The sequence below is a fragment of the Dicentrarchus labrax genome, unplaced genomic scaffold (assembly GCF_905237075.1).
Source record: "Dicentrarchus labrax unplaced genomic scaffold, dlabrax2021, whole genome shotgun sequence".
In the NCBI taxonomy this organism is placed as follows: domain Eukaryota; kingdom Metazoa; phylum Chordata; class Actinopteri; family Moronidae; genus Dicentrarchus; species Dicentrarchus labrax.
In genome coordinates, this window is record NW_026136724.1 from 9,182,847 (window position 1) to 9,245,484 (window position 62,638).

Below are 62,638 nucleotides of genomic sequence, written 5' to 3' on the forward strand. Positions count from 1 at the left end.
GCAATGAGCAGTATTTGTAATGATTTCGAACTTTCACCCTGTCAAGGAGAGGCGGTTACACAACTAGAGGTTGCGAGAGAACAAGATTTGACTGTTAAACGAGTGCATCTCGCCTCATCTCCCGCCAAGCAGCTAAAAACCCTGCCCCTCACAGCCCCACATGTCTGGCAGAAGGCTACCATTTACAAGCTGGGGAGGAAAAAGGGGGTTGGAGGTGAGGGAGGGAGGGGGGTAACTGGGAACAGATGTAACTTCTGCCACGTACACACACACACACACACACACACGCTTACACACACACTCCTCTTAATCCTGCTTTCCCTATCTCTCCCTCACTCGTGTCCTCCCCTCAGACCATGTTTTCAATATTGCCTCCCTCCTTTTCCTTTTTTTGTCCCTTTATTCCCTTACATTTCTCCCAAACATCGCCGTGTCTTACACCCCCAAACCCCTCTCCTTATCCCCCTACCACCCTCCCCACTCCACACACTCTTAAACGTGCAGGTTTTAACAACAGGCTCAGTGTGGCCCACTGGCGTCACCTTGCTCCTCCACCGGACACAGACCGCTCTGTCTGGGTGCAGGAGGGCCTCACAGGGGGTGGGGACGTAACTCTCCACTCACCCAGCGCCACCACGACCTGGGAGACACAGGCAGAGAGAGCAAGTATGTGGGAAAAGTGAACGTCTTGAATGCTATTTCTGTCTCCTCTCATTGCGTCTATATATGCTTTCTCTGTCTTCTCAGTGCAGCACACCCTCACTCATACCTGTATGGAGGTGAAACAACATGTTTGTTGTCACACACACCTGTTTTAAGTGAATGTTCCCTCCTGGTTTCTGTTTTTCTCTCCAAACATCCCCACCTGGCCACATCACACATGGAGCAACACAATAGCCTTGTTGTGTTGGCACTATTGCTCAGGAGGGGAATACAAGGTTTGTGCTGTCATGCCCTCCACTCCCTCCTTGTCTCTGCCCCCCTCTGGCTGTTTTACGATCAACTCTGATGCAAACGGCAGTCTGAACAATTGCTCCTTTATAAAAACCTATAATTCCCTACAGCACAGAGTGAGATGGTAAGAGTCAGACCCCCGAATGCTGATCATGGGGGTTACATTTAGCCTTTCTGGATTAAATTAAATGCATCCTGCTTGTAAGAAACTGCGGGGTTAGTTCAGGTCTCTTCCTTAGAGGAATACTGTCCCGTCCATATGTGGCAATTTAACTGAAAGTCATTCAGAGTAGGGGTCTCCAAGCATTTTGAGACTGAGGGCTACCTAAAAGGGATAACATTGTCGGGAGGGCTACTCTGTGTACTTGGCGAACATCCGTATTAAATTGATTTTCATATACACAGGGTTGAACCAATTTGATTTGGATTTGGAATTGCAGAGTCAATTTACTCAGACCACATAAACCAGTATAACTTTTTCACAGCAACTGTTTTGACATAAAATAGTAGGGTAAACACAGGTGCTACCAATGATGCCAATTAAAGTTCCAATCCATTTAGTGTAGCAGAGCCTTTCCAGTGAGCCAACAAGCACAATAGCAGCAGCCTGACTCTGTTGGACCTGAATGGAATGGAACCTGTGTTTACCCTACTATTTCACGTCAGAATGGCTGCTGTGAAAAAGGTCTATTCATTGATAAATCTAAAAGTGCAACTTTTTTAATGAATAAAAACACACCAGTAATGTATATAATACATTTTAACACAGTGGAACAAGGGGCCATTTTTCTGCATTGAGTTCTTGTCATTTTAATACTTTAAAGGCAGAATAAGTAGCAATTTCCTAAAAAAACAACAACAACCAATGTATAGACTCATACAAAAATAATCCCTCTCAATCATCTGTTATAACCCACTAGTGTGGTGGTAAATCAGCACCCTGCCCCTCTGCCTGGATTTTGTTATTTTGCTGGGGTCAACCTATGGGCAGTGGGTGTGCTGCCACCAGCCTATAACGGGGCCCTTAAAGGGTGTGACACCAGATCATAAGCACGCATCCAAGAGGAGCCCTCGAGCCAGGGAGGAAGGGCCAACTTTACAAACCGCTACTGATAACCTCCACTCATTTTATATACTTTTACTTAAATAAAATTTTAAATGCAGAATACTTCCTCCATCACTGTTTAGGGAGTTGATCTGTTCACGAGAGGCCCTAAAGAGATAAATCCTGATAAAAGTCATCCCTACTACTGTTACTACAAAGATAAGTCACCAAAGGCAGCTGGTCTTCAAGACATTTTGTCATTATGATGACTCTGATGATTCTCACATGAGCGCCATCTGACCCTAATGATTCACATCTGACCTCAATGACTCTCATGTGACATTGAAGTGTTGGTGACCCATAGATGGTAAACTGTCCCGGAATCCCCTAAAGACAGCGGAGAAAGCTTAAAGTCCCTGAGTCCAGTTGTCTTTGACCTGTCATGATTCTTAATTGATTTCCATTAAATTTATGTTAATCCCAAATGAGGAAGTGCAAAGGTCACTGTTTTTGCATGTTTAAACCCCATAACAACAAATTTCCAAAGCATGCCATTAGTTTTTACATTCTATTTTAGACAGCCATTGATTTCTTCTTATTATAGCACTAAAAATTAACTTGAGGTCTTGAAAAACCCCATAAAAGCAACCCAAAAATCCACATCCATATTTTCTAACAACAGTCCATGAATGTAATGCCTTCTTTGATAACCAATATCGAAAACAAAAATGTACTAACTTACTTGAATGCACCAGAGTACTGTGCAACAACTTATATTCATATAAAGCCCCATATTTTTTGCTGAGAGTTAACTGTCTAGAGCAAAAGTCTCTTTAAAATGATTTTAATACCAGTGAACTAAGTGACGCGGCGGCCCGGAAGGAAGGAAATCAATCTAAAAACCTGCAGACGTAAAGGAACGTATAAAGCACCAAATGTGATTTTAAGTGCAAATAACTCACAATGGAGTGCAATTGAGTGCAATAAATCACCATCCCCTTCCTGGAATGAAAGAGAATGTCGGCTGTGAAACTACGTGCGAATAACACAAGCACCCCTATCTGCACCCAGTGTTTGGTTCTCTGTTCTGGGCTACTGTATTCAACATGGCAGACTCTATGGAAGGCAAACCTATGCATATTATATTCTATTTCTGCCAATAGAGCCTCCTGAATGTTACACACTGGACCTTTAAATAAAAAAGAACCAGATAATTGTAATGGTGTATTTTCTGAGTCGACACATCAACTCACCAGTATTTTAACTGTGAGTGTTGACTTGGAAATGTGTTGTATATTTTATTATTGTTATATGATCCCCATTATCTTTTCCCCCTGTCCTTGGACAACTGCATTTCCATTCACTCAGATCTTATTTCCCTTTCAGATGGAATATGGAGGTCTGTGGGGAGGAGAGAAGCTGCGACAGTGACAGATGAGGGCCCTCTCCTCCTTCTCTTCGCTGTTCTCTCTGGTATTATATGAGATGACAATGCTGCCATGTTACAGGAATGCATCCTGTATTCCCTGCTGAAAGGAGCAGGATGTTGCTGATGCTCATAGGTTCTTTCAGCCAGCAGGCCCCGCCCTGTGCCCCAGCCAATAACAAAAGACCCCGCTGCCTGCTCAGACTGATTAACCAAACAAATGCCACCGGTGGCACAAAACATGTCTGTAAATGCACGTGGGCATTCCTAACATGCCTGCCTGTTTATATGGCAGGGGGTTCAGGGGGGTTCATGCATTTGTGTGTGTGTGTGACCGAGGGCCAGTGTGCTGCATGGATGCTGCTAGCGAATGGCCTGAGTGAACTCAATGACTGAATTCTGCTTTTCACACAAGTTGCGCTCCCCACTGTATGTGTGGCGGCTCCACAGAGGGTCCTGTGATGTGTCTGTGATTGGTCAGCTTGGACTGCTTTGTCTTGTCTCCTGGAGCAGTACGGTGCAGAGGTTGAAGAACTACTGTTCAGTAATGCTAGACATACAGATGGGTGACCAATTCAAGGAGAGAACCATCTTAGTAAGGTCCAACACCTTCAATTCTCAAATTTCTGGAACTCTATCAGATAAGATAGTTCCTCAAATCTCCCATAGGTGTTCAATTGGCTTGATATCTGGTGATTGCGAAGGCTGTAGCGTATGATTCACATCATTTTTTAGGATTTCTTTCATTTGTCACCCATCTGTATTTGTATTTAGTGATCTAGCAAAACCATCTACCGTGCAAGCAGTCCGACAGTCAACAATATATGACTTAGAGCTTTTAAACACTCTTTTGGATAGCTTTTTAATAATTCTTCATACTAAAAAGAGACACAAAATACAGTGCCCTTGAAAGTAGTCTGATACACATATAGGTAGCCTATATATAAACATGTTGGCCTTGCCTTAATTCTGATGATGAATAGGAGACATATTACAAACTGGGCTCAACCCTGGATGAAAGAGAGAACAGTGGAGAGGTACAGAGGAGGGAAAGAGCGAGTGAAATAAGGACAAGAAGAAAGCGAGAGTGTGTTGTGAGGGAGGAAGTGTTTGACTTACACGAGGTGACAGCCAGGGAACAGAAGGTGTTACGGAGGGGGGTGGACGTGGCGTGCAGGTGCACACGTGAACATAAACGCACACGATCGTCGCCCTGGCAGACAGTGACCTCTCACCTCGGTGACTGCCACAGATGAAGGGGCAGGGAGAGTGACGTCAAGCGCCGCCATTCAAGGGCCTTCAGTGTTCTTGTCAAACGGGCAGTGAGTTACGCCGTTTCTTTACACAAGTAGGAAATGCTGGTATGTGATGGTATTGGCTTTTTTTTTATTGCCTAATTCCCTAACTTGTCTGTAACACTCAGCCTAAGCCTATTTCTTACTGAAAGACGCTGTTGTTGGGGACTATTGTCGGATGCAGATTAATACACATTTGGTATGCCAGTGCTTGTTTATGGCACTGTGACAGTGAGTGATCAGAAAAATCTAGTTAGAGTGAATGAGAGCTAACACGCAACACACTGAGGCTAATTAGAAAACTATGTAAAGAAATAGAGCTACTTGCTAGTTTCCTCCATTTTGCATTAACAAAGACAACAAATACTATCTAGTGTGCTGACAGGCCATCACAGCATGCAAATGAAACTACAGTCCTCTTGTTCATTGTAATAAAGTTACACGCCACCAAATGCTACAGCAATGATAATTTGTTTTACTTTGTTTGTTTTTAATTTGTTTTTTTACTTTTTGGACAACAATTGAGCTTTGGCTACACATAAAACTTGTAGATTGTTAAGTTTGGACTGAAATGAATGAATGAAATCCAGAATATTGCCGGCCTTGCATTTTATTTCGATATCAAGCTCAGTTGGATATGACTCTGTGCCTCGAAACAAGACCCCCATTGTCAGTAGAAACCGAAAAGAAGTTGGTGCTTGTTTTACCACTAGAAGCTTCCAGAAATATGATTAAACTAATGCTTTGGGAAGAGCAAGAATCAGGCGTTTAATAGTGTATGTTACAGTGAATTTTAGGCATTAAAGAGGGAAATAACTGTGTTTGTGTGTGTGTTCCAATGAGTGAGCATGTGACTATACACCTCCTACTCCTATGACGTCGGATGTTATTCAAGAACAGCGTGCACACGGATGCACACACACAAGGGAAAAGCCTAGAAGATATTATTATCATCCAGCGGCCATTGAATGACACAGTGACACGCACTCAGCGGTGACGCAGGGGCTTTTCATCCGTCTTCCACTTCATGTCCTGGAGACGAAGCACAGCAATCGGGACGCAGAGAGAGGGAGAAAATGGCAGTCCTCAGCCTTTTCCAGGTCTTGAATAATTAAGCAGCGCTGAGCAGTTCACTGAGCAGATAGCTAAAACTCTAATTTTAGTCAGCATGAGCAACACTCGCTGGTCATGACTCATTAAAAGAGAGGCGCTTCATGTAATCGCGCAGACAAACATGCATACGTACGGATGCTCGCATTCAAGCGCAATCGTACACACATGGAAACCTAATCTAATTTCCAGTCTGTAAGCACACTTGTCATCTTCCCTGTATCACATCTGCGTGCACAGACAGACACAGAAATGCAGTCACATGATGGCAGCTCTGTGCTTCTGACCAAAACAATGAGTCAATGTCATGAATCATCCCGGATGAGTTTCTTAAGACATCTAAAGAGTTTTTTTCCCCATGACACTGTTAAAGGTCATCGCTTTGTTCCACAATTAGCTACAAAAAAGCAACAAATGACCAGAAGATTGATGATGAAAAAGTAAAGGGTTGGTTCACACAAATTACAAAAAGAACAACATTTTCTTACCCTTGTCTAGCAGTGCGGATGGTTTAGGTCTTATTTAACAAGATTTGGGCAAATAAAACCTTTTGCCTGATATCCGTTTCAGAAATGCTGCCTTCATCCCAGTACGATAAAGGTAAAGGTAATTTCCTTTGTGTTGTCATACTAGAGGTAGGCGATATATATCGTTTGCGATAATATCGTCATTGTTGTTTTGACGATGTGCAAATTTCCATTATCGAGTATTTAAATGACTTAAAAATATAAAAATATTGACACGCACGCGGAAACTCCTCACATCCACTTAATACACGGTGCAGCAACGCTCTCTACAGCATGGCAGGATTCAGTCACACGACTAGAGGGCCTACGAGATCACATGACGTGATCACATGACCTCTCGCTAGCATCCTCCTTGCAACAGTTTAGCAGCGCTTTGTGATGGTAGAGAGAAAATGCAAGCACCTCCAGTCCCTGAAGCTACCGGTACTTCAGATGATTTAGTGCCGAGACGTGGGTCTACCTCTCTGGCATGGAAATGGTTTAGTTTCGAAGCTAAACCGAAGCGCTTCGAGTTGAAATCTGTTCAACTTTTAACACCGCTGGGCGCTCGGAAAATGAGATTTTGAGCGCTCTCAGCACTAAAATCGCGTTTGGTGGACACAAGCCCTAACTCAGACCGTTCCAATCACATTTTAAAGGATATCGACTGATTATCGTTATCACCAAAATCCACAAAAATTACAAGATATTATTTTTTGTCCATATCGCCCACCCCTATGTCATACTTCAACTGTAGGAACCAACCTCAGAAAGCAAATACCTGAATCCGTTATGATTTTTATGGGAGGCCTTTTTCACAGCAGACATTTTTACTTGTCATATGGAGCACAGGGGTTACTAATAGCATTAAAGATGGCTCTGATCCCAGTAAACCATGACAGAGAGCCAAATTGAATTTAGCCATCATTAAAGAAAACAGTTCAACATTTGGGAGATATGTGATACCGTGTCTGAGCGGTTAATATGTAGCTGGAGCCAACAGCTGGTAAGCTTAGCCAAGCATAAAGAGTGGAAACGTGAAAACAGCTAGCCTGGCTTGTCCAAATGTAACAAATTCTGCCTACCAACACCCCTTAATCTCACTAATTAATTTATAATTCCTTTTTTGTTTAATCCATACATAAACCAGCTATTTTTTGGGACCAGTTGCCAGGCAACCAGCAAGACTCCAGGAAATGACTACTCCCAGCCAAGAAATAATTTGGCATATTACCTCCATGTAAAAAAGTTGTTAAAAGTTTTGAATTTTTACAGTTTGGTTGTTCTATGGATTAAACAAACAAGATACAATGTGTTGGTTAGTGAGCTTTAGAGGTGGTGATAGGTGGATTTACCTTCAGATAGAGCTATGCTAGCTATGTTAGCTGTTGTTTCCATTCTTTGTTTATGTGAAGCTAAGCTAACTAGTAGCAGGCTCCAGGTCAATGGTCAATCGGATAAAACAGTACATAAGAAACTTGGTGTTAAAGAGAATAGTGCACACTGCATACTGTAAACTCTCCACACCACATCACGGAACCAGCCAGAAAACTTTTTCCTCCATACCTACATTACCTTAACCTTAATTTGCACTTTAAATCTCCTTTCTGCTTAAAAACACAGCACAGTGTCACAGGGCTTAATTTTTCCTGGGTGCATTAAACCATGACAGACTAGAAATCATTATATTATAAAGATAATGCATATATGAGACTGTGCATATATGGTCAATGTAGATATCATTTTCCCTCAAGCTTCTAGTGACCTGCATTTGCGCTCTGGCCTACCACTGAACCTCCAAAGCCTGCTGGGTAAGCATCCTTCCCAGCAGCCAGGCAGGCTGGGATTGGCTGACTTCACAGCATATATATATATATATATATATATATATATATATATATATATATAGGTTTTTAAATATATATACATTTCTTAGCCAGTTTCAGCTCAGTGTAATAAGTTGCTGACCAGTGGTTTTTTTTTATCTGTTCAACCGTGCCTTGCATTTGTCCTCTCCGCTTCACTAACCAGCACAATCCACGCTGTCATATCATGTCTTATCATCCCGCTGAGGAGGTTTTTTAAAGAGTTCATGTGGAATATCACATCGAGGAGGATAAAACAGAGAGACGCAGAGAGAGTGTCTGTGTGGGCACACACGTGTGCACGTTACAGTGCGAGCATGTTGCGTGGGTGGTTAAAAGTGCGTGTGTATATGTGTGACAAGGGAATGTAGGAAAATGCGATAGGGAATGTTGACACACTCAAAAGTCTTAAGTCTTGAATACACACACCTACAAAATTTGCCTCTCCATGACGTAATCAGGACGTTCCGTGACTCCAGGTGTGACAGCTGGCTATTTGCATACCAAAGTCACCAACGGTTGACCAGCAATGATGTCACTCACTGAGTGCAGGACAACAAAGCAAATCGTATGACTGAAAACTGGTTTGAGATAGTGATCACGTTGACTCTGATGACACAAATTTCACAAGATGCATCAACTTCACCTTCTATTACCAACCTGTTTAGATTTTATTCTTTCTGCAGCACATACTTTTGTGTTACTTCTTAGTACTTCTTGTCCTGATATCTAAAATAACAAACAGGTGAATATCAAGTTCACCAGCTGCCCTATTATCTCACCCACAATCATATAATCATATTTGATCAGGGAAATAATCCTTCCCTTGATCCATGACATCAAGACAATAAAATGTATCTTTGCACCACCATAACTAGAAAGGTGAAAGAGCATTTTGAACATTTTGTTTTGCCTAATGCAGATAGAGCAATATTACTCTGTGTGTGTGTGTGTGTGTGTGTGTGTGTGTGTGTGTGTGTGTGTGTGTGTGTGTCATCACCATAGGGATGCCAGAGAAGCAGCTGAGACTCCAGGAAGTAACTGCTTCCAGATAAGAAATAGTCCAATAACCCCTTTGTAAAAAAAACAACAACGTGGTATTGTTTTCTCCTGTTTCCAGTCTTTATGCTAAGCTCCAGCTCTAATCGTACGCACAGATATAAAAGTGATATTGATTTTCTAATTTAACTCCCTACAAGAATTCAGACACTGTATTTGTATTGCCCCAAAATGCCAAACTATTCCTTCAAAGGACCAGGGTGTAGGATTTGGTAGCATCTAATGGTGTAGTTGCAGATAGCAACTCCCTCGCTTCACCCTCGCCTTCCAAGTGTGAAGGAGAAACTACGGTGGCTGCGAAACGCACAAATAACGCTACAGTAGAAACGTGGTGGTTAAACATGACGGACTCCATGGCTCCTTCTTAGGTAACAGAACCCAATGATTCCTGTATCCAAGTGATTATACACTAATGAAATTCCCTTTAAAGGTCCAGTGTGTAACATTTCAGAGGATCTATTGGCAGAAATATAATATTCATTCGTTAGTGTTATTTTGATCACTCTGTGGTAATGACATCATGGAGAGAGTTTTGGCTCTTCTGCTTTCAGCCTAAATGTCACAGGAACATAATTGCACTTCTTTTTGTGAATTTCACCTGTGGGTCATATCTATGTCAACACAGATTCACGCAGTTCAACTACATTGTTTATGCACAGCGGAAAGCTCCAAAAATAGATCCAGCACAAAAACAGATGGGATACTTGATACTCATAACCGTTTATATTGACACACTGGGTGGGTTAGTCGTGCTGGTGACATCAGCGGCCTCAGTGATAATAAGGAGCAAACAGAGAGAATGCAAACATGTGCATGAATGAACTTAGAGACGTCACATGTTGCACGGTTGTGGGCAAAGTGCCAGGCTCATTTATGCCCACTACACCTGCAGTAGATTGGGTTTTATTATGGGTTTTGAATACACACACTTACAGGGAGGACAATAGCTGAACTCCACTCTCCTTTAAATTGGGATGTTGTCGTGATGCTGGATTCTAAAGTCTGAAATCTAGCATGACAGTTGGTGGAGCAGAAACGATCCCCCACTGTGAGCTTCTCACCACTCGCTTAAAGCACTCCTGTAGCTACTAAGCTAATGGCCTGCTTGCTTCCTCGCCTCCCTAAAAAGATTTTTTTTTTTTAAAGTTCTGGAAGTGTCCACAGCCCTGGCAGCATCATCGCTTGTTGAGTAACTAAGTGTCCTGGGACCTTTGCCATCCACCTGAACACCCACATTAGTATCTCTTTCTGGTTGACTTCCAGAGTTTTCCTGTTGTACTCTGGCTCTTCGTGCTCCTCTGTGTGTGTTTTTTCTCTCCTGTTTGGCAGAGAACAGGAGAGCAAGGTGGTTTGTAGAAAGTTATTTTGAGTTTATGTGCTCTCGCTCAACCTCCAAAACGGAAGAAGGATCACAGGAAAAAAGAAAACCATCCTTGTGTTCTAGGAGGCTATATTGATCCGCTGACACCTTGTTTTTTCTGTGTATTTCAAATCTTGTGGATTTAAGAGGAGAATCCTTTCTAAATCCCATTTTATGAAAGAAATACACATTTAATACTTGTAAAATATAACGCTCTGGTCTTTAAATATGTGTGTCTGTGTGTGTGTCAGAGAGGGATTTGCTAGAAATCCAACACATAGTGCATCAAATGGGATTGTTCAACATATAGTTGGACTATGTTTTCTGTGTCAAACCTCTTTTGTGTGCCATGTAACTTTCAAAAAACAGCAAGGTTGCAGAAAGAAGCAGAAAGTAGGCCGCAATCAGTGGCCTTGCTGCTCAACCATATTTCCCCTTCGCTGTTGTGTGTTATGACGCTGGATGTGACCTAGTTCTGTTTAGCCAGCATCTGAGTTCCCTGCTGCAGGTTATACTGCATTGCACTCGCTCGCATCCTATAAAACTAAAGCGTTTGCTACCCAGCTCCACTTCCTGTGCTACAGTGGGTTGCAGAGGAAAAAAAGCCTGTGGGAATTCGTGCTCGGCTGCAGTGGAGCCAGAGGAACAGCGGCGGCTTCCACACAGCAGTGAGAGTGAAAATTCAGCGTTCAGCACTGACCTCAGCTTTGTTGTTTCCTTCCCTTTGCTTTATGTGACACACTCTCCTTCGTTCACACACACATTTATGATAACAAGGTGGTAGCTGTGGAGTGGCGGCACGCGTCCTTGTCTTTAATTAATCAAACATTTGCATTTGATGTCATAAGCTTTACATACCGGCTAGGCCATTGATTTACACTGCATGTATACCGTGTTGACAGAATGAGAAGACCTCACACTCTTGCTAATTTTGAGGAGTACTGCTAATCCTGTAGAATGAGGTGTAAACTGTCTTCTGTAGCATTGGAGAAGATATTTAAACTCAGAGAAAATAAAGACAAAAGACATTAAATATAGCCTGGTTCCAGACCTCTAAATCTCTGCCCACGTCTCTGATTTGCTCAGTGATTTAAGTGGATCTGGTGCTGTGCCCATTTCTGGATGTTGGAGAGACAATAAAACAGTCCAGGCTTAGTAGGTGGGATTAAGAATCATACATTCATAAAAAAGCACACTGTTGTAGGTCAATGTACAATAATAACCAGCCTTAAATAAGAGGGTCAGCCTCTGTGTCATTGGACAATGATGCTGGCAGGATGGATACTGTATAATTCACTACTGACTGTATAAGGGTAGGGGGTTGTTAACAGTAAATACCAGAGATGTGACAATGTCATTATTTTGCAAGTCACAAATAAGTCTCAGGTCTTGGTGAATAAAATCCCAACTGACAACCAACAAGTCCTATACTCAGTGTTAAAGTCAAACTGCAAGTCAATGGACTGTACTTATATAGCGTCTTTTTATGGGGGTACCAAATTTCAGTGTCTTGCTCAAGGACACATGCAGCAGGAGGAGCTGGGGATCAAACCGACAACCTTCTGATTAGTGGATGACCCGCTCCACCTTCTGAGCTGCAACCACCCCACGTCTCATTGTTTTTTGTTTTTTTTTTCAAAGTCAAGTTTTCACCAGATCACCAGATTCGAAATTTGAGTCTGACTTGAGACCTAGTCATGTGACTCAGGTCAACACTAAATACTAAATCCATTTATGTCCCAGTTACCTGTAGATCCCTGGGTACTACACATGAGACTGTGTGAATGTACAATCTGTGTGTGGCAAACAGTATGTGCCTGTTTGTGCATTTGCTTGTGTGTGTACATATTTGTGCCTTCATGTACAAGTGTGTATCTGGTGTCCTTTTCCTTGTGTATCTGTGTGCTCTTATGTGTTTGTGTGTGTTATGGGAGCGTGAGAGTGGCACTGAGAGACAGAGAGAGAGAGCCATTCGGGAACAATAGTGGTTTATTATTGGGAATCCCTTGTTTCCCCTTCTCGGAACTGGCTGTCCTAGTTGTAACATGATCACTGTGACAACCGTGGCCATCACCGTGGCTACGGAGCTCAGGTAAACAAGAGTGAGGAGGAGCGAAGGGGATTTGAAAAAAAGCCGGTAGAGAAGAGGAAGGGGATGAGAAGCAGGAGGGGAGGAGAGGAAATGTAGGACGGAGGTACTAGGCAAGTAGAAACTTGAGCAGGACAGGTGAAATTAGGGAGGAAAAGACATAATGCACAAGAGGGATGAAGGAAAGGAAGGAAAGGAAGATGTATAAAAGGGTGGGTTTAGGATGGGAGGAAGAGGGAAAAAGATTAACTGTAGATGGGTGTTTTATTTGTGACACTGTTTATATATATATGAGGAAGCAATGGAGTGCTGACGTTGACATGCAATAATGCTGAGTCACACCTTAAGCCACCTTGAACAGAGCATCAGGGACAAATGATTGTGGCAACATGTTGATGGCAAGAGATCAGTACAGTTCTGACAGTAATCGTGTACAACAATATCAAAAGCAATATCGAAATGTAACTATTTGTGGCCTTTTTTCCAGATATACTCACATTCAGTCCATGTTCCTTCTGCATCTAAAATGTCAACAAATCTTAATACACTGGTTAAAATACTAATAATTGATTTGAAATTTGCATTTGAAGAGGCATGCACTGGTTTTAAAGCACATACAGATATGTTTTATAAGTTTATGTGATTTCATTTAACACTTATGTTTCCCAGTCCACTGCATCACAGAGTGTTATATCAGTGGTGTCAGTTCGGAGCACACAAAGAAAGAGAGCTCCCTGAAGCATAGACCAGTAGTGAAGCACTGACACAACCATCTGGAAACATGGGCATTGGCTAACTGGGTCATAACCACACACACACACACACACACACACACACACACACACACACACAAACACAAGTCTTCTCTTCCTATAACCCCACAGAAGGAGTGATACTCATTCCCACTCATCTTTCCCCTCTGTGTCTCTTCTCATCTTTTCAGATCTTTCATCCAAAATGTTGTTTTGATATCATCCGTGCTTGCCACACCCATCTACATATTGTCTAAAGTACACATTTGAAGAGTTCATTTGCAGTTTTAAACTCATACATCAAGGCTCTCGTCTTGTTGGCACAGTCATCCAAACAAAATGTAACTTAATGTGGTCTGAATATGACAGCTTTAGTTAACTAAACCAGCCAACACACTGTGGCATTGTAATATGATATAAATAAGAAATTGTTGTCCGGGTCGTGAATCTCGCTCACACGAAGAAGGAAGGTCATGGGTTCAAACCCCAAGAAGGCCCAGTTTGTTCGATGGCAAGGTGATTCATCCTGTGCTTTGGTTTTGGTATATGGTATGGAGAAACTAAAATTACAGTGTCTGAACCCCCCCACACCTCTCTGATGTTGGAACTGTGTCTGACAACTCTCACCCAGTTGTATTAGAGATGTCTGGTTTTTCTTCTTCTTTACTTTCGTGTCCAAACAACCCCATGAATGCCTTCGAGAAGCGACCATTTGAACGATTAGATGTCCTTCGCCTTGCCTTTGAGTGCAGCCATTTGAAACAGCCATAAACACTTTTACTTTTAGATGTTCTTTTGATGAACCTTTGATCTGAACTACTTTGTTAGAAGCAGACTGAACCATTTAGGTATCTGAGGCCAGTGCCCTTAAACAAGGCACTTGTTGGAGTTGGTTGGAAAGACTCATCTGCACCAGAGTTGGAAAAGTCTCCTGTCTTAACAAATACTCAGTGTGATTATGTGTACAGAACAAAAAGGAATATCTCAATGTCGACTTCTTTAAAAACAAATATATGATCGTCTTCTGCTGAATGTTTCCTCAGTCACTAAAACTATCTCTACTTCGTTATTACAGGCGTCATCCAAAGCTCTCAGTTTCCTTTCTCAGCACGTTCACTTCTTAGAAAGCAAAACCTCGCCCATAATTCTCTCCCCTCTGTTCTCACTGATTCCCAGGGTCCTCCCAAGCCATATATTCTCAGGCTGAACGAGTGGTGAAAGTGCACCCCGGTGGTGCACCTACTGTATGCGGTTAAAGCAAGAAGCCTGGAGGAGGGGCAGTGTTTTCCCCACACAGTGGTAGTTTTCTCTCCTCTCCGAGCAGCTCCCATACATTCCTGGTAGCATGAGGGGAGCTGAGCTCGGCTCGAAGTGGTCGTTACATACCTGCGGCAAACACGCGCCCTTTAATCATTGTCATCGAGGAGACGTGCCAGCTTTCGTGACAGTCCTGAATGGGAGTTTGAGCACCCTGCCATTCTCACAGCTTGTAATCGGAGCCCTGCTTGTGTAAACTGTGTCTGTCTACCACATAGTGATATTTACTCAGTTGAAATAAAAGGGAAGTAGATTTGTTTTTACTGCTTTGATATGACCCTTTTAGTGTGCCACTCTCTCTTATTGTTTTTCTTTAAAGAGACAGTCTGGGTCCAGAAGTGGGTCATAGAAGAATCTTGAAATTATTTTGAAGGAATTGGAAATCTAAAATTACTATCTTGTCTTGCCAAAGCTTTTGTTGAGGCAATGCAGGGGAAAAAACATCAGCATGAAAGGCTAGTGACCCTGCAGCATGATAAATTTAGCTTGATTACTGTATACAAAAGTTGTGAGTCATAACAAAAATTGAAAATGTAGGTCTCCACGCACTGGATGTCTCTTTCAGTCCCCCATGAGGAGGAGCGTGCTCAGGTCCAGACGTCTTCCTCTGAGTCTCACTCTGATGTCTCAACCAGTTCCCTTTTCATCCAAAATACTGTTTCTTCCTAACATGTCTGTGCGTGTCACACAATCTTTTCTTCTTACCTGTGTCTTACCACTCACGATACAGAAGCTCAGAGTCTTTTCAGTGTATTTGGCTTTTGACATTAAAGCTGCACGAATCAATATTTCAAACTACACATAATGTGCGATGGGAACCCAGAGAACTGACCCTTCCTAAGTCCCCGCCCCTTTTTGCTCTATGCTCCAATAAAGGCCTTTGCACATCTTCGTTTCTTATAGAAACCTTGCACACTGAGTCCGATTGCGTTTTACTATTCTATTTGTTGCAAAGTTCATAATACGAGAGGGAGTTAATGCGCAATGAGGATGATTTTGTGGTCCTCCTACTTAAAAGTAGAAAAAGATTTCGAAGTAAGAAGTATTGGGTTCAAGGTGTGAAGAACGAGGAGAGTTTCACCTGCTGATTTAGAAACTGTCTGTCTTCTCTTGATCCCTCCTGAACTTTGAAACTCCACGCGTCCTCAATGCCCTGAGGTACAAAAGCATACCAAGAGACACCAGAGATCCACAGAAGAGCAAAAAGATACCTCAGTGCAGACTTTCAGTGAAAGAATCCAGTCACTCATCCGTTTTTTTTTTACAGTTCTACAGACACTGTATACAAGGTCTGTGCTCTCTCCGCCAATTAATTTTTGATATCCGCAGGGGCCATGTTTGTCTTCAGTTGAGGGTTACACTTGAGAGCCAAGGTCATGCAACAAAACCTGACTGACAGGGAGTCCTGCAGTGCCCTCAACCATGAGAACATTCAGTCATTCACTCTCTTCACCTGTTTATTATAAGGGCACAGGGGGTTGGAGCCTATCCCACCATGCATTGTGCCAAAAGGAAATACTCCGGTCTGGTCACCATCCATCACTGGGCTCACTCTTCAAACTGCTGTCTTTGGATTGTTTGATCGTAACCTGAGTGCCACGTGAGAAGTTGAAAACTCTTCACAGTGTGTCAAGCCAAGGAATTGGAAACATCTTGCTGTGTGTCCACAATGTTAACCACAGAGTCACTGTGCCTTCTTACTAGGACAACATATCAGTGTTGCTGTGTGAACACGAAGTAATTCCAGTTTGTATCATTTTGAAGTTGCAGAACGCCACTCTGTTTCGTATTTATTGTTGCTAACTTGACCGCGGAGCCTTTGCACGTCTGGAAATGATGGTAGACTGGTCAGTGTACTTTGCGTCCAACGGATTTTTGGTTTTTGAAATTAGAAAGCCAAAATCGTGAAACAAGCTGTTTCCGACTACCATTTATAAATAGGGGAACAAACTGAAAACAAAAAAAGGAGAGGTTTTCCCTTCTTTTTTTGTTTGAAAATAAAAACGGAAAAACTAAAAACTACACTCCATTTTTGGGGTTTTTCCCCTATGTTTAAATGGTAGTTTCACAATTTTTCTTTTCTCATTTCAAAATCAATATCCGTTGGCCGCAAAGTAGACTGACCTAGATGGAATACCTACATATGTTGAAGCGGAGGGCCACTGACCAAGCTGCAGTACTTGACAACTTGTGAGGGAGTCCGGGTTGTCGTGGTCTAGGAACCATAAATGTTTGTAGAGCTGGTTGCAAATTCATTTAGTAGGTGCTTAGATATTAAATCGCTATACCAACTAAACATGACAGGCATCATACGAGAGGGTGGTTAAGGTGAGGTGATTACCCTGACTTATGTCTAAATCTAGTTCTAAGAGCATTACCACACAGGAAATCCAGACCCAGGTAGTATTTCAACATAAATCAGAATTAAAGTAAAGGCCTAGTAGAATGGTTTCACATTACTATCTCTCAAACTGAAACCTACAAAAATACAGTTCGACATGCAGTAGGGTGCTGCTTTCATCATGAGACAAACACGTCTCACAAATTGTCATTGTCAACAAGAAATGTCATATCCCCTTTTTAAACATGTGTGTCTCATTACAATAACATATCCACTTGTCTTTTTACTGTATAACACATTTTTCAGGTGGTATCAATGAGAAACTAAGAATTTGTTGTTCTTTGTCAGTGCGGCAACACGCTGCAACAAGAAATGTTGTTTTTGGACTAATATTTTCAGAAATAGTGTCCGATTTCATCAGCAGAAAGGACTCTTCTCATCATGCTGGAGAAGCAGATAACAGCCACAGGGCAAAATGAGCACTGGGGTCAATGATTCCTTTGATCACATTACAAGCTTGTAAAAAAAGACTGTACCGATTAAGATCTCTTTCTCTCCCTCTCTTAACATCTCTTTCATCCCCTTTAATCCCTCCTCTTTTCTCTCTTTTTCTTTTCCCTCGCATTTTTTTTTTTCCGATCTCCCCCTCTCGCCACGTTTCTGTCTGTCACACACACACACACACACACACACACACACACACACACACACACACACACACTCTCAATTAGATGTGATGGACAAATTGTCCTGCCCTGGAAATATTAAGCTGTTGCAGTCATCTCGGCTCACCTGCTGAGATCTGCAGTTGTTGATGTTGTTGTTTGGGGAGCTTGGCAACAGCAGCACACTGCGCAGGACAGACTGAGACTTCTATTTAATCTCAGGGATCAGTCTGTGTGCTTGTGTATGTCTCACGTCCTTATAACTGTGTGTGTGTGTCTGCCTGTCTGATGTCTTTCTGCATCTCCTAAAACACACTCTGTCCTTAAGTTTACAACGTGTCCTGTCTACCCAGAACAATGAGTTCCTTCACGGTGCTCGGTGACGGCAGCAGGTTCCCACCAGGTACTCCTCTCTGGCAGTGGCGCAGCTTTTAATGAACGCTGAGCCAGACCAGTGGAAAGTCCCTGTGGAGGCTCTGTTCTAGGTAACAGAGATCAGGAGGCCTCCAGAGTAGGCAGTCAGGCATCTTGTAACCCTCCGGGCTAACAATAAAGGCATATACACAACACAAGTACATAAACATGGTTCATGGCAAAGGACACATACAGTATAAAATAATGCCTTAAGGACAGGCGAGATTTAATTCTACTTTTTTAACTGTTGACGTTTTTAATGCGACACTTACATTATGTTTTCACACTTAAATCAAACTAAACAATAAGTCATAAACTTAAAAATCTCTTATCATTTCTGCCTCTCACATCAAAACAATAATAAAAGATTAAATTTGGTGATGTTGTGAAGTAAATTGGGATTATGGGAGTTGTTGTCTTCGCCACCATTGCGTCATTACAGTTAGCTTCTCCCGGTTAGGATCCCGTCATTGTTCATCGTTCAGGAGGTTTTTTACCAGGAGCCGAATTATCTGCAGAGGTCTCTGCCTTTTCAGAACAAACAAATTTAATTTAAAACCGGTAAAAACACTGAATAAAGCAGTTACACCACAGCCAGGACCGACGGTCTTTGTGATGCAACACACTTTTCCACACCCAAGTTTTTCAGGTACACAGAGGTCAGAAATAGTGACTACCAAAGCAAGAGATGTAAAGATTTATCTCTGTAAATCAGCTCAAAGAAATGCTATGTCAGCCCCAAACACAGACTGACAGGACTGAACCTGAATCAGACAACAGAAAAAAAATCGGAATATACCATAAAAGTTATTTGGCTCGTGACTTTTTGAGGTTAGGAGAAGCTAGATGTCCCACGCCGAGGTGGCTCATCTGGAGGGAAACTGTGTGTCAAATGTGTTGATGATGCCAAGCAAGCTGTAGAGGCATCTCAGGACAAAATTTTAGCCAGTGGAGATATAAATACTTCAAGCAAATAGAAGAAGTGATTGAAAAACCGGATCAATGCATGGTGTGAAAATACATTTAACCAGATCAGTGTTTATCTACAAATCAACATAAAACAGCTGACTGATTGAGAGTAGGCCTTTATTATTTCACTTGACACACATGCACATGGAGGGTGCCATGAAAGTGTTGGACAGTTTTGGACATAGTGTGACTTTGTGTTGCCTTACAATGGGGCAAGAAACAAAAGACAGTTTACCCTGTTTTCATGAGATTGAGCATACTTAAAATGTATGTAAATGTAAATGTAACCTAAAATGTAAATGTATAATGTGATGGATGTTTACAACAGACACTTTGGGTAAAATTTTAATGTTCAGCTTCCATTACTCTTCCCAATACTGTATGTTTGGCTACACCTGGGATTAGTTTACAACCTGTACAGTCGTCTGATTGTAACTAACGGCCCAGTAGACTGACCAGGTGAGTCCATGTCAAAGCTGTGATGTAATGATTTCATGTGCTCAGTCTGCCTGTACGCTGTAGGCGCAGACAGACTCAAACAAATCTGCAGTTTGTCAGAAAGAATGAATCACGATGAATCACAGGATATATTTGTTACCTTCAGCGTATTTATGTGGGAGAGGTGTGTGAGACCATACACAGAAACATCCAGAACTACAATATGCACACATACACACGGATGCATATACGTGCACACATTCAGCGGCATGCACTTATGCAAAGTCATGCATACAAATGACCTCATGTCTTTATTCAAAGGGTCAGATGCATGGACACACACACACACACACACACACACACACACACAGAGAAGTAGTGTGAAGTGTAGTATCAATGGCGGTGGTGTGATCTCTCTCCCTTTCCTTGTCTTGGTGCTGGCGCAGCCGCCTGTGCTGCCTGTGTGGGTGCCACCCACCCACCCATCTGTGCCCATCGGGGCCCGAGGGCCCAGAGTCCATCTGGCATCTTCCTCTGTGTCTGTCGAGTTGTCACCTATGATGGCCACCACTGACAGCTTTCACGTGCCAGCACTCTTGTTCAGTAATACGGAGTAACAGAGAAAAAAGTTCTGAACGCAGTGACCTCAGCTTCAACCGAAGGGTTTATAATACAAATAAACATAGTTTACATTCACAGAAAACACAATCATTTAATTCATAACTTTGCTGCTCTACAGTGATGCTGAAACAGATATACCACAATTTCTCAAGGCATCAAAATGTTTAAAGGTATCAGAAACCTTCTAAATAAAAGCAAACCACCAAAATGTTTCGATACCATACCAATACCAATAAAAAGAAAATGCCATTACACATTACAGTACAGTTATTCACTTCAAGAGGAGAATAACTTCAGAAATTCCATCAGTTCAAAAACTGATGTGAATATTGGTACGGACTAACTATATAAAAAACATAAGTAACTATCAAAAGGAACATTAATGAACAGTAATGGCAGCATTGTAACATCTAGTGAGCCCACACTCCTGGTGTATTTCTCTCTGTTTACTGGTCTGTGAGCAATATCATGTTTGCTGTCAGAATCACTCTCCACCTTGGCTGCAGGTTATCCACTCCCACGGTGGCGAGGAGAGGCTTCCATCACGGTAGACGATGTGGTCAACGACTCACTGATGAGCAGATACAGGTCAGCTGCACTGGTTAGCTAGGTGAGGAAATGTACAGCTTAGGTATCAAATGATCCCAACAGTTGTAGGTTGAAAACTGTAAAAAAATATATATATCCTCCACCACTATATGTGCATATTAGACAGAAAAAAAAGTGAATGTTGTTCTGTATTGGCTGTAAAGTGAAAACAATGACAAAAATACGTTATGAAATTAGATCTTCTATATTAAATGATTCAAACGTTCCTTTAACTCATACTATCTGATCTTTAAATAGATTGCTACAAAGCAGTGGAATCTTTATAGAGTCGAACTAAGTGGCAGTGATGGATGATATTAACCAGCCTGTGGGATCAGACTTCAACTGAAGTAGACAACAGTGTGGCATATGCCCCGCTACATTTAATGAGGATTTCACGGTGAGAGTGGATGATGAGGCCTCGCTATTGTCTTCAGTCTGAGCAGAAGGGATTCTGATGAAGACAAGTTGCCGGTCATTTGCATGTCAAAGAGCCCGGAGACACAAAGACAATGGAGGATTAGCAGGGACGCATATAGAAACACAGATGACAACGTATTGAGCCTGACACCAGCGATCATTTATGGCGCTGTGCTTTATTACAGGGTGGTGCAGGGGTGCTTGTAAGGAATTAAGTTTTAGATTGATTAAAAGAGGCATCCTCAGCTACAGTGGTCCCTCATTCCCTCACTGAAAGCTGAGGGAGCCTGGTTCAAGTGTTACGTACCGCTTTACATTCCAAGAAGAGTTTGACATTTGATACTTTTATAGTCTCAAAGTTATATGCAAAGATTGATACCACACATCTGTACGGTGAATATGAAGCAGGAGCTAGATTAGGTTAGCTTAGCTTAGCTTAGCACAAAGACTGGGAACAGCTAGCCTGGCTCTGTCCACAGGTAACAAAATCTGCATAGCAGCACCAGATCACTCATTAAGACGTTATGTGTTGTTTGTGAAATCGATCCAAAAACCGAAGAGAGAGAATCACAATTTGCCGTTTTGTGCAGGGTTATGTTCTGTACTATTTCTTGGCTGGGACCAGTTGCCAGGCAACCAGCGGAGACTGGCTTATGTGCCATCCAAGAAATGGTCTGGCACATAAGCCCCCTCAAAACAACTTATTGTCTAGTTTTTTGTTTTTTTTACTGATTTTGGTGTAAAAACAGGCTAGCTGTTTCTCCGTTTCTAGCCTTAATGCTAAGCTAAACTAACCGGCTGCTGGCTCCAGCTACATATTTACTGTCCAGATAAGAGAGTATTGATCTTCTCGTGGAACGCTCAAGAAAGGAAGCAAATAAGTGTATTTTCCAAAATGTGTAACAGTTCCTTAAAGCTAATTTTCAACATTCAGATTCAGATTATGGCACAATGTGAGGATTTACCACCACTCTGACATAAATAAAGCCGTACTAAAGCTGCATTTTAAAACCAAACTCTTGCTGCTTTGAATGACTCTTTTATTAACGTGTCTGATCTATATATCAAGTTGCATTTTCCAAAGGGTTGTTTTAAAAAAAATTAACTCCACTCCTTTTTCCCAAGCATTTAAATCAATCTCTTCATCACGAATTACATCCCTGAGAAGATTTAGGGACCAGCTGTCTTATGAAGTCTTCAAGTGCCCATATGTCTCCACTCTGGTCAAATTGGAAGCAGCCAGTCAAGTATAGCTGAACATGTGTAGGCGTTGGGATGAGCTAGTAAGATAACTTTTCTTTTTAACACACGGACAAGAGTTTTAGGCGTGTGTGGTTCTCATGAGCGGCTGAGCTGAGGTTTCTGTCCCGAATAATCCGTTAATGTCTGTCTGTCTCTCTTGCAGATATAAAATGTATTTTTTTTTTTTTTAGAGTCAGCATTATGCGCTACACATAATCAAGATAGAGGCTTTACAACAGGAATTACTGCCAATGGTGTTTCGATTATCATCAGTGGAACAGGTGAAAGCTAATGGCACTGACTCACCAGAGGGGGCAGCACCTCCCCAGAAAAAAACACTCCCATTTTCACTCACTCCTGCTCTTTGGGAACCCCTCACACACACACACACACACACAAACACTGTATACACATGCACAGACACACCATGTCATCACCCTCTGTTACTCACAGCCTTCCTGCATCCAAGGTAGGTAGGCATAGGCAATTGGTTATATTTTAGAGGCTGTGTGTGTGTGTGTGTGTGTGTGTGTGTGCGTGTGATGATGCATAACATCCCCACTCTTCTCTCTCTCTCTCTCTCTCTCCCTTGTTTCCCCTGTCATGCCAGCATCACTCCCTCTCCTCCCCTCGGCTCTCGAGACACATCTGTCTCTTATTAGCCCCGTGGTTGCTGCAGGTTGTCATCCAGTTAATGGCTCCTGTGATGTTTCTCCTCGGCCATGCAGTCAGTTGTGTCACGTGGAACAATGTTGCTATTATTACTATAGGCAGTGTAAATGAACCATGTGCTACACTGGACATGTATATTAGCTTCCCAAGGGACTGCTGTGGAGTAAATGAAGAATATTGGCTGGGGGGGGTTCATTAGTGTGTTCAGACTTCATTTGCAAGCCAGTGTGTATCACGCAATATCTGTAAAATCTGATGTTATTTTTCCACCAAGAACCCTAAAATACAATGTTATAGTATGTGCTGCTTTTACTCAGTGTTGAATGTTACGATTCATGAACTATATAAATCACCGTAATTCAAAATGATCAAGACACCAGACTTATTTCTGTACATAAAAATGGGAGTTTAATTGAAACTTTTGTATCAAAAAATAGCAATATCCATCCTTCACAGCCACAAGTCACACAGCTAAACTGAAAGGTCTCCAATGAGGCTATGTGACAACTAAGAAAGCTGTTCCACCTGTTGTTTAGCTTTCCATAGAACTCAAATTAATCTTGACAGTACAGAAACCAGATGGATTTCTCTGATACTTAGCCATTCAACATTACCAACAGACTTTTTTTAATTTTTTTTTTAAGTAGTTAAATAACATTCAAATGCTCTTTTCAAATTTAAGTAAACTTTTTTTATTCTGCTTTACATCGACAACTGCTTCAGTGCATCCTCCACATCTCAAAAAAACTCATGTCGAAATGTAAAAATAAGTTATAGGAATGCAAACCAAAGACCAAGAAGGATATGCAAATTTTTGTAGGGGGGAGGGGGGCTTTTAAGCATAGACAATAAATAAATAAATAGCCACAGAGTGTGGAATGTCTACATGTTTACAAATAAATTAAAAGCAAATGGGGGGGGGAATTGTACACACAAAAAGAGAGAAAAAAAAAAAAAAACACGCTGTACAATATTTGTTGAAAAATAAAAAATAAAAAAATAAAAAACATAATTGAGTCCATGAATATTGCATTGATTGTGCATTTCACACCCCAAACCCTGAGGGAGGCCAGGGGCGGGGGCTATGTAGTGTCAAGCAGTGAGATGGCGGGAGGCAAAAAGAAAAAGATACGTCAAGAGGGCCACACACCCCGCAACAGGCATGGGGGGAAGAGAGGGAGAAGAAGGTGGTGGGGTGGGGGAGGCGGGAGGTGTGTGTGTGTGTGTGTTTTGACATTTTGTAGACATTCAGAAAAGACAGGATCCAGTTTCCAAACACCTGTTCAGGCTATAGAGTGAGTGAGCAGCGTTAAAGAGAGCGACACAGAGTTGAGTCGAGTGTTTTTCAAGTATTCCACTGTCAGGAAGAGCCCCCACCTCCTTCTCTCCTATCTAATGCTATCTTAGCCTCTTGGCAGGAGTCTGGTTGGCGCACAGTGATGGTGAGGAGGGGGGAGAATAAAACAGCCTAACCCACCCCCCTTCCCCAGCTTCCATCACAGCACAGGCAACTTAGCCACCAGGCCACGGGCAAGTCCAAAAAACAGAGTTGTTGACGAAAGCCCCCAGAAAAGCAGCTTTCCAAAAAAAGGCACTACAAAATCAAAATTAAAACATTTAAATAAAAAGGTTTTCTCCAAGCTCTATGAGAGCAGCCATGTCTGAATAGGAGGGCCTTGCCAGCTGCATATACCAGCCTAGTAACAAAACGAGTGAAATAAAGTTAAAAAGGGGGGGAAAATAAATAGTGCTGGTAAGACCGCCCAAACAGAAAAATGTTCCCGATTAGGAAACAAGTATAATCAACCGAAAGAAAAAGAGGGGATGGGGGGAAAGTAAGATAAGGAAGAACAAATAGTAATAACTTAGAAATTCCCTACAAAAGAGGAAAATTAAAGTACATTTTTTGAGCTGGAGCAGCTGAGTGACGCGCCCAGCCGCAGATGGGCCAGTTGGGCTACAGGCTGCTGGCCTCGAGTCCATATCACTCCCTCCATCCAAACCCCTTCTTTCCCCAGAAAGTCTTTTTCAGTCCAATCAGAGCCGTCCTCAGAGACTCTCCTTGCTTGAGCTTGTGCTTGAAGAAGAGTCTGTGTCGATGGTCCTGAGGCGGATGTCGACGGCGACCGGCTCCTCCGGTGACTTGGGCGACTCTGTCGTCGCTCTCATCCAGGGGTGGTCGCAAATCTGCTCCAGGGTGGGCCGGTCTGAGGGCCGAAGGGCCAAGCACCATTTGATCAGCTGCTGGCACTCTGAAAGGGGAGACAGAAACAACATTGAGGATAAGAGGCTCTGAAGTCAACTGACTTCAGTTCGTATGGATCTACAATATCCGAGTATGTGGGCGGCACAGACAGCCAATAGAATGAGAGCACACATCCTTTTATTGAGTTACCTCTCTAGGGTAACCAAGGCTGTTACACAAAGTGCACCAAGGGAAATCAGAACAGCCAGAATCTCAGTTTTATTTACCGTTGATAAAGCAATCTAGCAGCCATTTCAGCAGGTGATCCACTGTGATTGTGGAGGTATTACTGATGTAAACTGACTCATGACTGAGTGGCACTGGGACGTGGATTTGGGGGCTGTACCAGTTACCGTGGCTAGAGGGCAACAGAGTCAACTCATGTGTTTGTGTATTGTTGTGGTTGACTTACCGGCTGAAACCCTCCTCCTGAAGTACAGTCTACCCCTGAGGATCTCCTCGTCCTGCTCAAAGGGGATGTCTCCACACACCATGTCATAAAGCAGCACGCCTAGCGACCACACCGTCGCAGAGCGACCATGGTATCTATGGAAGCGGATCCACTCTGGTGGGCTGTACACTCTTGTACCTAAAAGAAAATTGGGACAGAGAAAAGGAGGATGAGTGTTGTGAAATATGAAGCAGTGAAAAGATATTTAAGGTGTAACAGTGCAACAATATAGAGGACATACTGGAACAGCATAGAGACTCTTAATAAAAACAACTGAAAATAATTACTGCCCCTGTGTCTAAAATGGCTGAGTCATGGTAGAAATGCTTTCCATCTTCCTTTAGCCACAAAACACAAACTGGGTGACCTGCCTGCTTCTCTCTCCCCCCCCCTCTCCCTCCCTCCCTGGAAGGAGGAACTTGGATACCAAACAAAAAAAGGCAATGTGAGCCCATCACGTGAACCGCCGACTCGGGTTTCACAACAAACAGATGTTACGTGGCACTGACCTAATACCCACAAACTGCGACTGTGAGTCAAGCTTAACTAACAAAATAACAACATGAAACGTAACAGCACACTCCATCTCACATGGCAGGGATGTGTCAGAGATAATAAAAAAATAATCAAAAAGTCATTAGGGTTAATAATAAAACAGTGAGTCATATCTCGCTAAGTCATAACACGCGAGTCACAAATCCCGCTAAAAAAAATATATAAAAAAAACAGTGGGAGCTTTTCATTTAGTATTTACATCCGTAATATTGATAAGCCGCGAGACCCCGGGCGAGGAAAACCCTCGACCAAAAACAGACCACTGCGTCACAGCCTCGTGAACGCCTCCATCTCTGAATATAGCACCGCGGAGCATCAAGGGCAAACACAACCCAGCCCACACCGATATGTATTCATATACATATATATATATAAAAACCCTATTTACATAACCAACATCGTAGCATATTATAATAGAAATTAGTCTAATTGGGGGGGGGGGTTGGCTGCTTACCATCGAAATCGGTGTAGACTGTGTCCTTGAGAATCGCCCCCGAGCCAAAGTCAATAAGCTTGAGCTCCCCGGTGCGTAGATCCACAAGCAGGTTTTCATCTTTGATGTCTCTGTGTACTACACCGCAGCTGTAGCAGTGTCTGACCGCCTCCAAAACCTGGCGGAAAAAGCCCCGAGCCGTGTCCTCGTCCAGGGCGCCCTTCTCCGTGATGAAGTCGAAAAGGTCCTTGACGAGCTCCGGCCTCTCCATAACGATCAGCCAGCCGTCCGCCCGCTCGTAATAGTCCAGCATTTTGATAACTCCGCGAAACGTCGAGCTGACCTTCTTCAGCAGCAGGATCTCCAAAGGCACCATGGATCCGTTCTGTGGCAAATAAATAAATAAAAGGGGGTTTATTAAGCATGTTAGGATAATGCACAGCCATTTTTTTTTACCCCTTTTTAAAACATCGTAACACCAGAGGAGGGAGGGAGTTGGGGAGTGGGGGTGGGGGGACCAAAACAAACCAGATCGGGGGATGACTACTTACAATTGTGCCCCACTCGGTCACCCTCTCCTTCGCGACATGTTTCACAGCAACCTGAAATAACACAATAAAAGAAGAAAATATAAATATACTGGGAGGTTGGAAGCCGGTGGCGAAACAAGGACGACCCCAGGCTTTGATGGCGGCACATGTAAGATCAAAACATAGACGCCCCCCCTCAGATCCCCGTCCACAGCCTTACCGGTGCGCCATCGGAGATCCGGCTGCCGGCGTACACTGTGCCAAATCCTCCGCTGCCCAGCACCGACCCCACTTGGTAAACCTTCTCGAAAGGCTCCTTTTCCGCTTTAACTGCAAGAAAAAAACAAGTGAAAATTGTGTTAAAAAAAAATAAAAGGTAAGCGCACTACTTCCATAACAAAACCACCGCTTAGTTTGAGATGTGAGCTATCGTTTACTAGTGAGCCGGTCGGCTGCAGCAGTGGTAGCTTCATAGAAATTAAATGCAAAATGTTCCGTTTCTTAAACCCCGCTATCATATCTTGTATAAATGCGGTGTAAAAGTAACGCTCGCCGCTGGTTAACCTACCCGACTGAAGTTGTATTTTCACTGGTAGATGGTCCATACTTGGAGGGGTGCAAATATGCGAAAATGAACCGAACTTTGACAGCAACATATTCGAGCTGAAAAGCCGAATCCCTTTTCACTCGTCGAGAGTCAGAAGAGCCGGCGTGTAAGTCAGGGGAGAGAAGTGTTCAAGCGCAGTGTGAATGGTGCTGCAAGACCGTCTTGGCTTCAAGCGAATAATATATCCAGTCCAGCAGTGCGCCAACTCCGCCGCACCGCGCCCGTCAAAGTCGTGTCACGACCGTGAAGTCGTACACCCTTTTCCCGAAAACCGGCATTAAATCTGACTTGTGTGTCTCGACTCAAGCGCAGCAGACGAAAAACAGTCCTCTTAAGTGACCAAAAAAAAACCAAAACACAACAACGCGAACACTCCGATGTGTATAGTAAGCCGTAGCGACAGTAGAGTGCGTTTAAATGCCCTCCGCAGTGTGTTGATATCCTGAAGAGTGGCCGCTGTCTGAGCTTTGGCGCGGTCTTCCCAAGCCAATATTTTGACGCGCAGTGGGATGGTGGTATCCCTCCGCCTCAATACAAGTCGACACGTTTGCTTAATTCCGAGGTAAATCCGTATTTTCTTACTACACACACACTGTCGTTAAACCCCCGGGCACGTGTTGTAATTGTACCACACTTTCGTCCGAGAATATTATCGAAATAACCCCTTTTCACCGCGCACTACTTTCTCATAGTACGAGACGCCCAAGAATCCCTTGTCTGGAAGCTTTGCGCTGTGTTCACTATGGACTCGGAGGCGACGACCAATTAGATGTCGTATATAAATACTGTGTATCGTATCTGGACCAATCCAGAAAAAGTTGTTATAATAAAGCAGGCATTTGAGTGCACGTGGCGGCAATTCTGAGAGCCCCCCCTCCCCTCCCTTTTCCTCCGCAGCTCTGCAGTGAGAGACGGACACAGAGTTTATGGCTGGAATGAAGTTTAAGTTTATAGTGCAACTCACCACAAACTACTGATTACCTCTTTCAAGTTGTTGTTAGTTATAAAGCGTGCACCGAAACTCACTTGTGTTGTTTGTTTACTTTTTGTTTACCCTAGAGTATGATGCCCTCCAGAATTTCTTAAAACTTAAATATGAGCAGTTTTGACTGTTATTATTCTCCTACAATAATTATTTAAAGGTTTAAAAGAGTGCGCATGCAACAGACATGGCAGTTAATTATATATTCGTGTTTAGCCTTTATTTTCACCAGGAAGTATCGTTAAAGATTAGATTAGGATTAGATTAAGATTAAAAATGTCTTAAAAACAATGAGTTACAGATAAGAAACACATGGAAAATGACACAAAGTACACCAAAATCAGAATTAAAAGAGAAATGCCATAGTTTACAAATAATAATAATAATAATAATAATAATAAAATGCATGATACAAATCTAAATACTGAACATAAAACAGCTAAATAAGACCAAGAGATTGTAAAATAGCCCCAAACATCAGCACCCAGAACATGCTGAATGTTGCTGCATGTGTAATAGACCTAACATTTAATGGTGACTGTCCAAGGATGACACTGCAATAGACTGCATTACACTATTTGAAGGATGATACATAATAATGACACACTAGAACACTATGTGTTGACATGAGTATGAAAACATAATACCACCGTATCACGATAACAAGAATAGCAAAACAATCAGATGGCCAAGGTTTGTGGAGCCAGCTGTCCACATTTCAGGAGATAAACTTTCCAGTTTTACTGTTACACATCTGACCTTGGCTCTCGATGAACTTTCCACTTTTTATCTTCCGCTGCCTCTGATAACCTGTTCGTGTATGAATGTGTATGTGTGACCACTAACCAAACAGAAGCACCAGAGAGTTCCAGGGAACCTTATCTTGCTATAGGCCTGCCGACTGCAAAGTTATGTAAATGTAGACACACAAGCATAGGCTGCATATGAGAGCAGAGTAACAGCCTGCGGGCTAACCTGCAGTGATGCTCTGTATTCACCGTATGATAATTTACACTGCTTCATGTTTGCCATCAAGACATTTGTGCATGGCTTTATGTCAGTATATATATATGACACAATGTATATATGTATATATATGAAGTAAGAAAGCTTTGCTTTCCCTTAAAGGGAATGTACCAAGAGGACACATAAATATATGATATTTGCATTTGCATTTTAAGTACATTACTATGTACATGCATATTGTGCTGGGGAATGTGGAAGAACCTAAACGGTTGATTTGCTTTTATCTTTTAAAATATTTGCATGAATGACAAAGAGTTCAATGGTTTATTGAATTATGCTTCAAAGAAAAATGTGGTAGCAGCAGCCTATTCCCTGCAGGAAAACCTTCCACCTCTCCTGCATGTTTGTTCTGTGGTCATGGCTTTATTTTCCTTCAGTGGCTCTGACCCATATAGTCATTATTAGTAATTGCTTAATAATACTGTAGATCTTTGAAGTAAAGCTTTTCTTTTAATGCACTTGTGCTCCAAAGTTCCTTCAAAAGCAGAATCGCCTGCAGCTTTCCACGCGAAGCTATAGTCCGTATCTCCATGTATTTCCTCCCACACAAACAGGACAGCTCAGGTGAAATACTAAATTGCTTGCAGTTACATGCTAGAATCAGTTTTTTTTTTTTTTTTTTACATCTGAAGCTCTTACCCAAATACTGGTCCCTTCTCATTTGCACTTCTGTATGGAGTGTCACCTCGCATGAAGTCACACTCCCAGCTGAGGAGGGCACTCTGTATTGCAGAGAAAGGTATGAAAAAAACGGTATGTACTTTCCTGTCTCCACTGCGAGCATATGCAACAGGTGCACCTAACTAATATTTGCGAGAACCCTCAGTATGGTATGTGCTACGTGCAAGTGTGCGAATGGAGGTGGAGTGGCTGGGGCGAAGGTATAGTGGCTGGTGATGATATTGAGTGTCAACCCCGTGATGGATTGGTGTCCTGTCCAGAGTGTTTACTGCCTTTCATCCTCTGCACGCTGTGGGAACAGACTCCAGCAATCACACAATCCTGGATGTAAAAAAAGATACATAGGGATGGATAAAAATAATCATCACTCCTCTTCTCCTCCTCTCCTCTCGCGGTATTACTGCTACTATTGGGACAAACTAGCGCCGGTTGACACTAAATAATAAATTTAATCCCAATCCTATCATCCACAGTATTTGAGTGTATTATGTATAAGTAAATCCAGGTTTCTAGCAGACTTTGTCCTGAACACGGACCAGTAAAGCTATGAAGGATTCATGATTGTAATAATTTTCCCTCTCTCTTGCTGGTGTGAACCAGTTGAGCAATAAGTGAGGCAGTTGGCCAACCAGCCGTGCTGACAGCAGAAGCACAGACAGCTGTTTTGCTGTGGCTTCATATGAACGCGTGCTATGCAGTTGTTCACAGCTCTCATGGGAAATCATCATCAGGGCTTTATATTTATGTTCACCAATGCTTTGATCCGTGGATGTAGAGGAAACGGCGAAGGGAGGGAGTGTAGAGAGCAAAAGAAAAATGGCTTTTGGCCCACTGATGAGCTGTCACTGTCCACCCTCCTCTTTTCTCTCCTCTGTTTCTTCATTTTTTTTTTTTGCCCTGTCTCTCTTTTTCTCCGCGTGCCTGGGATGCCTCCCATTTTCCTTTGCTCTAATTACTGCCTTAGTAAACTGTGTCAGCGAGCCGAAATAGTTTTGATGAGGGGTCCGGCTGCGTTTGCATCTGTAATTTGATGGGTTTCATTGGGGACACATAAAACCAGACACACCAGAGGGTACGTGGCCACATCACAGCCTCGGGGTCGGCAGAGGTTATTTTTAGCCCCATCATGCTAGTCCGGTGGCAGCCACATCATTTTGGTAAGCCGCCGATTGAAATCGATCCAGCTGGGTTGAGCTGGTGCTCTCTGCCAGGGAAATCTGAGGGCCCGAATTTGTCATGCATCGTGCTGGGGTTAGATTCCCCAACTTGTGTGCAGGATTTACATGTGTTGTGTACATGTGTTCTCATATGTTCTCTGCAGATATGTTTACTGTAGCAGTATCCCCATGTAAGGGTGCGCTGCCTTGAAGACTACCATGTAAAAGACGCGTACGATAAAAGATGTTATAGATTAGTAGGTGAGCAAATACTTAAGGTCAGATCAGCTTTTAAAACTTTGGTGCAAGCAAGCGATCGTTGCAATCAGTGGATTTTCTCGCGGGGATGACGACACAAATATTTTTTTCAATACTCCTTTAAGAGACAGCGCTCCAGTCAGCAGTCACTAACAATGTCCAGGACCGGTTGAGGCTACTAGTCATGTGTGCTGCATGCCAGCCAAGTCGCTATATAGATTACTGTCTGGACTCAGCATTATGTAACACTGTTAGGTCCTTAGTGAGCCTCGTAATCTGGCAGCCACATTACATAACTGTTCATTAGCTCTTTCTACACATTCCCTCACACCTTCATTTTCAAATTTCTTTCATATATGAATATATATATATATATATATATATATATGTTTATGTTTTCCCTGATAATTTACACAGGATATGCTGCTTCCACAGATGATGAATATTTACCCTAGAAGTACTCCACTGTTAACACAGAGAGTGTTAGTCCGGGGTCACGCTTGTGTTCATGTGTGGGCGTGTGTGTGTATTTGTGCTTACAATTAGCCAGCAGGAAGTCAAAGGAAGACAAAGTGTGGTGTGAAACATGGTTGCATTAGATGACACATTTGCAGTTACGTTAGCATCTCTGATCACTTTCTGGACACTAGTTCAAGTGACCCACTATAAGGTTTTTCTAAATCTATATTTAAATTGGAGAAAGAGATCAAACATGACTTGCTGTTAAGCTATTCTTCCTAATGTGACATAGACAGCATACTGTATGTGCCAGCTCATTGATGCCCTCAGTGAAACTATGACTGCCAGACTTCAGATTCCAGCACACACTCATACACACACTGCACACAGGAAACCAAGTACACACATACATGTATACAAACACACTCCGATCGGCTACTGAATATCTTTTATATTGACGCTTTTCCTCATGAAAACATGGGTCATCGCAATCCATATTAGACTAGCTCATTGGTATCTGAGCTCTATTTTCTGTGTGCACATGGTTGGTGTGTATGTGCGTAAGTGTTTACATAAATACTGCAGGAGGGGACAGAACAGGCCGCAGGCCTAGTGTAGGAGATTTCATAAAAAACAAATCCCATTTGATCAGTTGGATAGGAACAAGCTTTTTATTGCGTCAGTTCAGGTTTTGGGTTTGGCTTGGCCTTTGAGTATACCATGTAAAAAGACTGGCATGCTGCCCGACTCACAACTGTGGTAGTAAAACATTTTGCAGTAGGAAAGATTAGCAGAGTTTTGATGGAAAAATTCAAAACAGGTGGTCTGTTTTTACTGCTTTCCCACTAATGGGGGTCTCCTTAGGCGACCATATGGATACAATTTTAGAAAGCGACGTTGCAAGTTTTACTTAACAGTTGACATAAATGGTTTACATTCCGATTGGAGTTTTCACCTCTTATCCTTATTATGAGATGTTATTTACCAGTCAATAATCACTTTGGAAGTCTATTGCTCATACCATTGTATAAATCCTCCCCCCGAGCAGCTGCGTTGGTAGTTAATCCGCAGCGGCAGAGCAGGCGTATATACCATCCTCATACTGTATACATGAAAGTTTCAGCTAAGTGCTCCACTTCCCTCCAGTGACTTGATCCATTTAACTGCCCATCCCTGTCTTAAGAGGATACTGAGACCTAAGCCTTAAATCCCCCAGGCCCACGACCCCAGGAGGGAAGGGCAGCAAGACCAGAGATGGTCCAGCAGGCTCTGATTGTACCCTGCATGTTCAAAATTATAAGAACTAGTTCATCTTTTACTCTAATGAGATGAATTTGAGTAAAGGCCATTATCATTTTACTGATTTCCAATTTTTAATATGTACCAATTACAAAGGACGGGATGTGGATAAAAAGAAACAGATGAGCATTTTTTATGGTTTGAATAAAAACAGAGATTGTAAAAAGGGCTTCAATTCAAAATCAGGGCAATGTCCTTAGAGTTTTTGGTATATTCACTTCAAAGTCTTTTGATGTGGACCAAATAAAAGGTTTGACCCATGTCTGACACTGACATGAATGCTGAAGGGCATTGCAGAACCAAAATGCAAGAGGAGAATGCGGTATTGTGATTAGCCAGAGCAAATGAACAGTGAACATTTTGTATCGTAAATATGTTTTTTTAATAATTTGGAATTACAACCAAATAATGAATGGCAAAAGTGTGTTATAGACTGTGGAGGACACACTATAATAATTGTGTAGAAGTCTTCAAAAGGACTGAATTTAGTTCCCTCCAAAAAAGCCCTTTGAATATGTTTCAGACATTCAAATTAGTTTTTTTTGGTATGTGAGACTGGTGCCACATTGGATTGTGTCTGCAGGAAGCTGTTTAATCTAGCTGCAGTAGATAGGAAAATAATGAATTAATTTAAAAAATGTAGAATGATAAGTAAACTTTAATGAATTAATTCTTTTGTAACATATTAATCCATTCTTCAACTTTCTACTGATTATTTGCATCCAGGTCACATTATTTGATCATTATGTTACAAGGAATTATTGTCGTACACAGCTGGGAAGAATATGTATGAATATCAGGACATTCATGTACTTAAATAACAACAATTGGCCTTATATTCCAAATTGTTTTTCTCATCAGTCGTAGTACCATGGACAGCATTTTTAGGCTGATACTATCCAGTATGTGCTACTTAAATTTTGGCCAACAAAATAAATCAATCAAGAATTCAGTATTTCCCCAGCAGAATGTTATTCCTTGTAGCATGGAGACGACTTTGAATCTGCACTTAGACCTTTTGTGGTGAGAAATAAATTGATAACGATTTTTTTTACATCTCCATAAATTCAAATAAGTTGGTAATTTGGCACTAATTGTAGTAAAAACAGATGATGATTGCATTTTTGGTTAGAATTGAGCTAATTGAGTTTGTAAGCAGTTGTTGATTTCTAGCAGAGATATTAAAAGAACTATTCAAACTAAATACAACTAGCAGAAAATATATCTGAACAGCCAGAGTGAGGCTCATTTACAAAATGAAATCCAAGCTTTGATGGTGAACCTGTCTGTCTGACAGATTGTTACCAACATGTTCGAGCCTATATTTCATCAAACCACAAAGACAAGATATCAGCTACCATCAGTATTGAGCCACCGCTGAACTGATCCACCAGTTGTGCCACTGCACAGAGGATCTTGTCACGACAATTGGTTCCTGTCTGCCCTTTGGCTCGTGCTCCAAGTGATCTGATTGGCTGGCTGCTGTGACAGGCATTGTGCTGACTGTGTGTCTGTGAGGTCCCGGGCTCTGGCACGGGCTGCCTGGTCAGCAGTCTATGCCCACACACACACACACACACACACACACACACACACACACAAGCACACATTTTACCACCACACGCATTCAGAAGAAAACGTTCCTAAGCGCAAAGATATATGCACGAGTCCTTATACACACACACACACACACACACACAAAACCCACATATAATTGAGCTGCTCATCCGTACACACAAGCTACCATGCAACTATACAGTTCAAGTTGCGTAAATGTTTCATCTTTGCCGTAGTCACATCATTATTTATTCATTAGCGTGGCTAACAGCCACATGTCACCACAGAGCTTGGACACATTGTGCAGAAACTGAACCCTCAAGAGGCCCTAATCCATAGGTCCTGATGTTATGACACAGTGACAATAGCAAGCAAAGCAGCTGCAGACCCCCTCGCCACGACACCTATGACACCAACACAATAAAAAGGTCGCCCCCCAATGCCCCGCCCCTGACGCTCAAATCCTTCACACCTGAGCGCTCACACTGAAATGAACTAAACGGTGAGTGGAGAATGGAGACGGGAGAACGCGTTATCGGGTCTCTAAACGCAAATTGGCTCTGTTCAGGTTTACATGATTGGGGTAATTAAAAGGTGTAAGGTGGGATAGTGAGTGGCAGCTCATCACCACTACTTTCTAAGGCAAAGGGAGGAGGTTTAGTCTGTTATGGACAGCCAGGTCAGTTCCCTGTTATATGGCATGTGTGCAAGTGCATGTCATGTGCGTTGAATGGTAAAGTGATCCAGAAAAACAAGAAGAAATGAAGGCGCTAGAGACAAGGAAAGCTTGTTTGCCCCATAAAGGTTCTTTATATGAAAAAAAATAACATCCCTGCTTTTATTGGTTTAAAGGAGTCCTCCACCACTTTAGCACTGCTCCTCCATAACACAAAATAAAAATGGTCAAAACTGAGTGCTTTTCCCATAATACTACATTCCCCATAATGCAACCTTTGTACTTAATGCTCACGTCTCTAGACACTTTCATTTTGTAAAAAGGCTTTTTGTCAAAAAATTATCTTGCCCAATCAGAGAAAAACCCTGATGGCATCATCAGGGCAATTTTTCAAACTTTGAAGCACTCCCCTCAGAGCCACAGACGACATTATACGAAAGGTTTTGCAGGCTTGTGATGAGTAAACTGATATTCATGTCTTAAATTGGTGGATTGCCCCTTTAAAGGAACCAAAGCCATCTGAGAACTCTCAGAAGTAAAAAGGAACTCCATTTGGGTCCTTTGGACTTCTGTAATTATACCGATTAGCACAATGACCTTCTGCATTGAAAAGTCACAGTCCACTCTCTCCCACCCTTGCCAAACCACACACACACACACAAATAGGGAGGTAATGAGAATTAATCGAGAAGCGTCAGCAATGAAATGCCTCCTAACGATGGCCCAACTAATTGCGTGTCAATAGGCTTTGCACGCTCAGCAGTTTGAAATACAAGACTCCAGTCCTCTGCCGTAATTGGTTAGCTTTTGCGTTGTAATCACAACTTCCCCAACCGAAGCCAATGCCTGTCGAAGAGTGCTTATTGAATAATTATATGCAACATGTCCAATTATTTCCTGTGAATATAATAAGCTTTCGCCTCACGTGTCAATATTGGCATGTGTAATTTCATCATCATGTGATGAGGATGCTACTGGTTGGACTTATTTATTGGACTGGTTATTGGACAATATGGCAGCACTGTTTGATGATCAACAAATAATTACCAAATATATATTTGTTTAACACCAATTATACCTGCAAATACGTCTTTTTACATGTCTTCAGAGGTAGAGAAATAATTAGGATTTCCTTCTTGGCGTTTCGCTGACTGCAAGTGAGCATCCACCATTATAGATCCTTGGGGAAAAGTAGTGCCTTTATCTTCTTATATAAATAAACACAAGTTAAATATGGCTGATTTGGTTTTTTGGTTACAGCATATAATAAATCAAAAAATGAATAAATGCCTCCCAAGAAGTTTCCCACGAGAAGAAACTCCTCCCCAGTACATGCTGATTTTGGTCAAATGTCTCAAAAAAGCCAAACATTTATATCATTTTGAATGGGAGTTGAGGAAGCTAGTAGTGGGAGGGATATAAAGGGGAAACAGTGAAGTAACAAGTACGTATCGTAGAGACAAATGTCATGTTAAGGCTCACAGCGACTCTCTGCTACGCCCTCTGTTGAATACATGTGACCTTTCAGAGCTATGCGCCGTCTTATGAGACAGAATATGCAAATAAATGCCGGTGCCTCGCTCCGCTCCTCATTCTGCAGTCTCTTTCTCAGATGGAAGTGCAGATGGACTGTGGGTAATTATGGAGGGCCCTTGAACTGTGGGTAATTACGGCCAGGAATGCTCACAGCTGAGAGCAGAGTGAGAGACGTGCGTTGGCATGGCAACCACAAAGGTGTTAATTATTTTCTTCCTTAAAGGCGAGGGAGGAATCCCCTCTTCAAAGGGAAGAAACACCTGTGAGTAGAAGCCCCCCCCTTTTATTGCCATGTTATTTCTTCTTCTTCTACAGATCCCTGTATTTTACGCAGCCATTTTTCCTTACCTCCTGGACTCACCCCTCCCCATCTCCTGCGTTCCTCACCTCTGAACCCTTGTCTAACACTTCTTCTCTTTCTGTGTCACAACTTTTGTCGTTTCTGTAAGTGTCTACTGGAGAAGAACAAAACCTGTAAGTAGTAGGTTCAAGGTTGTGGCTCACATTAGCCCTCTTTACACCACATACTCAGAAATCCCTGTTTTCATTTGCACATCATCCAAAGAATTGTGTTGAGAATAAAAAAGTAAAAATAGACAGATAACAGGACAAGAAGATGTCACTTTTGTTGTCTGCTGTGAAAAAGGGACTGAAAAAGCCACAAAGGCAGGACACCTGTCTCTACATTAGCGGTAGCATTAGCAAATGATTGTAAGTTCTGTTTTATTCTCTCATCTCTCGTATTGGGAAGTCTACACCATCACAAGAAACTCAGATTCTTAATGCAGACTGGGAACTAAATTTAGTTGCTTCTTTGTTCTGAAATGCAGATGAAGTTTCCGTGTTACCAAAAAGGTTCCATGGTTCCTGGAAATGACTTCAATCTGAGAGTTTGTGGTCAGACTACGTGAAAGACATTTTGGTTCTTCTCCCGACTGGCTTCAGTAAGAGTTTGACTATGTTTAATGCTTACATCTGATCTGATTGGTTGAAGTTGGCCTGATAGATGGTGGTAGATAGCTCATCCAATCACCTGCAAAGTATTTTTTTAAGGTGCATGCCCTGTTCCCAAACAACTTCCCAGGTGGTTCTGTGTAACAAACCTTCTGGCGCAGTGAGGTTAGAAAAGTTCCAGATGTTAATGTTAATGATGTTGGTTTTGTAACAACAACACTATGGTACTTTTTGTGTTTATGAAATTCGGCACACCTGCTTTAGCGACCCTCCTGGAAATACCCTTAATTTCCCATTCATGTTGTCTGTGGACATTTTTGGAAAATCCCAGTTTCGACTTTTCAACCAAGCAAGCATTTCTAAAAATCTATTCCATTTCCCCCATGACATTACTAAATAATATAATACAACATGATTGCAACATGAACTTACCACTGCACACATTTGAACCTCATAGGCCAAAGGTTAATGTAAGGTCAGAATTCACAGCTGCAAAGAGACAACATTTCTGTGTAGTGTATCTACAAATCAGATCTGAATAGGTTTGAATGGTCTTAAGGTGTTACATTGTTTAAAGAATCAAAGTGAACTTTTAATATGAACAAGTCACCAATACCTGTTTGATTAGTGGGGATGCTTAACCTCATGGGTAATGTATTATTTAATGAAAACAACAACTTTTTGTTACAATCAAGTTGAAATCTCATTGACTGATGGCCTCTGCAGGTACACAGTAGTCCCTCAGTGTCAGATAGCTCAAGGTAAGTCTAACTTTATCCAGCTAAAATAGCAAAAATGCCAAATCTCTTTATTGGGGTTGGTCTTAAAACAACTCAAATACATCTTTCATCTGAAATATTCCTGAGTGGAATTCAAAGTTTCAAGCAAAAAATAATATAAAGTGAAGATTTGACTGTTTTAATGAAATGAAAACAAGCCTTTGAGCATTAAAGATCACGTGCTAGAAGCACGCTCCACACTGGCCAGGCAGTAACCGCACTAAAAGGAAGTGTGTTTGAAGTTAATATGATTTCTCTGGAATTGAGGCTTGGACAAATGAGAGTGAATAAATAACTGATCAAATCAGTAAGTTATTTCCATGCATGGATGGACTGCAATAATTTGAATAGTATTTTACTGAGAAATTTGTTAACTCCACCTGAAAGAACGAAAGAGCCTCATAACATCCTGATTGTTTTACTCCACTTGCCACCTCTAATTTGAGTGATGGGCAAAGCATGCTGGGCCTGTGTGTCCTCCCCCATTCTTCCTGCTCTTTAATTGGTTCGTCAACAGGACCCCTGCCTTTGTTTGTCCAAGACCCTAGAACACACACACACACACACAGACACACACACAGTCACACACACACACAGGCACACACAGACACAGACACAGACAGGCACACACATTTGCATGCAAACACGAACATATCCACACACAGACCAAGCTCACACACTCCCTCACACAAACACACCAAAACCAGTAGAGGTGTGTGAGCACACTGACGGGGGCCAACTATTTCCAGAGGCCTCTGTCCCTCTCAACTGATTAGGAAACCATGATTAAGGTTATCGCAAACTTTCCACAACGGAGAACACCTTGACTTTCACGAGCTGTGTTTGTCCTTCATCAACACTGTGTTGGTGTGTAAATAGTCCCCAACTCACTTTTCTCCGTCCAGTTTTCCATTTCGAACCATCAAAACAGTCCACCCACTGCCAGTTCCGATACAGAGAGCGAGCCTGGTCCTAACCTTTGATCCACGAGAAGACACTAATGTCAATACAGGCAATTGCTGATTCTGTTATTTGAAAGATTGGATCAAAAATACTCAAAAACACAGTCTTGTACATCTGAACCTTATATTTAAAGACTGTGCAAAAATTATTAGGAGAGCAGAAGTAGTAAGAAAAGGGGGAGGGTATTGTCTTTTTATTTCTTATTTATTATCAATTTATCCCCCCCTCAGATTTATATTTAATTTCAGCCTTTCCTTGTGAGAAAAAATTGATTGTTTGAACAAAGGATGTCAATGATGTCTGCGACGCGGTTCGGCTCAGTGATCCGTGCATTTTCAAATCCCACCAAGTCTTCAGAGCGTATTGCCAGCCCAACGTTATTTACTTGTGTATTTTGTCCTCAAAAAGGATACAAAACGATTTGTTTCTCTGCTTCAGATCTCCTCTCATCTGGCTCTGACTGATTGACTTCTGGCCTGGTGCCACAATGTTGATCTAGCATTAAATTTGATCTGGAGTCAGCATGCTGTATTTTATTTTGAAAATTGACTGGATTCTCTATGCCGTTTCAGTGTCTGACTTCCAACCAGTGCGATCTGCTCTGTTCTGCTTGGGTCACAGCTTCCATCAAACATTGACCAACCAGAGCAGAGAGACGCTTCTGGGACATGCCGCGGCACTAGTGGAATTCCGACATTGTCTGGAACGGGCTTGATAGCTCCAGTGTCGTGGCCGTGCCCGGAGGAATTTGGGGGTTAGTTTTATTTGAAATCCATGGATGGGCTAAAATTGTTACTCAAAAGCCCAAGCTGATGCCGTCATCCTGTTCACTCATTCTATGGCAGCCGTATCTGTTCATATAGTAATGACCTGCAGGAATATTTGGTAAACAGGATTCTTCATTTTCTTGTGTTTGCCACAATTTTGGCAAACTGTGTATTTCAATACTTTGCGTCTCAGTGGTGCAAAATGTGAACATTACTGTTCTGTTACAGTATCAAACCATCTTGAATTCTTATTGTTTTGGGGGAAGGGTATTGCATTGTTAAGCTCCCTCCTCCACAACAGCAGTTTGGGTTGTAAGCAAAGGGTTCCTCTGATCAAATCTAGTCTTAATGGACAAAGTGGTAATAGTTCAGTGTATTTAGACAAACATATGGTTATATGCAGTGTAGTTGCACTCCTTTTGATCTCTTATCAGGACACAGAATTAACCCCTGATTAAGATACACTGTGACTTTCCACTGTTTGACCACTCTGAGGTTACTGTTCCAAGGTGACCGCCAGCTTGTCGATGGATGTCCACCTCTCCTTCTGATCTTTTCCCGCTGGGAACTCTGCCACATGTGACCTGGGCAGGTAAAGTAACAGCAGGACTCTGTGAACATTGCTTAACAGAGCTCTAAAACCGAACTGAACTAGGCCACACATTACAGTACAAAATGTCTCATTTGCCTAAAGGATTTTTGTCCTTTCTTCTATGGGTGAAATCATTAACAGAAAATTCCTTTGATCTATTGTCAGCTGGTCAGTTTCAGGAAGTGCTTCAACTATTCTTTAAAAAAAAAACACACATTTGCTAAGAATCCATGGAAAAATCCATTTTGCATTTTTAAAGTTCTTCCTTATTGATCTATTCTGAGTATCGGCCCACACCCTGAAATAAAAGCTGATAGAAGTGAATACTGCTCTGCTGGTCAAACATACCAGTGCACTAACTTGGTACATAGCAACATAAACAGTGTATCTTGGGCACAGATTAGCACGGCAGCATGAAGAATGTCAGGAGTGGCTGGAGTTGTGCAGGCAGCTGATTGATGAAAAATACCATAAATAAAGGTTTAATTCTGGAGAAAGTAATCAAAATCATTCCTGACTAAACCAAAAAAAATTGCCAAGGTCTGTAGACAAGGGCTACAGTGCAAATGCTGTTCTTTTAACCGCTTAAATGTTTTTCTTATGGCACATACAAACAGATTTGAACATAATTTGTTTTAAATGAATAAAATCAATAGTTTTATTAATTCATTTAATTTATTTCTACTGACTTTGGCAATCCCTCTGACTTTTTCCTCTTGTGACATTTTTGTTTTTTGTTTAGATGATTCGCCAACAATTGGATGGATTGCCATGATATTTGGCAGTGGCATTATCCTGCCAAACATCAGCATGATAGAATTGTCATCGTGACCATGTCAGCATGTTTATATTAGCATTTAGCTGAAAGGTCCAGTGTGCCTAAATACAGCCTGATAGCATGACTGTAGACGTAGTCGTGTTTTAATGCTGAGAAAAAGATCTGCGTTATTCAGAATGTGTTACAGATTTTGCCATTTTTTGAAAGACTCCATTATTTGCAGTGTAGGTTGGATTGAACGTGAAACCACTTTGGTCAAGTTTTGTGAGAGAATCTGGAAAAACTCTTTGTATTTTCCAATGATTGCTCAGGTGCTCTTCAGACTGGGTGTGGTGCTTGACTTGCCAAACACAATGGCAAACTCTACCAAGTTCCAGCAGTGGTAAATCCCGTTCAGCCTTCAGTGTCATTCATGGTGAAACGTTACACTGCAGCACTGCGACCAGAACACTGTGACTTTGCCTCAAGGTACAAACACAGATGGGCATCAAAGAGAACCACGCTGCATGTTCTTTATGTGACAATGCAAGCCTGTGTACGAGAGTGTGATTGTGCGTGCACAGTACAGTATGTCCATGTCCACGCGCTTACACTGTATGTCCTTGCACCTGTGTGTTAGTGTCCTTTTATGAGGTCATGAGCAGGGGTGTTCTCCCCCTCAAACCAGCCCCTTTCCCCTCCTGTGTTTGCCTCATGATCAAAGCCCCTGCCGTGCCACCGCTCCTTTTGATGCTCTGGCACAATAGAGCCTGTTGAGGTTTTGATTTCTTCATCCATTCATCTCCATAAAGGCCAGGCCTCCCCTCCTGCCCCAGTCCAGTGGACAAGGGGAGGGAAGGACCATGGCAGGACCCTGGAAGTTCCCTGCCTGCAGGCCTGTCTGGTTAGTCAAGAGCTAAAGCTCTGCTGGCAAATTGAATATTAAAACTTTGGTAACATCAGTGACAGTTTCAGTGCAATCTTAGCACATTCCTAACACTGCTGAAATGTGCTAAAATGAAACTGGAACTTCACATCAGGCTCTAATTGTGCTATGAATGTCATGGTAACCCACAGTTTCCTGTCTTCATCCTTCCTTCATGAAGAAGTTGATTTTAGAGATGAAATTCCTGCTCTTTGACCCCTTTGTCCATCCCCCACTTCATTTATTGAGTTGCACTGTGAATGAATAAACCATGTTCTCATATTCTCTTTTCATGGAGGCAGCTTTCAATGGATTATAGAGAATATATATTTCAAACATTGTAACCTTAGAAACTGGATTAAAAGAGCAGAACTTCCACTCAGCAGAAAACCTTGGGCATAAACCTATTCCCTCACTTGCAAAAAATTAGATGAGAACATCAATACAACTCTCAAATCCATGTAATAATTATGACGCTATAGGTAGTTAGCTTAGTTTGGCACAAAGACTGAAAACAGGTAGGCCACTTCAGTCCAATGGTCCCAAAATCCACCCTAGCAGCATCTCCAGATCTCACTAATCAGCACTTTATGTCTCATTTGTTTGATAGGTGCAAAAACAAAAGTATATAATGCTGCAAGGCTATTTTCACCAGAATAAATTAAACAATGTAAAACAAATGCGTGCTCGCTTCCTCTCACCTAAACTGAATTGTTGTGATCTTGAGAAAGCTAAATCAGCAGTCACATACACTTCTTGTCAGTACCTGTAAATGAGCTTTTGTTGTTACAACAAAAATAGTGCAGATTAAGCAACTTCTCATGCATTAAGTTGAACTAATGTTTAAGTTTGGATACTGTGACATGCTATACTGTTGCACTTCTTGTTGCCACACCAATGACTGAGTATCATGTTTCACATTTTCAGATACCTTACAGGATTACAGGCTTTACATGAAAAGCTTTTTTGGTTTTTGTGCAGTTTATATAATCGTATCATAGCTATAATTCATATTTAGAGTAAAATGATTTAATGGCAGTCTGTTTCTAAAGTTTCTGACTGAATGTTCTCTTAATGATAGAAGGATGATTCAGTAACCCACAAAACCTCTATCTGCGGCAAATCCAGTCCGTATCATCCTAGAAGCAGGAATGGAAGTGACAACCACAGTTAAATTGCTCATTTATGATTTTTTTCACCTTCTGAGAAAGAGGCGAATTTGCATGGAGAGTTAATTTGACTTGGTTGAATGGCAACTGGAAAGTCCAGTTAGATAATACCCCTTAAGCATAATTAGCTCCTGAAATATTATTCATATGCTTTGTTCTGTTCCACTGCACCTTCATTTCTCACCGCGATTCAATTAATGTTCAATGAAATTACTGACTACATCAGAGAAATGGTCATACGATTCGGCAAAGCATCTCAGTGATATGAAGACCTATTTTTTTCTTATTTTATGAATTACTTTTAGTTATTCCTGATGCCTGATAGTGATGTCATGATGTAACGTGGGCAAAATGCTTCTCTTTCGTATCTAATGAAATGTTATAGATAAATAAATAAACAGATCATGGCTCTCTGTGAAGGATAATATGGAACATAATTGCTTTCTTGACAAGCTGATAATTGGATACACATATAGTATTTCTTCTGGATTCACTTTCTGTAACAATACAAGGTCGTCTGCGTGGTCTGAAAGTGGAGGCTACGTCGACACACACCCACAGACCAGAGCAGAAGTCTGAACACAATTCTAAAAGATTGAAGTACCTCAATTCTCAATTCTGCCTCTAGCGAGTTTGTGTGACCTGCCCTTCTCCTGCTAGCTGGCTACACTCCTTAATCATGAACTGCTTCAAGACATCCACTGTATTCCCACTCTGACAGAAATGTTGGACTGCCGAGTACGGCGCTGCGAGAAATATTAACATTGCATTAGGAGCATTCAAAAGTCACAGATTTTGCATGAAACATAATGGTTGCACCTTAAACTGTGCTACTCATTAGAAGAAAGCTGACAGTAAGGTTAAAAAGACAAGCAGTCAGCACAGGGCAAGTAATGCTAACTGGCCCCAGGTTACCTGGTTACCACGTTTTATTTATAGGCACAATACAACATTACACAGTTTAAAAGACCAAATTCAGAAGGACAACACTGACTCAGCAACTGAGGTATGCTGGAATATCCAGAGCCATATTTTAGTGAAAAATGAATCGTTCTTAGAGACTAGCCCAAAACTTAACCAGTGAATCGCTGCTCATTACCACCTAAGGTAAATTTCCTGGGAGGAGCTCTGGAGTATCTGAAAGTATACTGTATGTTAGCTAAAAATGTAGTTTGGAAAGCGCTGTACCTTGTATAATCTGTCCTGCGTTGCTCTCTCTAGCTCTTTATGTGCAGGTGTGTGTATGCGTAATCTAGCACGGGTCTGACACTGCTAACCTCCTGTGTACCTCTGTTATCCTTGGTGTGAACATATGTGACAGAACATGGCAACACCCCCCCCCCATTCACCCTCTCCCTAACACACACACACACACACACACACACGCCCTATATCTCTCAGTGTGTTGCTTCTCAGTCCTCTGGTGCTGTCATGAAGGGGTTGCAGAGTTCACATCTGTAAGGTGTGAAAATCCCGAGTGGCTCGGCGTATCGCTGAGTGGAACTCTTCAGTGTGCGGTTGTGTGACAGTTTGCTCACTTCTTCATACATTTACGTATTAATGTGTGTGTGTGTGTGTGTGTACACGTGTGATCCATGGCATACATTTGAATTTTAGGCATGTGTATCAGTGTTTTTTCCATTAGCACATGCCTTCTCATCCTGGGCTCCCCGTCTGCATGTGATGCTGAGCGCCCGGGTTGCACAATGAGAGCCAGTCACCAAGTATCATCTGAGAATCACCACTCCTCCATAGAAACTATACCAATGTGTTCCACTTAATGTCATAGCTATAATAAGCAGAATATGGTCATATGTGCTTGTCTGTTTTGTCTGCAAGTTAGGGTTGTCTTTTCACCTGAGCCTACCATGCCTGTATTTCTGGCTGATCTTAACAGAACAAAGTGTGATAAAAATTAAACTAATCACAGTTTCACCAGTTGAGATCTGAATGTTCTGCCTGAAGCTCATCAGGTAGCTTTATTAAAAGTTTGTACTTAGCCCACAGTGTACTTAAAAAAGAAGACAAACTCCTGGCATGAAACTGTTACGCCTCTCAAAGCCAACCCGCAAATTACACTTTGCTCTTTGTAGTCTGGCAAGGCTCCACAGGCATTTGATTGTGACAGGTCTAGTTTAAATAAGCTGCACAATAGATGATTGACAGGCACCCTTTTTCACTGAAACTTCAGCACAAACCCGAAGCCCCCTCCAACCACTGATTCAGGAACTTGGACATCTTGAAGTCACAAGTTGGCCTTTTACATTACACTGAGTCCTTTCATCCAGAGTTAGAAATATTGATTAGTGCAGCTTTAAGTTAAATTATTCTTTTTCAAGAGATTTCCTCAGGAAAAAAAACATAAAATAAAAACACATAACATAATGGCCGTGCAGGCACTGATCAAATAAGAGGCAGCAGCAAACTGTCCCTCACTATTAACCTATAGCCTCCTTTCACTGCTATCATTAGACCCTGCACTGGAGGTGTGAACAACCATGGAACAACGCCAAGCATCTAAAACTGTGTTATATGGCAGACAATGTACTGCTATGGCATGTCCCTGCTATCTCCTGCAGCCTCAAGGGATGGTACTCATGCACTAAAGCACAAAATGTACCAGAAGAGAGAGACACAACAAGAGGTGATAAATGAGGTGGAAGGGCAGGCAGACAGAAAAAAATTTAAAAATCCGACAAGATTTACAGAACAGGATAGGTGATGAGAGGTAAAATAGCAGAGAGTGAGATCAAATCAGATTTACATTACACTCAGCATCTTCCTCAAGGACACTCTGACAAGACATGTGTCTGTCGGTGGGCACACGCTGAACCTGTCACCTTTTGGTTACATGACGGTAAGATCAAGGCAACACCCTAATCAGTTCTTGTCTTTGCCCTCCCAAGAATCTTCCACTGTTGACAAGTGTCCATGACTAGCTCTGTTGAATGTCAATACGACATAGTCCACACTGATATGGCAACAAACACAGCGGAGAGTACGAGTAGGTTATGATAACTGATGCAGTCACATGTGACCCAAAGAGTCAACCCATAATAGTTCTTGTTGGGAACATTACGCACAGACGCAGTTGGTAAAATTCCAGCATTGTATTTGCTTTGTTCTTTGGTAATTTCTCACAAGAAACTGCTCCTTGGAAAATCAGAAACACATCGCAGCAATTATTACTAATCCACCATAAGATCAACTGACCGATATGACCATCAGACAGCTGAGGGGTTAAAGGACAAGCAGGATTGGAAGGTTGTCAATACAGATTGTGGACCAGCTGCAAAAATGCACACTGGGGAGGTAATAGAGAAACACTCTACCTATCAGCAGCTACTCTTGATGTGACTGACCTCTAACCCCGCAGGCCTAGATGATGGTGCAAATTAAGCTTAGCCAGGACGACTATAGTGCTTTTCATATTCGTCATCTCGTCCAGTTTCTTTTCCCACTATCAATTAAATCAACAGACTCCGTGCCTTTTCCAATAAATCCTGCAAAATTAAAGAGTTTTTCTGATCTGACATCTATAGGACAAAATCATTTACTAGCTTCTTCCAAACCTGTTGCAGATCACCTTTGATCTTTCAACATGATGGTTAAGGTTTGGGCACAAAAACAAGTTGGTTAGGTATCAGGAAAGATCATGCTTTGGTTTAAAAACTTCATTAGGATTAGTGAACAATTGCCCCCATGGTTTAAAGAAGCCAACATTGACTCCTGTGGCAACAAACCCCAACCAACCACCCGACGTCCTCTACCGTTGCCCCAAACTTGTAATCGGGCAACACGGCCACTAGTGGTCTTTTGGCATTTGCTAAAATGACTCTTCTTGGGAGGACAGTTTTGCCTTTTCTCTATTTGCTTCAACCAATCTGATTTTGCCACACAACCCCTGTTAACCAATGTCCTGGTTGTCCAGCTGTTTTGGAATTGTGGATGTATCCTTGTCCATGTTACTCAACTTTTAAGCCAACATTGGTGCATCTACAATTCCATGATGAAATTTTGTGAAGTGAGATTTTCTCAACTGCTGTTTTAAAGGCCAAGAATTCATTTTTAATGTGTTTTTTCCTGGATTGCTAGGTCCACATCCAGCCTTCTATATGCAGTTATGCCCCAGGATGTGTCTAGTTCTGGGTACTACCTATAAAATCATCCCTGTTTAGATTTTCAGATAAAGACTTCACCCATGTCTAGACTTCACTGGGGCATAATCCTATGTGACTCATGGCATTACTATCATGATGGAAAATGATTATTCACTGGGGTCTAATTGCCAAAGATGCTTCATATTGTGCAATCTTTCTTAAATAAAGTCCTTCTCTCGTGACTGAACTGTAGCATGCTGAAGTTGCCCCTAGGTGTGAATGTGAGTGTGCAGGGTGTGCTCAGTAATGCTTCCCAAGTTAAACAAAGATGAAGTAAAGATACTAAAGCCTTAAGGTGGAGAGAAGTTGGCCCAAGGAGTGTCCTGATTCCCAGGGATATCCCTGTCTAGTGTTGACCTAAGCTTGGTCAACATACAGTAGCTAAACAGTGACTCATATACTGTAACTATGGTTGCTTTACCAACATTGAAACACCACTGTACACATTGGAGAGCTCTGCAAATCACCAATGATTCATAAAAACCAAGTACATCAAATCAGCTATAATGCCCAAATGTCAACAAGATATTTAGCTGCCATTTAAAGGCATAAAATCCTTTTTTGTGGTTGAATTTAAAAGTCGGAGCTGACAGAAGATAAAAACGTGGCAAAAGCACACATTTAGTGGGCTTTGAAAGAATTCAAAATGCCATCCTCAAAAGGAGCCCACACTGACACCGGTAGCTCTTACCACCTCGGCTCGACTGCATTGGCTTCCATTATTCATGCCCTACTCAGCCACTTCAATCCGGCCCAGACCGCTCACCTTACACGTTACACATTCATTCACAGTAGTGCTTACTCAAACACACTGTCAGGCGCAGAGTGGGTGTCCTGCCTTTCGGGGTGAACACACTAACCTGAATTCTTTTTCAATGTGGCGTGACAGTTTTATCAAATGTATGACCGTGCAAATGTGACAGTGAAGACAATATTTTTCACAGATTTATGTGGAGGCTGACAAGTGGCATCAGTATTTAGATTCATGTGCTGTTTTATGAATCCCCAAGGTGTAGCCTATAACTGAGTGAGTGAAGGGAAGGTGGCTTATTGCCAAGCTTAGTTCAAGTTCTGAATTTGCACAAGATGAAGGTAAAACTGGTCGTAGAACAGAATTTTAACCTTTGAAGCCTTTTATTCTTCCTTTTCCAAAATGAATATTCTGAAGCAACCTTTTTATTAACTCTTCAAAGTGAATATGAGGGAAAATAGCACTTAGTTGGCTAAATATACACTTTAAAACCTAATCATAGTATACAGATACATGCGTGAGGGACACAGCATGAAGAGATTCACCCCAAAATATCTCAACCTTTTGAAATATGTGTTTGAGAGAAAAAAAAACCCACTGTGGAAAAATGCATTTTTCACACAGATTTTGTGCAAATTCAGCATGTACTCCAGCACATACTCACTCATTAATGTGTTTTAGAGGACACGCCTGGCCTTTGAAACCATTCACTGGTCGACCCCTCCCTTTCTCCCTCAAGGAGCTCTCACATACTTTTCCTATCAGGTGTCTTTTTGTTTCTTACTCATACGCACACCCGTAACTCATTAATGTTCCCGGACCTTTTCTTGTAAATTGTTATGTAAAGATTCCCTCTCATCTTGTGCCAAATGTGCCCAGATTGTTGGTGGTTGTATAAACACACACACATGCACACACTCTCTTGTATAACCTGACACCTCGAAGCAGTGGATGAAACCTGCTCTGCGGTTTAGGGACGTACGATTTTTACGGTGAGAACGACAATCAGTGTGTTTTCCCTTGACTCCGAGGCAGGCCCGTGCTTGTAGGCGTGTATGAGTAACACGCATGCAAAGTGAATGCACCTCGTGTATGTGTGTGTGTCTTGTGTATGTGATCTAGCTGAGTCAATCTATGTCACTTATGCAACCCATCACACTGCAGCACTTTGTTCGTTTGAGCTTGGTTTTGTGAGTTTACACACTGCTGGGGCGTCTGATTGTCCTGCGCCTGCCAAAATGAATTGACTAGCCAAACTACAGGCCCTCTGAATGTCAGGGCTATATTTATCCAATGCAAGGCACACCGTGTGTCTCTGTCTATCCCCTTTGAGAATGAGGTCTGGAATGCCACCAATGTGAACCAAAACTAGGCCAAGCACAGATGGACTGGCTGCTTTACAGGGGCGCCAGCATGTCAGAGGCATTGATTGTGTCGCATTAAGGACCGCGTGTGTGCCACAGCTTGAATTCACAACTTAAACAGTGCTATGTCTGGCATCAAAGGTGGAGTTGATTTGAGATGAAATGAATCACACTAAATCAAAGCAAATCAGCCAGTTCATCCAATCAGGAGGGAGGGATGGGTAACTGCAACAATGGACAGGAAGTTAGCACAAAAATGCTGATGTCGACTCATAAAAGACTCAGTGTCAGCTAACCTAACAATAATATTGTGCATCATTTCTCAAAAGCAGATAAAAACATTTTGGTGTATTTTAAGTTAGCAGACTAGGCTAAGTAGTTTCTATTCAGAAAGTATAGACTAGTTAAGCCAAGTTTGCATGTTAGCAATGATTCCTCAAGGTTATTTTTAGATGATGAGATATGTGCTGAGACATCCTGCGTTACAGAAAAGTTGGGGGGGGTCTAGCATTAGCTGTCCAAATAACCGGACTGTGAAAACTTTGCAACAGTTGTTATGTCCACTGGAAAATGCTAATATAGGGGGGAAATAATTAAAACAAACTCCAGGGACATATATATACATATATATATAAAGAATTTGAATTTCAGTTCAACTTTAAATGCTTTCCACCCACCCACTTTAAAGCCCCCTACATCTTAACGATAAGTTATCTTTCCTGCTGAGTTGCTCCATCATCCTTTCATCCTTCTGACCCATTTATCTGCAGGACTCTGCCCAGGTAAATCTGCACTGATATCATTATGTTCCCATTAAAGCCCCCTAGTGTATCCAGGGCAGAAATCTAGGCCAAGCAACCCTCCTACTCCACACAAGAGACGAGCGATTCATGAGGAAAAAATTATTTTGGACTTGGATCCATATTGGGAGGGTAACAAAGCATTACAATGCAAAACAAGTCAAATAGGAAGTTCATCGTTGATTGGTTTAGGTTAAGTGTATTTGGATAAGATGATTAAAATTACCATTTAGAAGCCGTTTTTCCTCAGATGAATATTATGCTGAAAGATAATGCTTGCTGTGAAGCTCTACATGGCTATTCAGAACCAATAAAAAGCATTTATGGCACAATTGAATTTATTGAGCTTGGATGGTAAAAAGGAACAACCATCTGTCATGTTGCATTTCCGCTGCAATTACGAGCTTGCATGTAATGTTATTTGCCCAGTGCTATCTTTATGAAAAGCAAATATAGCGTGCACTTGGGCATTATTTCAACCTTAACAGCGCAATGTACGAGACTGGAACAGGCCGCTTTTCAGCCTCCTTCAGCGTGTGTGCAGTGTGTGTGCACCTGTGTGTTTGTGTTTCTATGTCTCTATCTCTGTGTCCGTCTGCTGTTTTCTGACTTTCAGGCCTGACTTTTCGGCCCTCACGCTGCAGGGCACTTGTTTGAGGCTGCCTGACATTTACATGCGGTCAGCTATTAGTGTTTAAACTAAATATTACTACAACCAAAATCAACAGTAGACACTGACCAGGCCCAGGCGCCGGCAGCTACCACTCCCCTTCCTTTCTCCCTGTCTCGCTTTTTGCTCTGCCTTTTCTGTCTCTCTGCCTCTGTGTCTGGTGTTCTCTCTCTTGTGTGTGTGTGTGTGTGTGTGTGTGTGTGTGTGTGTGTGCAGTGTATGAGGATAAAGCCAGGCGGCCAATTATGGCTAGAGCAAGGCGGAGCAAGAGTGTCAACATGTAGTAAAGCGCACACAGCCCGCTGTCTGGAAAGACTGAGGGAGAGAGACAGCGAGAGACGAGAAACAAATGAAGAAGGAAGATATAAAAAGAGACTGACAGAGATTGACAAAGTGAAGCCCAATAAAAAAAAGGACAAAAATACACACAGAGACAGTCACAACAGACACAAGATGAAGACACACAATGTACAAAATAGAGCCAATGGAGCATGACACATGACTTAAGAGAAGAAGACACATTTCTCTACTTCCTTTGCCTAGAGGATTTCCTCGAAACCACATAGAGAGTTTTTATTCTGCAGCTGACACAGGCACATGTTCACAAAGGCATCATTTAAAGGAAAAATGTAAAGGCCAGTCACATTATACTTTTTTGTTCCAGCAATAGTTCAGCACATGCAGACAACTGGATAATACATCTGTGTCCTGTCTTCCATTTGAGGGAAGGAGATATTTGTCAGCCTGGGTGTTATTTTCTTATGTTTTATCCATTACCAGTATTGGTCATGAAAACTTTGCACTCACCAGAAGTCTCTTTATCATACATTGGCAGTTGATGAAAACTTTTTCTTTTTTTCTCATGTTTGCCACCTATTTTGCATGAACACAGGTCAAATTAGTATACATGCAGGTACATCTTCTGGCAAGTTCATCAGTTAAGAGATTTACTGTGCTATGCTGTTTGTTACAACGGCAAGAGCGTGCAGCTAGGCTAGCAGTGGTGATCTGAGCTAGAAGCTATTGCAGCGTGCTAACATGCATAATAAAATTAAAGGTCCAGTGTGTAACATTTAGGTGGATCTATTGTCAGAAATCCAATATCATTTTCATAGGTAAATTTTAATTAGTGCATTATCACCTGAAAATAAGAGTCATTGTGCGTTTGTTACTTTAGAATGAGCTGTTCCTCTTCTACGGACTCCGCCATGTTAAACCGCCATGTTTCTAGAGTAAACAAACCAAACACTGGCTACAGTTAGAGGCGTTTGTATTTTTCCATGTTTCGCAGCCACCGTAGTTTCTCCCTCGCACTCACTCAAAACCACAAATGTCAACCTCTCAGTGGTGATGGAGGAAATAAATGGATGTCTGTACAAAATGTCCAAATAAGCCAACCCAATGACTGACATACCGACATTTCATCGAGGAAGGCGGGCGCCCACCTACAGCAGGGATATGCTCAAGATTTCTGCCTCTTAAAAGACAGTTTTTCCTTGCCACTGTCGCCAAGTGTTTGCTCACGGTGGAAATTGCTGGCTCTCTATAATTTTATAAGGAATACTCTAATAATCTGTAATGTGCTCTATTTGAAAACGCCCTGAGATAACTTCTGTTACGAATTCTATACAAATGGAATTTAAATGAAGTGAAATTCCATCCCTAATGCAGCTAAAAATAAATACATTATATATATATTTACATTTACTTTATCAGTGAATTTGTATGATGTAGTTAGTGTGGCAAGATTTTGATTAAAATAAATGTCTGTCACTATCTATTTAGACTAAATTAGATAACACAAAAGCAATTTGGTCCATTGTTGAAAGTATAGTTGGAGTACAAACTGGGTGCCTGTGGCTACATTCCCAGAAAAAAATATAGTTATTCTCCATTGTATACACACTTATTTAATTGAATTTAACTATGCCCACTGTTCTGAAAACTTGAAGCTCGTATATCATCAACAAGACTCACAAGACTGCTAGACTCTAAGCACAATTCCTAATAGAAATTCAAAATCACATTTTTGACCCTTTTGTCCAAGAATGTCGCCACAGACACCCAGTTCGTAATACTGCAAATATTGCAATCCTTTCATCAGTGGGTCATAGGCTCAGTCGCAATTGCGTTACCTAAGCGAAAGATAGCGACTAAACAGACATTTATTGAAATGAATTAATTGTCTTTAATACACTTAAAACGTGTCGTCCATTAATCATAGGGTTGCTCCTCCTGTCCACCTGTTTAAGTATCATTGTGAAAGACACTGAACCAACCAACTTGCATGGCAGTTCTGCCACAATTAGTACGAACGTGCGGGTTAAAGAAAGGCACACTGTCAAGCGCTTTGGTATAAAAGCACTATATAAAAGCCGTTTATTCACTATTTATAGGTGCGATTGCCGCGTTACTCTGTCCTGAAAAATAGCTGCCTGAACCAAATCTTTAAACTTTTTATTTGAATGTAAATCAAACCTGAGGCTCAACCGTTCAGCCTGAACCCAGCCAGTCCTGACAGCAACGTCAGGCCTGACATAGTCTTTATCACTCAGTCAGGATGTATTGGGGGAGAGAGTGAAGTGGAGAGAAATCACCTGGAATCTTGTTAGGTTCAATGGCTTTAGTGTGTGTATGGAGCAGAGTGTGCAGTCCAGATCCCGGGGGAGGAACTGTGGCTCGGATTAGTTAACCCTGTCTCACCCAGGGTGCTGCTCGGCCTTATCCCTGCAGCATAAGCCCTTAATGAGTTCACTGCCTCCTTCTCTCTCTTTTCTCTCCCTCTCTCCTTGTGTTTTCATTCATACTGTGTATCTCTGCTTTTGCTTACTGGTCAATTTTTTCATTCTTCTTATCTTCTTTTTTCACATTTCCCTCATTTCCCTTTGCTCTCATCCAACAGTATCTCTCTCCTACCTCCTCCCATGCCAGCCTTTTATTTCTCTCTCTCTCTCTTTCCACCCCACCCCCACCTCCCAGCATATGTTCTTCTGGGTCAGGATTAGGGCCTTTCTTGTTAGTCAATTAGAGAGAGACAGTGAGTAATAGAGAGCAAGAGAGGAAGAAAGGTCTTGAATGTTCTTTTTTTATATATGAAGCATCCACACCTACACCAGGTCACATGTGGCTACTAGAAGGATATAGTTAATTCAGTTGCTATGTTATTTTATCCATTAAATGTCACATAAGGATGGATGTGAAATAGGTGACCTAAAGTCTGTTCATTAATGTCCCCATCTTATAGACTAGAATGTGGCAATGACATATATAAAATGATGGATGGGCTAATGAATATTAATAAGAATACTTACCATTTTTCTTTACCACAATTTCCTACAGGTTTCCTGAAATGAATGTATAAAACATAAATGAGCTTCAAAGTTTTAATGCTGACGATACCTTCGTGAAAATGTTTTATTCCTGTTTCATTGAGTCAGTTCCTACATTCTCCTTGATCCTCTGGTTCGGGTTAATTAATCTTAGAAGAAGGCCCATTCAATCCTGGCTGATCCTAACCACCCAGTCTAAGGAGTTGCTTCCGTCTGGCCGCAGATACGTTCTACCTACATGCGAACCAATACCCTTAAAAACAAATTTGTTCCAATGGCCTATACTTTTGTATTGTATTGTTATTGTTTTCTGGTGGTTTCCATGTTCTCTGTTTATAGATATTACATCTTGCAGATGCTGAAAGGTGAACATTAGCTTTGCTTCATGTCTGAACGCACCTTAAGAGGTCTGAGAAGTGATGACCTCACACAAACTTGTGGCTCCTGGACAAGGTTTCCTCTCACATGCTTGACCTTAGGTAATCATGCTGTGGTACCTTTGATTTATTTATACAGAATTCAGGCCTTGTTTGTATCCTGTGTAGCAGTGAAACGTGTATGAGGAGCGATTTGTTAAGGCTGGAGCCTAATGGAAAGCGTGGCTCACCCCCCCATATATGGTAGCAGGAAGGTCTCAGGGGAGAGAAGTAAGCCGTTGTTACAGTATCTGCCCATACAGTCACCAAGTCTGGCAGTGGCCTGCACGTGTATGTCTGAGGGAGCGTTTGTTTGTGTGTGTGTGTGTGTGTGTGTGTGTGTGTGTGTGTGTGTGTGTGTGTGTGTGTGTGTGTGTGTGTGTGGAGGAGTCAGCTTGTCTATTTAGGGGAAAGAAATTACCCGATGCTCCCTTTGGGAAGAGAAGCAGCAGAATAAAGACTTGCTAAATACACGGTAGGTATTCCTAAAAGACCAAGCGAAGCCTTAATAAAACAGCTGTGTGAGGCTCTGCTTGTCTTTCCACCTTCCTCTTCTCTCTCCCCAGCATATCTGTCTCTCTATTCCTCCCAAGGCAGGATTTCCCCCCTCCTCACCCCAGACACTCCCCATCTCCTCTTGGGGGTCCACGGTTGGATTAGCCCGTCTCTCAGAAGACTGCAAAAGGAGCCCCGCTGTCTCACGTGAAGCCAGCTTAGAGGGAGAAAAAAAAAAGGAAACGAGGGAAACGTTGTGATCCAATTTTCAGCTTTTTCTCTTTGCCAGTGTTTTGTTCGATGCTTGTTTAAACGGTTTCCCAGGAGATGATGTCGCCGGGGTTTGTAAATGAATCTCCGTGCGTATTTGTGTGTGTGTGTGTGTGTGTGTGTGTGTGTGTGAGTGTGTGTGTGTGTGGTCACGAGTAGTTTTGTGTTGTGCATTTTTCCACACTGATGAATGAACATTTTAAGCAGACAAATCGTAGCAGAGCCCCAGATGACTTTTCCTGAAAACCCTCAGGAAAAAAAAAACCATAAGAAGAAGATATTATCCTCTGAATAAACCGCAGCTAACATTCTATGGACCTTTGCAGGGTCATCTAAGGGTTGACCTTACCTTGACCCTAGCTTGTTTTAAGTCCCAAAAGTTATGAGCGCAGGAAATATAAGCAGATAAAGTAGGATTGAAGCGCTCTAAGCTCATCTATCGCAGAGACCCCCTCTGTTCAGGCTTAGAGGCCGATTATGGCATATGATATTGAATCCTCTTTGGGCTGTAGCCATTGTGTGAGTGTGTGTAGCTTTGTTGTGCGTAAACCCGCCTGTGTGTGTGCCTATATGCGCCTGTATGGAGGCGATTCATATGTGTAATGTTTCACCCGCCGCTGTTCGACCTTGCGTCTGGGGGCCTTCACCCCCCTCGGTGTAGGGTCAGGAGTTCAGCGGGGTGCTAAGTAATGACCTTCAATCAACATCCATCACTCACTCTGGGGATGCATGGGTGCTTCCCCGCAGCCCAGGTAGGGGAGAGCGGGGCAAGGCTTAGCGCCACTCCTCACTGGTGAACCTCCATTAGATTAACATAATGTCCTGATTATGCCGTTCACAGACTTTTGGTAACGGTGGGTGAGGGTAATAACTGAGAATTTTCTGTGGGAATTGTTAATAGCATTTGCGTTTCAAGGTCGGTGGAACAACACGGGTGCAGAAGCTGTGGCCAATTTAATAGCTGCTGTTTTCTCTCGTGACTGCTGTCCTTTGCACCTCTGTGTGTTTCCTTTTCTCTGAACCGTTTCTGTTTTCAGTAGAAAACCGATCCCAGAGAAAGACAGACATTCAGTTTCAGTGTAAACAGGGGTGACTCTGTTTTGTAGTAAACACATAGTACAGGTTGATCTGACACTAAACACATGAGGAGTATGTCATTGACTTGGCAGGTGCTGGTACATGCTGAAATGTCGATTGCTTCTGTCACGTGGTGATCTTGACTAACAACACTGACTTGTTAAAAATGCTGGTTTTAATAAACCAACAGCATCATCTTTTTATGAAACAGAAGTGGAGTCGGGATGATGTTGTGGACAGTGATACCATCCTTCAACTGTCTGATTGTGAATCCCTTCTGAATTCCAACTAAGCCAATCAAATAAACAACACTGTCTGACTCATGATGGACAGTTTAAAAAAAAAAAAGTATCAAAGTCGATGCAGCAGAACCAAACATCTTTTTTATTCATCTTCCCTGTCAAAACCTGGCACCTGTTTTACCCACAATGCAACTCGACCACTGACAGTTCAGTTGGAAATGGTCACAAAATGGAATGGAAACACAAAGCAGTACTCCCCATTTTAATACTTTTAAGTATTAAACAAGCAAGATATAATGTGTAATTAGTAAGGTTTAGAGGTGCTGGTAGGTACGGGCTAGCTGTTTCCCCCTGCTTCTAGTCTTTGTGCTAAGCTAAGCTAAGCGTCTCCTGGCTGTAGCTTCACATTTAACAGACAGGTATCAATCTTCTCATCCAACTCTTGTCAGGAACGCAAATGAGCATCTATCAATAACATGCTTTCAGTAAACCATGTTATAGTGTCAACAGGCATGACTTTTGTGCCTTTCTTTTTATTAATTTCGATTTAAAAAAGGTCTTTTTGTGTGTTCTCAATGGCTTGTTCAAAGGTAACTTTAGTCCAAGCCCCTGTTTATTTGTGACCCTGGGTAACATGGGGGCCTCGGGGATCGGACGGTTTTTACATACCCAGAGGTTCAGGTTAAGCTGGCTGTGTTTAAGATGTGTGTCAGCACAAGTGCTCGCTCATAACTGGCCTTCTCAGCTTTCACAAGATCCAGCTTCTCATTATCACCTGACCGTGCTGATAAAATACTGAGGTTAAAGGAGGGTTAGAGAGGCCGACCTGTGACCAAAAATGTCAGAAGTTTGATCTCGAGAACAGAAAATGTGTCCCCCAAAAATGAAGTGTCCTTGTACTGTGATTCACATTGGAAGGCCCTTGCATGTGGCTCATTTGCCCGTATATCATCCTCAAAGCACTGAAGGAGCCTCATGTTGGGTTTGGTCTCAGTGTTTCAAGGAAAATGATACAAAAAGAAGAAAACTGGATGAAAAGCAGTTATTTTCTCTTCTCTTCATGTGGTGGTGGGATTGGTGGAGGCTTTCCGTCATGCTAACTGCGAGGTCCCATTTTCTCCTGTTTTAAAGCTTATGTATGGGTGGGGGAGAGGACACATTACCGTGGCTCATACATGCAGTGGTTAAAGAGCAGCCCGGTTTTCAATTTCACACACACACACACACACACACACGTTTTCTCCCCTCAACCAGCTGCACCTGTTGACTAATGACTGTCAAACGGTGCTGTGTGCATATGGATTTATGTGTGTGTGTGTGTGTGTGTGTGTGTAATGCATGCCCTTATTGTGTGTGTGTCGTAGTGACGTTTGCAACCCTGTATCATATGTCACCAAAGCCGCATGCACTAACCAGCCCCTCATTTACTAGGTGCCCATTTTACCTCGAAAAAAGAACGCGGGGCCAATCATCCATTATTCAGAGTACCACCACCAACCTCTGTTTAGCCAATAACTGCTTCTGCAAACTCCGAACCTGTAATAAGAGAGTCCACTCTAACCCCATGTCAAGCCATGTCAAGGACCTCAGCTGCTTCCAAGTGTCCCAAATAGATCAAAGTCAATTGAGTTTTGCAGAAATGAAACCTTGTTTTATTCCCACATGTAATGAGCTTTAATTAGTTTTGATTGGTGGCCCGATTTAGTAAAAAATGAATCGCTATTAAGTGTCATTCCAAAGACGGAACTTTTGATTTCAAGCAGTCGGTGGATAAATATTTTTAGATGTAGTTGGTATTTTGTGGTGCTATATTTGTCGCCAAGCTGCACAGTTGCAAATCAGGTCAAATTATATTGTCAGCTGAATTCCTTAAGATCTTTGTCAGTTTTATTAGCCTTTCATGTAGTAAAATAGATTTGGCTACATGAGCTGTAGGCTGTATATACTCCATTGTGTTTTTTGTGCAAATATTTTGTGTGTGTGTTTTGGAATGGATAAATATATGTTCAACATGATAAGTTTGACAGTTTTGAACCCAAAAGTTTAAAAAAGGCAACATTTTCCATGCTCATAAAGTCATCTTTCTACTACTCTACTCCTTTTTCCACCACAAACACACACACTCAGGGACCCCCACGTAAACAGACACACCACCACCTTCAGAGCCCCCCCTCCTTTGTCTCTTCGTAATTAAAGCGTCCGCTTGGCCCCGTTGGCCCCAAGCCACTTGTCTCTTCATCTGAGGGAAGAGAAGAGAAAGTTGTCACATTCCTCTTCTCCATGGCAGGGCCGCATTATTATCCACCGTTTGTGTCAGAGCTCTGTCTCACACTTTTTCTTTTTCACTGCCCACATTGTCTCTCTTCTCTTTATTTAATGCGGTCCCTCCCTCCTTTTTCCTCTCTTTCTCCCACTCTCTCTTTATTTTTACCCACAGGCCCTTCTCAGCATTGAACAAAAGGAGGAAGTGCCCCTGACATTAGTTGCTAGGATTATTTATATCCTGGCTGTGTTGTGTTATTTTTAGCAGTTAGGTTATATTAGTCGTTGTTCAGCCAAATTTGGAGCTGAACCACGGGCTGTTATAGTGGATGATTGTCGAGGATGCTATTGTTTGAGAGCACACCTACAATCACTTGGCCTTGGGTGAACATATAAGTAGCTCTGGTAATTGTATGTTTTCACTGTACTAGCCAGCTTGGCAGATTCTCTCAGCTCTCCTCGTGGGACCTCTCCTTTTTTTTTCATTTTTAGTCTCCTGTACTTTTTAATAGAGTCCCACTTGCGTAATGACTGTATTGTGTTCTGTGGCAGCCGCTAGACATGAAGTACAACCGACTTGCTGCTGGGAATGCTTGAGAAGCTACAGAGGGAGAGTTATGTCACACTGTCTTTGTCTTTGTCTGTCTTCTTTTAAATCAAACTCATATAAATGATTTTGTCTCTGTCAACAGCGGTGAAATGAAGCTCATCTCCCTACTCTTACAATTTTCATTTTACCATCTAACTTCTTCCTTGTATAGCCATGAGTCAAAAATAGACCACCAAATTGTCCAACGGTTGTATTTACGTGCAAATTGTCACTTTGCATGAGTGCAAAATGCTTATTATGGATGCACAGCATCTATTTGGAATGATTGCAGATTGCAATTCCAAAGGCTGGTCACTGTCGCTGGTGGCTACGGGATGAGCCTCTCTCTCCCTCAGTCTCTCTCTCTCTCTCTCTCTCTGTGAGCACCAAACCCACAATCCTCCCACGCTTGCACTCACTAACTCCCCATCCTTGACTCACAACCAAATTCTGTTTAACCCAAACCAACCCACTGACCTTGGCTTTTCAAATATTCCTGTGATCCGCCCGTGGTAATCTAGCCAATAACCAGCATTTTGGTTCAGGCTTCCATTAGCTGCATCTGACCAAATAATTGAATGATCCCCTTTACCCCTCCTCATTGGAGTGAAATGGCACTGGGTGGAGAGATTTGGAAAATAACCTTCCCCTTAACAATCAAGTTTAAAGTCAACAAACATTCCTTTCCAGTACAGCAAAAAATTATATTTTACAAATGTGTACTGAAGTTGTATCTAGCTGTTTTTATGCCTGTGATGAAGGGATCCAGGTCACTAGATGCATCACTTGCAGAAACAGTCTGGCATTGAGAGAACAACATTCATCTGTGTCCAGTACAGCAATAGGCCTGGGATATTTTAGTCTGGCAAAACTAAAATATCCCATCCAATGCAGCTTGAAGACTGAATGGCATGAATGTGTGTGCCCGATTTAATGTCAAGAAGTTGTGGCGACATTACGCTCAAAGTGGTAGTAGGTTTAATCTTCTCTGCACCATGAATATCTGTACCAAATTCCATGGCAATCCATCCAATACTTGTAGATATTTCAGTCTGGACCAACTGCCTCACAGCCAACCACCTACCATGCATGTCTAAACCCAGTCAGGCTCTGATAAAGTAATCTATGCTCTTTAGCAACTCAAAAGCTGTCACATTTACATGTAAAAGACAGTGTAAAGACAAAATGGCTTTGGAATGGTGAGCTATTTTCTTGACCACAAATTGTTACATTTCAAAGTTCCCATCTTCATCGAGGGGTTGCTACTTGTGCATATTGTTGTAATTATTGTAATTCTGCTATCATCAATTCCAGGGACATGCTAGTGAGTGCACCTGGCAACACCCGCTGAAGCTGCTGAGAGGTGGTAAGTGGATGAGTAAATAGTTGGGTGTCAAAAAATAGCTCCTATTGCATAACTGTTCTGAACACAATACTACTTTTTACCTTTGTACCCTTTTCTGCAGTTAAACAAGGTACAACAGGAAATTCAGAAAGCATGCAAAGGAATAAAGTTGATAGTGAGCTGTTGTCTGATTCTGACTGAGATTAGAGATAAGTGTATTCTCTAAAATGTTGAATTGTTTTCTGAAATTGCAAGTGTGTCAAACCAACAATCATAAGCACGTACAGGTGCTCCAAACGTGACTGTGTGGGTTCATAACAGACAAAGAGACACAACTCTCAGGGGTAGCCTCAGGTCACATG

At 42.0% G+C, this 62,638-nt stretch overlaps 1 protein-coding gene across 1 annotated transcript; it reads right to left on the reverse strand.

The window, feature by feature from the left end:
* Positions 1–23,530: 23,530 nt before the first annotated feature.
* LOC127358646 (serine/threonine-protein kinase pim-3) lies at positions 23,531–28,443 on the reverse strand. Its single transcript, XM_051391898.1, has 6 exons — positions 27,931–28,443; positions 27,583–27,692; positions 27,384–27,434; positions 26,854–27,217; positions 25,806–25,982; positions 23,531–25,400 (listed from the first exon to the last, which is right to left on the reverse strand). Exons 1-6 carry the CDS (start codon positions 28,016–28,018, stop codon positions 25,198–25,200), a joined length of 993 nt encoding a protein of 330 aa, XP_051247858.1. The 5' UTR covers positions 28,019–28,443; the 3' UTR covers positions 23,531–25,197.
* Between the last annotated feature and the right edge of the window lie 34,195 nt (positions 28,444–62,638).

Excerpts from the sequence above, each read along its gene's own strand:
- LOC127358646 (XM_051391898.1), bottom strand. The coding sequence starts at position 28,018 with ATGTTGCTGTCAAAGTTCGGTTCATTTTCGCATATTTGCACCCCTCCA. Across the intron at positions 27,693-27,930 it reads GAAAATACAACTTCAGTCGG|TTAAAGCGGAAAAGGAGCCT; the intron begins GTAGGTTAACCA and ends TTTTTCTTGCAG. Across the intron at positions 25,401-25,805 it reads CAGGAGGAGGGTTTCAGCCG|AGTGCCAGCAGCTGATCAAA; the intron begins GTAAGTCAACCA and ends CTCCCCTTTCAG.